The 72,089-nt window shown below is 35.1% G+C and overlaps 2 protein-coding genes across 2 annotated transcripts; both read right to left on the reverse strand.

Annotated features, from left to right (window-relative positions):
• Positions 1-15,819: 15,819 nt before the first annotated feature.
• On the reverse strand, positions 15,820-19,252 carry LOC125407975 (beta-defensin 110-like). Its single transcript, XM_087897882.1, has 2 exons — positions 19,225-19,252; positions 15,820-16,067 (listed from the first exon to the last, which is right to left on the reverse strand). The coding sequence occupies exons 1-2, from the start codon at positions 19,250-19,252 to the stop codon at positions 15,820-15,822; spliced, it is 276 nt and encodes a 91-aa protein (XP_087754008.1).
• Positions 19,253-23,549: 4,297 nt separating this feature from the next.
• LOC125407982 (beta-defensin 17-like) lies at positions 23,550-27,713 on the reverse strand. The gene is made up of 2 exons (XM_085680156.1): positions 27,659-27,713; positions 23,550-23,727 (listed from the first exon to the last, which is right to left on the reverse strand). The coding sequence occupies exons 1-2, from the start codon at positions 27,711-27,713 to the stop codon at positions 23,585-23,587; spliced, it is 198 nt and encodes a 65-aa protein (XP_085536282.1). The 3' UTR covers positions 23,550-23,584.
• Between the last annotated feature and the right edge of the window lie 44,376 nt (positions 27,714-72,089).

Consider the following 72,089-nt stretch of genomic DNA (forward strand, 5'->3'; position numbering starts at 1 on the left):
TGCTTTTATTTAAACAAATACAGAGAATTTCACAGAATGATTTTTCAGGATCAAATTAAAGTTTTACTTTATTATAATATTATATATAATATAATAAGGATCATATATTATATATAATACAATAAGGATTATATATATTATTATATATAATATAATAAGGATTACTACTTTTATTTCTTCCTTCCATCCTTTCTTCCTTTTTGCATATAGAAATTTGTTTGCGGGAAATATGAATCATAACTAAACATTTAGTAGAATTCAACAGTAACATCATCTGTAAACAGAATTTTTGATAGGGAAAGATTCAAAACTATAAATTATTGTTTGCATATACTTGTTCAGGTTAAGCTTCAACTAAAGCAAAATTGGGTACTTTGTGTCAACAAAAAACTATTTTCAAAAAAAAACTATTTTCCTTTCCATGGGTTGTTCAAATAGCAACATAATTTTAGTCAAACTCTATCATTAACCACACTCTCTTTTCTTGCTCTTTCTCCTGCCCCTTTCTTTCATATCTTTCTTCATATTTAGTCTCTATGCACAAAGATATTAATGTCAACATTTGTTAGCTTTCTTTTTTTCCCCTCTAAATAAACTCAATAGGTCAGATACAAAAAGAAGGCATGGCAACAGGAGAGTATTTGCTGAGAAGTTGGCTGTCAGTGGAACATGAAGGGATGGGAAAGAGGGAAATGGGAATAAAAACTAATAACAATTACATAAATGTTTGCGACTGTCAACAATAAAAGATGCAAAACAACTTCTTAATTGCCTTGCTAATATTTGTATTTTATTTATCATTAATTACTAATGTTTTCCTGTTTTAGAAAACCAAATTAAACACATTATTAAAATCCATATTTTTGCCAAATCAGGTTTAATTTACATTTTTAGGTTATTTGTTTTTGTGGGATTTTTGATTTTTTGTTTTTTGGATTTTTGAGGCAGAGGTTCTTTGTAGAACTTTGGTGCCTGTTCAGAACTAGCTCTTATAGAACAGGCTAGCCTTTAACTCTTAGAGATCTTCCTGCCTCTGCCTCTCTGCCTCTTGAGTTCTGGAATTACAGGCATGTGCCTCTGCTGCCTGGCTTGTTTTTTATTTTTGTTTTTGTTTTTTAAGATTTTTCTTCTGTGTAGCCCTGGCTATCTATATATAGACCAGGTTGACTTCAAAATCACAATGATCTGCCTGCCTTTGTCTCCTGAGTGTTGGGATTAAAGACATGCACCACCATTGCCTGGTCACTTCTAAATTCTTAAGTAAAAGTTTAAATTATTGATTATATAAATGCATTGTCTTGTAATTTTTGTTGAACACAGATAATTTTCATACACTATATTTTTATTATGGTTTTTACTCCTCCAATTTCTCCCATATCCTCTGTACCTCTCTACCCACCTAACCCACCTAACTTTTGCTTCCTTTTATTAAAAAACAGATGTCTAAAATTAGTAATAATAATGATAGTAGAAAGAATAATAAAATATAATGTAAAACTCAATAAACCTGCATAGTGAAAAAAAAGGGGGGACAGAAAGAAAGAAGAAAGAGAAAAGAAACAGGAAAGATATATAGACACAGAGACACATACATTTATATGGCACAGACAGTGATTCCATAAAGACACAAAATTAGAAACCATATTATGTATCAAAATACTTGTAGGGTAAAAATATGAAAAAGAAAAGCCCAACCAAAGCATTATGAGACAACAGAAACCTGATAATACTACTGAGTTCATGTTGTGCTGATCATCTACTACTGGGTACAGGGCTCGTTTTTAAAAGTGATTTGTATACTCCATTGGAAAAAAATTATCTTCCTTTGCAAAAGACTTTCAATTAGAGATAGCTTCCATATTAGGGACAGGAGAATGTGTCTACTTCCCCTCTCATTTGGCTTTCACCAGTACAGTCCCGGTCATGTTTCCACGTTCTCTGTGATTTTATGTGTCAGTCCTGCTTTGTTTTGATGAATTTGTTTCCTTGGTATCTTTCATTTCTTCTGGCTTTCACTATCCTTTTGCCTTTTCTACTTCAGAGTTCCCTGATTCGTGGGTGGAGAAAGTTGATGAAAACATCCCATTTATGACTGAGGGTTTCAGGTCTCCCACTCTCTCCTCTTTGTCTGGTTGTGGGTCTCTGTATTTCTTCCCATCTACTGCAGGAGGAAGATTCTCTGTATCCTGTTAATGCTTTCAAAAATTATGATTTACAATTTTGAAATCTCTCTTTACACACGCACACACACACACACACACACATACACACACAAACACACACAAACACACATACCCTTTTATTAGAGGAGAGGAAAAGTTATATATCGTGATGTCCTATAAAGACATTTAAAGTGTGTTTTAAAATTCTTCCAATTTTCATAAAAAGAAAAAGACCTTTAAAGTCACAATTTAATCAATTTGATTTAGTTTAGTTTATTAAAATAACATTTCAAACATTTATCTTTGAGCCAACATATCTCAAATATCTATAAGAATATTTTCCCATGTAATTTTCTTATAACCTGGCACAGACAAGACTTTGGCACTTTCCATGCATCCTCTTTTCTGTTTGTTCAATTTCTTTTTCTTACAATTAACTTGTCCACAGTGCCTGATTATTTAAATGGCTATGTGGAATCTGATGACTAAGAGTCTGTAACAGGGGGAGCTGGCTGCATCCCACTGCCCAGATAGCTTAACCCCCAAAATAACCACACAGAAATTATATTAATTAAATTACTGCTTGGCCCCTTATCTCCAGCCCCTTATTGGCTAACACTTACATATTAGTTTAACCCATCTCCATTGATGTGTATCGCCACTTGTCTTGGGCAGGAGAACTATGGCATCTGCCACACTACCTTCTTCCTCCTAGAATTCAGTTCTCTTTTCCACATCTACCTAAGCTATTCCCTACCAAAAGGCCAAAGAAGTTTCTTTATTCAACCAAATGAAAGCAATACAAATAGAGAAGGACCTCCTTCATCATTTCCCCATTTCTGTTTAAACAAAAAAAGAAAGGCTTTTACTTTAACATGGTAAAATTACATATAACAAAACAGTTATCAAGCAAGAATTAGAGTTACAATATTTATATCTATTATATCTTTTACCATAACTAAAGAAAACTATATCTACAAATTTTTCAACTCTATCAAAGACTCTAGAAGGAGATAATACTATTTACGTAAACAGGAAGTAATCAACTTTTAAAACTCTAGAAAAGACAGAGACATCTCTCTGCCTGGACAGTACCATTGGGACATCCATCTTCAGCCTTCAGGCCCATAGTATCCAGCAGACATTTTCATGAAGCAGTAAATTTTAAAGATAGTTCAGTAACTTTCTTCTTTTTTTAATTAATTTATAAAAATTTCCACTTCTGCCCCTCCTCCCAATACACTACCACTCCCCCCACTCCCTCTCCACTTCCCTCTCCAGTCCTAACAGCTGTCAGGGTTTCCTGCCATGTGGGAAGTTCAAGGTCCTCCCCCTTCCCTCCAGGTCTAGGAAGGTGAGCATCTAAACAGACTAGGATCCCAAAAAGCCAGTACATACAGACGAAACAAGTCACAGTGCCATTATCAATGGCTTCTCAGACAAGTCCCTGTGTCAGCCACATTCAGAGAATCCGGTTTGATCACATGCTCATTCAGTCCCAGTCCAGCTGGCCTTGGTGAGCTCTCATTAAATCAGTCCCCTTGTATCAGTGGGTGAAAGCACCCCTCGCGGTCCTGACTTCCTTGTTCATGGTCTCCCTCCGTCTGCTCCTAATTTGGACCTTGCGGGCGCAGTCCAGTGCTCCAGTGTGGGTCTCTGTCTCTATCTCCATCCATCGCCAGATAAAGGTTCTATGGTGATATGCAAAATAATCATCAATATGGCTATGGGCCAAGGCCAGATCAGGCACCCTCTCCTCTGCTGCCCAGGGAACAATCTGGGGATCTCTCCTTGGACCTGGGAACCCCTCTAAAATCAAGTCTCTTGCAAACCCTAAAATGGCTCCCTTAGTTGAGATATATACTTCCCTGCTAGCATATCAATCCTTCCTCCCTCCCCCCATCCCATTCCCGCAAGCTTTCCCTAATCCTTCCCTACTCCATTCTCTCTAACCATCTCCCCTTCCTTCCAACCGCCCCCCCCCCCACCCCGTGCACCCAAGGTTGCCTGGTAATTTTGTCTACTTCCAATATCCAGGAGGATAACTATATGATTTTCTTCAGGTTCACCTTCTTATTTAGCTTCTGTAGGATCACAAATTATAGGACCAAATACTTTTAATTATAGCTAGAATCCACTTATGAGTGAGTACATACCATATTCCTCTTTTTGGGTCTGGGTTACCTCACTCAGTAAAGCGTTTTCTATTTCCATCCATTTGCATGCAAAATTCAAGATGTCATTGTTTTTCACCGCTGAGTAAAACTCTAATGTGTATATGTTTCATACCTTCTTTAACCATTCTTCTATTGAGGGGCACCTAGGTTGTTTCCAGGTTCTGGCTATTACAAATAGTGCTGCTATGAACATAGTTGAACAAATGTTTTTGTGGTATGATAGGGCATCTCTTGGGTATATTCCCAGGAGTGGAATTGCTGGGTCCTGAGGGAGGTCGACTCCCAATTTTCTGAGAAACCGCCACACTGATTTCCACAGTGGCTGCACAAGTTTGCATTCCCACCAACAATGGATGAGTGCTCCCCTCACTCCACATGCTCTCCAGCATAGACTATCATTGGTGTTTTTGACTTTAGCTATTCGGACAGCTGTAAGATTGTATCTCAAAGTTGTTTTGATTTGCATTTCCCTGATAGGGGATAGGGATAGAGCATGACCTTAAGTGTCGATGGCCATTCTAAGTTCTTCTGTTGAGAATTCTCTGTTCAGATTAGTACTCCATTCTTTAATTCGGTTAATTAGAGTTTTAGTGTCTAGTTTCTTGAGATCTTTGTATATTTTGGAGATCAGACCTTTGTCTGATGAGGGGTTGGTGAAGATCTTCTCCCAGTCGGAAGGTAGCCTTTTTGTCTTACTGACAGTGTGCTTTGCTTTACAGAAGCTTTTTAGTTTCAGGAGATCACATTTATTCATTGTTTCTCTTATTGTCTGTGCTACTGGGGTTCTACCTAGGAAGTGGTCTCCTGTGCCTATGTCTTGTAGACTACTTCCCACTTTCTCTTCTATCAGGTTCAAAGTGGTCAGATTAATGTTGAGGTCTTTAATCCATTTGGTCTTGATTTTTGTGCATGGTGATAGATATGGCTCTACTTTCATTCTTCTACAGTTTTACATCCAGTTATGCCAGCACCATTTGGTAAAGATGCTTTCCTTCTTCCATTGCATACCTTTAGCTCCCTTGTCAAAAATCAGGTATTCATAGGTTTGTGGGTTAATATCTGGGTCTTCTATTCAATTCCATAGGTCGACTTCTCTGTTGTTATGCCAATACCAAGCTGTTTTCAATACTGTAGCTCTGTAAAAAAAAGTTTGAAGTCAGGTATGGTTATACCTCCAGAAGTTCCTTTATTATATAAGATTGTTTTGGCTATCCTGGGTTTTTTTGTTTTTCCATATAAAGTTGATTATTGTTCTCTCAAGGTCTGTGAAGAAGTTTGATGGGATTTTGATGGGGATTGCATTGAATCTATAGATTGTTTTTGGTAGAATTGCCATTTTAACTATGTTGATTCTCCCAATCCAAGAGCAAGGGTGATCTTTCCATTTTCTGGTATCCTCCTTAATTTCTTTCTTCAAAGACTTAAAGTTCTTGTCAAATTGTTCTTTTACTTCCTTGGTTAGAGTTATCCCAAGATATTTTATGCTATTTGTGTCTATTGTGAAAGGTGAAGTATTTCTGATTTCCTTCCCTGCTTCTTTATCCTTTGTATATAGAAGGGCAACTGATTTTTTGGAGTTGATCTTGTATCCTGCCACATTACTGAAGGTGTTTATCAGCTGTAGGAGTTCTTTGATCGAGTTTGTGGGGTGGCTTATGTACACTATCATATCATCTGCAAATAATGAGAGTTTAACTTCTTCCTTTCTAATTCGAATCCCCTTGATCCCCTTATGTTGTCTTATTTTCTATTGCTAGAACTTCAAGCACTATATTGAAGAGGTATGGGGAGAGTGGACAGCCTCATCGTGTTCCTTATTTTAGTGGAATGGCTTTGAGTTTCTCTCCATTTAGTTTGATGTTAGCTGTCGCCTTGCTGTAAATAGCTTTTATCGGTCACTTTCTTCTGTGTCTCGCAGATTCGTTCATGAAAAAGGAATCCCGAAGGATCATTTCACCTTTAGGCAAGTTCATCAGTGCTCTCTCTGAGGGTTCTTCATGTCCAGTTTATGCAACAGTCCAGGCAAGAGCAGTTTCTTGCCCAAATGGTTATCAAACTCTATAAGGAACCTGTTTGATTTCCATTTTCCTCTTGAAGTAGATTGGTTCTGCCAGGAACAGACATGTCTCATTGTCACAAAAATCCCTAAGTTATTAAAACATTTTAAATGCCATATTCTGTATTCTTTGAAAGATATGAAGAATGCCTATCTAACTGAAATATATCTCTATATATCTAGAAAATCTAACTTAATTGACTGCAAGCTTGACTATTATCGATAATTATCCATTAACAACCTATATTTCCTAATTATACATTACATTTTTTAAATGAACTACACAATCACAATACCTTTATCAATATCAGAAATACATATACATATAACAAAATTTACCTTAAATTTATATAAATAAATCAAAATCCATACCAATGCAAATTATTTATATCTATACCAAGAGTTATAAAACTTTTAAATGGTATCATAAATGTGGGTTGAGTGATTATTGACACCACCAGCTGTGTGAAGGAAGGCTTCTGACAAAGTGAGGGACAATGGGAAATCTTCCAACTTCTGGATGAACCACGCTTACTTATAAATAAAATATGACCTAGCATAAAAGTCTCAATTTTGCTGCATTGGAGCCAATACCTGTTTTATGATCAACAGTAAGTCACAATGATCACAGAATGAACACAGAATTTCCGCTGGACCCTGTAAACTTCTGTGACTTAACCATATTTAAAAAATGGTACCTAGCATCACACAAGTAGACATAAGGGCTTTGATTATACATTAGATATGCAAAAACCCAAATAAGAAAAAAATTAATGTTTTACTGCCTCTGCTCAGAATCCTTTAGAGAAGGTTGGGAGTGTGGGACCCTCACCCCTTATTCTCATGGTGGCAGGAGGAGATTTTCTGGCGGGGTGTTTTCCCAGGAAGATGGTGGCCTTCCCCTCTCCCACCCGGGATATTCTGAGCACAAGGTCACTTAGCTCAACCCAGCCAGCCACCTGGTACAGGCTGATAAAGATGGCCTAACTCAAGAACATTGGCCTCTCTAAAACTAAGAAAAAAAAGCTGACTTAACAGAATGTGAGGGAGCAAAAGTCCTTGCACCCATGCCAAAGCATCTTCAAGGATTCTCTTTGTAGTTATGCCTTTAAAAGCTTACTCCACAGAGGAGATACAACTCCTCTCTTCCTTATTGTAACAGGGATGGAGATGAGTTCAAAACATGTCTGTATTATGCTGATTAAACCTTGCTTATTACAGTCTGGGCCTCTCTGGTGGTCTCTCTCTGGGGGTCATGATCTGGGCACAACAGGGAGAAATTCACATTTTATTTTTCTATTAACAAAAGCCTCATTTTGTGGCTTGTTTCAAAGAAAAATGGAAAGTGTAGATTGAAAATGGGAAGGGCCATTTATTTATAAAGAATAACTAAAGATATAGGGACTTTTAAATATTATAGAATATAGTCCTGATGTACATGAACTCAATGGTGAAACATGCTTCTACACATTTCAATCAGAATTCTGACATTTGAGCAGTACTCATAGCACATGGCCATAACCCCAGCAGTAGGGAGACTTAAGAGTCCTTGAGAAGGTCAGTCTGGGTTACATAGTGAGATCTATGGAGTTTGAGGTCAAATATTGAACGTTTCAACTTTCTTCTTATTCAGGAAAAGAAAAAAAGATACCTGTGGGAGAGGAAATTTCTTGGAAGACAAGATGTGACTGAGTTTCTGGAGACTGCTACTAAATAGCACCCACACAGGAAACTCTCCAGATCAAAGCACAGGTACTAAAAACACAATAAAGAACAGAATGCTGTGAAGAGAGATGGGCAGAACGGATAGCAACTGAAATGCTGTTCTCTTAACTCTTTAGTTTTGATAGGCCTACACTTCTAGTGAACTCTTAGTTTGCTAGACAACCTCTGAATCCTAGGTTCTCAGTCAGGAGTAACATCCAAAGGAAAAAACTATGCATAAATCAGAGTATTTGGTAAAAAGTTTCTGATATCTGACTGTACATTGGCACAATTCTATGATATAGGCTCCATGTCTGAACAGTAAGATAGACATAGTCTATAGTAATTATTGAATAAATTTTAGAAATTGAATATTCTGCATAAAATACAACCAGTTATTAGAAAAGAGAGTGATGTTATCAGTGACAAAGGGCAATGTCTATCATATCTAAAATGGGACGATAACCAAACCATGTCCCATGCAGAGGGACCATGTTAAGCATTCTTTAGAGCGCTGTATGCCTGTAAAAAGACAGTGAAACGATGTGTATTGAGCAATGGGACAGATACTTAGAATGAAACATTGCCTATTGCAGTAAGTGTTGTCCTAATTAGTTTTAACTATCAAAATAACTGAAAGGAATGCTTAAACTGAGGAATTGTTTGATCAGACAGGCCTATGGATATATCTGTAGGAAACTGTCTTCATACTAGTTGATCTCACCCCATAGTTGCCAACCCCATTCTCTAGGCAGGTGATCCTGGCCTACATAAGAAAGCTAGCTAATTATTCAGTGTGGTGACACACTCCTTTAATACCAGGAGATCTCTTTAAATTTGAGGTCTGGTATATATAGAAAGCGCAGGCTAGCAAAGCTACATAGTCAAACCCCTTCTTTTCATACAGAAGAAAGGAAAAAATGGAAAATTAGTTAAGAGTGAGACTGTGAAGAATCTAAACAATAGTGTTTCTCCCTGGTTCTGCTTCAAGTTCCTACTTCAGTTCCTGCACTGAATTCCCTCAATAATGAACTTGACCTGAAGGCATAAGACATAAAATTCTTTCCTTCCCTAAGTAACTTTAGGTCATGGTGTTTGTTATAGCAACAAAATTAAACTAGGGCAAATGTGGCATATGACAGCAGAGGATCTGAAGACCCTTTTAGCTTGTAGATGGAAGACTCTTTGGAGTGGCATAGGAATAGAAAGGGTGATGACTATGTAGGTTCTTTAACTTTGTGACTGAAAAGTTGGTGCTCAACAGTGAAGTGATTGTGAACTAAAGCGACACATTCTTCCTTGTTCTTTCCTTCTTCTATGACTTCAGCTGGTCACATTTCAAAGTTTCTCTTATTGCCCAAATCTGATCACAGTGAAGGAGAGCCAGTCTCTGATATTCTGATTTCTTGCCAGATGACTGACATTGATAATGATCTGATACAGTCCACTTTCCACCTAAGCTTATTCTTTCTGGTTTTTGGAGGGACAATGGCACAATGGAGTTTAAGGCAGGAGGATGTTCTTGTGTCTTCTGATATCCATTTAACTTAGAGAATATTCACGCTCCTCAACTATGTGGCCCTTAAAACAGAAAAATATACCAGGTTGGATATTTTAGATTAATTAAGAGATAAGTAAGCTCAAAATGGAAAACAGGTGAGAAAAGAACATTAGAAAAGAGACGGAGAGTGAGAAGAAAAGATACAGGGAAGAAAGCAGAAGAAGAGAATAATAGAATTTAAAGATAGAAAGAGAGGAGCTGTAGATGGATGGATGCATCCCTAAGTTACTGAAGCACTATTTCATGGATGCTGGTGTGTACATGAGTAATCTAGGTTATTAAAATGCAGACTCCAGTTCAATAGTTTAAGGTCAAAGCTGAGATTTTATATTTTTGTACAAATCCTGTGAAGTTTAAATACCTTAGGTATACAAAGCACATTTTGAGTATCTATACCTTTGGTCACCCAACCTATGCATGCCATTATTCTATACCTTTAATCCTGGTCCTCATCAATATTAGATATTGATCTATAGAGATAAGATACCCAAATGTGATGAGCAATGCATATAAGTATACTATTATAAAGAAAGTGATTCTTTTAACAACCTTCAGTCTTCAATAAATATTTTCACTGTGTTCAAATTTGAAATGTCAGAAATGAAAATATGCATCTTTGTTAGATATTTATCCGGAGACTGAAATTCTGCAGTCAATCTATTTCTAATCAGCAGAAGTAACATTATTTCAGAGGGCAAAAATCATTACAGGAAGACACACACTCTGTGTCTTTTTCCAATGTAGGATATAAAAGAAATTGGTTAGCAAGGATATGTATTTGGGAACTTTTGGCTTAGATATAAAGGATCACTGGTGTGTAATTGGTGACACTACTGGAAAGTGACTGAGTCATTAGCATGCTAAATTCTCTGGTGGATTAATTAATTCATAAGCTCATGGCCAAATAGACCAAAGAGGTGTGTTCCCTTTGGAGTAAGTGAGCCATTAGCAGGAATGTGCCTTTGAATATTATGGTTTAGAGAATTTTAAGATTTCAATAGCTATTGCATGCTTAGTTAAAGTAATATCAGAAAAATACTTGTGGTGAGTATTTGTGAGTTAGAGAAAGTTTGATTGACTTTGGAGGAGGAGGCATGTTTACATTTTATCTGTGAGGCATATTGTTCAGCTCCTTGCATTTACTTTACCCATGCTGGGTATTGCATCCCTAGTCTCATGCAGTCTAAGTAAGTGGCTTAGAACTCAGCTAATCTGTAATGTCAATGAATCTTATAGGGTCATGGAGTCTTTGACTCACAGAGAGGAATTGTTAGTAGAAAACTTCATTGACATAGCTTTAAAAAGTTAATGCAAGCTTATAGGCTATTACTTAAGACTCTGCTGTTTAAAGATTTTCAGTTTACTTTTTTAAATTAAAAAAGAGCTACATTGTGAATTTTCTGGAAGTCGATTCTAAATCTGCAGTGTGTTCTTGAAGCGCTTCATTAATCTTGTTCTTAAGGTGTTACTCCTTTTCCCATGTAAACCATGGGACTAAATAAAAGTTGTGGGTGAAAAGTTTTGAACAATCTGTGACCTAGTTATAGACAATCCATTTGGAGCACCCAGCCCACAGTTCTCCCTGTACCCATTTGGATGTTGTTATGTCTTCCTTGTTCTCTTTGATGAGCAGAGTGTGCTCCTCTGAAGGGGCGAGGCAGTCTTCAGTGTCTTTGAACTCTGCTATTGACTGTGAGTTTGAATTTGACTGCTGCTGAACTGAGTAGGCAGTTCTGTCACTTCCCAGCTCCTCATGTAACCTGAGTCTCTGTTGCCATCCCTGATTTAATGGCTCATTTCTCTAACTTGGAAAGTATATATCCATTGCTTTCTGGCATAAACATATTGGAGTTCTAATTTTACTTGTCAGAATCTTAAGCAATGCTTTTGTTCTTTATTTCTTTTGTTGTTTTTGTTTGTTTGTTTGTTTTCTGGTTATGCTGAGCATTAAACCTAGAGCCTGGCACAAGGTCGGCAAGCACTCTACTGCCTACTTAACAACCAGACTGTAAACAATGAGTTTTCCAATGATCTTTCTTGTGACGAGTTGTGACTATTTTTAGTACTATGTGACTATAAAACCTAGAGTCCCTACATGGATTTGTTTTGTTTTCTCCACCACCACCACACGTTCAACCAGTTTAATCCTCACATACTTTACTGTTGCTATTGGTTTTATCTTTTGTTTACTAAGTAGTGTTGCCTAATTCAAGTGTATACAACCCTATATTAAGCATTTTTAAAATATATTCTATTTTAAATTTGTTGATGTTCATAGTGTAGAAGGACATCTCTTAGTTCCCTGTCAGGCTAGCATAAGTAGAAGTGTCTGTGGTTTTCCTTAACGCCTCATTACTCAAAAGGCCATGAGCATCAAACAAGATTAAATAATGAAAATTTATTTACAAACAAAGATGGGCATAGTCTTTAAAGAAAAGAAAAAATATTTAAATATTCATATTACCTAAAAACAAACAAAAATCAACACATTAGGGTATATTTTAATTCTTGAGTTTTGATACATTTGATAACTTGACTTTGTCATCCCCACATCTTGAAAATAAAAGATTGTATGATCTGGCCTTTGTACATGGTCTTTCACCTGTTGAGTATATGATGTAGTAACTGATCTTATTGCTATGTAAGTCAGCTATGCAAGTCACCGAGCAAGCAACTGTTCAGAGGACAATTAGGAAAAAACAACAAGCAAAAGAAAGTCAAAAATAGAGATACAAACCCTGAGATATTTTAAGGGCCCTGACACACTGAGATGTCACTATGAAGAAAAAGTAGCCCTTTTTTGTAAATAAAATTTCAAAAATTTGATTTCCAAAATGTGACTTACTTGTAAGCAGTCGTGTGTGTGTGTGTGTGTGTGTGTGTGTGTGTGTGTGTGTGTATGAAAAGGGGGGTAGAGGAATCTACATTCTATCAATCTAAATCTTTCTGTAAACAGTGATAGTATAGGTCTTTACTCTCTGTAATAATCTGAGGGTCATCTTGCTGTATCAGTTAAGATACTTCGGTAGGTGCTCTTTTCAAGATGGGCCTTTTACATTAAATCTGACCTGGAAGCAGCCTTAGTATTATGAATAATTACACTGTGAATTAAGCATAGTATTTTAAACTGTTCACAGTATGGGCTGAAGACTTGCACAGCAGTTAAGAAAAGTAGTGATCCTACAGCTTGGTTCCCAGCATCCACATCAGGCTGCTAACAACTACCTGTGACTGCAGTGCTTATGAATTGAAACCTTCTTCTGGCTTCTATAAGCACACGGCCAAACAGAAACACAGACACATACTCATTCACATAATTTAAAAAGTAAGAATATATCTTTTAACATAGTTAAAATAACCTATAAAATTTATAAGAAAGCAATCAAATTTCAGCAAGCCGTGAGAAGCCAAATATAAACCAGTCACAGGAATCACTAGCCCTTACTTGCCCATGGCTGTGTCTGATCTAATGTCTTTGGACTACCAGGTGAAACATTTTGAAAAACATTGAAGCATCTAGTTTCCATCACTCAGACTTTATAACATTTGAGGCTCATCACATCTGACTTTCCTGCATTGTGTCCTGTAATAATGTGTCTGCTGATGTACTTGAAAAATGTCTCTTGACCTTGTTCTCTTGCTGTACAAACCTCTTCAAATTGTAAGTTCACAGAAAACAGAATTTGGGATAATGTAAATCTATAATCCTGGGCCATGATCACTCTTCCTTGGTGCTATAGTAAACTATCCCATTTCCTATGAGGTGAGATTGCACTTTTTTTGGAGAGATGAAATGATACCTACATGCCAGTTGAACTTATTAAAATGAAAATTTGTGTAATTTTAAGACAATGTTTTCTCCTTTTTTTTTCTTTTTCTTTTTCTTTTTTTTTCCCACTCATAGAAGTAGTGCCATTAAGGGCACATCTTCTACAAAAGAGGCAAAAGAGAGAGGAAAAGAAAAAACAAACACTGTCGTGTGTGGTGTGTGTGTGTTTAAATGGTACTTTGCTCTGCTAGTGTACTTGAGGTCCTGGATAAAATCTTCAGCAATATAAAAAGACATAGAAATAAAAACTAAATATAGTGGAAAGTAACTACATGTGATTAAGGTCAATTACAGTACAGTTGTCCAGAAGTAGGAAATGAAAAAAGAAACACAAGATAAAAATGACAACATTAAACATCAGAATATTCTCTAAAGTAGCAGAATGTATTGCATGTATTTTGTAAGTCAATCAAAAAACAAAATTATTTAGAGTATACAATTAATTCAAATATAGTTATAAATAATTAAGATGGTATATAAGAAAATTATATAGAATACCTATTAAATGAGCTTAATTAAATTAATGATATCAACACGCAGCTAGATGGGAAAAGCACATCACAACTGCTAAAGCAAAGATAAATCTTTAGTATGTCAATGATATCATATACTATCATTAGTTCAAAGAAACTCGAAGGGCCCATCTTAAGGTATGACAAAAAATATTTCAGGCAGAGAATGTCATTAACAATTTAAAGCCATTTTATAATGTTAAAATACTTATTAAGAGAAAGTTAAGACAGAGTGTTCAGCCTTGAAAGCATATACACACAAATGACAAAATTTAACCAGTAATTTGTTTTTATATATATTCATGCACACATACATATACACACATATGTGCATGTATATGTTTTATGTAACAAATGTAATCAAAGAAGAAGAGGCTATGAACTTGAATGTGAGGGATGGAAAGGTGTACAAGAGGGGCTGGAAGGACGAAAAGGAGTGGCAAAGTGATGTTCTATATGAATTAAAACATTAGAAATAAGAAGAGGGAGAAATTCTGGACATTTATCCATCTATCTACAATGACTTAAATTATATGAACATCAAGCTGTTATCACTATAAAGAAAAATAATCTAGAGATAGCAATGTTCAGTTATTGACAATTAATAGATTATGCAGGTATTGTATATGAAACAAAATCAAACAATTTTTAAAAATTGTTAAATCATTCTAACTATAGCCTACACCAGGAGCTACCACAGAGGAAATTTTCAGAATGTAAATTTTCAAGGTAATAGTGCAACTGAAGAAAAACAAAGATGAAAGGTGAAGGTTAGTGTTCCTACTTTATGTTGCACATTTTTTGTTTTGTTTGATTTGTTTGTCAAGACAGGGTTTCTCTGTCTAGCAGTTCTGGTTGTCCTGGTACATGCTTTGTAGACCAAGTTGACTTCAAAGTCACTGAGATCTGCCTGCCTCTATCTCCCCAGTGCTATAATATAAGGGGGCTAAAGGTGTACACCATTGCCCTGTTGGGATGGAAGTGTGCCTTGTAATGTTGAGCAAAGAATAGAGTTTCTCCATATAAACAATGCAAAATTTTCAAATTAGAATTTAAAACCAATGCTAAATTAATAATGTACAAAGATTTAGCTGATGTTATTGAGGAAGCATGTTCAGTGCAACACTTTATTTGCCTTCTTGTTAAATGTCAGCATCACACCTACCAGAATGTATAAAAGTAAGAAATGAATGGATTTACTTCACAAGACAAAGGAGGAAACACAGCTCTATACTTACTGAGGGAGTGTAAAATCTTCAATTTTGAAAACAGAGCTGTCAAGAAGGTCTAGCATGTATAGGCACTTGCCACCAAGCCTGACAACCTGAGTGTCATCCTTGGCACCTCTATTTGTGTGACATAATACGTGGAAATGGACACAGCACACATAACACAACACACACACAAACAAACACATGCACACACACACACACATACTCAGGCAGAGAAACACAGAGAGAGAGACAGGGACAGGTAAAATAAGTGTAGAAAACAGTTTGATGGTTTATTTGAAAAGTTACATGTATATTGCCACATACTTCATTTATTTTCTAAGTAGTTAGCTAAGAACAACAAAAACAAACACATATCCAAGCAAAGTCCTCATAGAAATGTTTAGAGCACTTTTATTGCAATAGCAAATACTCAGAACCAATCTATATATTCTTCAAGAGACACAAAAAAAAGTGCGTACTCCAGTGTAGCTCTGTGAAGGTTTACTTATCAGTTCTTAAAGTTGATGGCATATGGATGTCAGCGGCAGCACGGATGAGCATTCTAGTTAGGCTTAGGTGTACCTTCTTTCAGCACTGCGGTAGTTCATATGCAGCACTGGTTCCTCCATTTGATGCAGTATCCGAAATCAAACTCATCCTCATCACAGTGGGTCTTACATATGCCTCTCACTCGTTCACATCTCTCTAGTCTGTATTTTGGTGACATGTTACTTCTGGCTGCAACCAAGAAAAAGAAACACATGAAAGAGGAAAGAAACTCTCTGGAAAGAGAAAGAAGGTCAATGGGAGAGGTACTAAAGGAAAAGTTGGAGCTCAATATGGCCAAGGTACCTTTTATACATGTGTGAAAATATCACAGTGAAACATGTTACCATGGAGAATTCACATTTCCTTGATGTCTATGCCTAAATACATACATACATATACATGAAGTTAGAGCTGTATAATTTTATATGAGTTAAAATTATGCTCTGATAATGACATAATAGGGTCTGGGAAGAGGAGCAACTGTTCATTGTTTTTACAACTCAGTAGTCGTTTGGGGAAAGGATGAAACTACAAGCATCTTGATTGCCCCACATCATCTTGGATCTCCTGGATCTACAATTTTTATTCTCCATTTACTAAGCTGACTTACTTGACGACTCATTGATTAAAACAATATTTATACTTTTACTAGCTTGTAAATATTTCATTTACAACTTTTAAAGCAAATGTCATTGTTTTCCATATCTGTGCAGAAAGGCTTTGTTGTCCATGGCTTTGCTGTCCATTCCAGACACTTATTTTTAGTTATTAATGCTTTGAAGATTGATCTTTTATTTAAAATGATTCTTCTCTCATACAATACATCCCAACCACAGTTTCCCCTCTCTCCAGTCCTCCTAGCTCCTCCCAGCTTCTTCCACCTTTCTTTCCCTCAGATCCACCCCTTTTTCAATTCCTCTTCAGAAAAGAGCAGGCCTCCAAGAGAGGATCACCAAACAGGACAAAGCAAAATACAGTCAGATGCAAACCAAAATACAATAAAACAAAGCTGTAATCCTCTTATAGAGGTTGGACAAGACAAGAAAAAGGGTCTTAATGGCAAACAAAAAAAAGGTCATCAATACTCTCAATTTTAGCAATATCTTTTTAAAATTTAATTTTTTATTGGCTCTATTGAGCTATACATATTTTCTCTACTCCCCTCCCTTCCTCTCACCTCCCCGACAACCCTTTCCCATGGTCCACATACTCCCAATTTAAGGTCATCAAGCAAACAGCCATAATATATAAATAGAGGGTCTGGTGCAGATCTGTGCAGGTGCCATGCTTGCCATTTTTTAAAATTGCTTTTGAGATTATAAAATAATTACATCATCTCTCCCTTGCTTTTCCCTACTCAAAACCCTTTTACATACCCTTTTTTGCTCTCTTTCAAATTTATGCCCTACTATTTGTCTATAGTTTATAATGTGTTTGCTATGTTATTTATTTTCATCTAGCCTAAACCTAAACCCTTGCATGATAATCTGATTTGTTGATTCTTGACACCTTACTGATGTAGTCTAGTCACAACAGCCTAGTGGTTATGCACGACTTACTGACAGTCAGTTACTGGAGAATCTAAAGTGCTTCCCATGTACAAATAACGGTAAAAACTCACATTGTGCGGCTTTAAAAAACTGTCAAAAGCAATAACATGTTGTTCTGAGATCCTGAAATAGTCATTTCATGTGTTAAACTATGTAAAAATTTCATATTTTCATAGCGAAAACTGTGATAAAGGTATAAAAGTGCTCTTATTTGAGGATTTTATTGTAAAAAATAATCTACAATGGAATTTTTCCCTTTAGAATAAAAAACAATCCTTAAAGTCAGATTTTTATTTTCCAAATTTTATCAGTGTAATTATTTATTTGGAGGCTATCATTCCACTTATAAAAAGACGCTTTAATAATGTCCATCAGAGTTATATGTTAGATAATTCCCATAATAGAAAAGAAAATGTAGAACAAATTTACACAGAATTTGAGAATAAATGTAACCAAGTTTAGGCTTAGATTATGCAACCTCAGAGGAAGTCCTACAGGTTTAGAATCTAAATGAAATTCATAGGGCTCCCACTGGGTAAGGCAGGTATTTTGTGACTTGCCAGTGTTCTCTGGGTAAGGAAATACACAAGTGTCAGAAACCCTGCTGAGCGGCCTTACTGCACAGGATGCTCTTGTTGGAGAGCAGGAAGTTAAATGAAAGGAGAAGAGACCAGCAAGAGTGACATATAAACACAGGTGGTTCTTTAGGTACTGGAGGCTAACTGATGAAGGGAGTTTCTGGTCACTGGCATATTTCAATGAAATTTAAACTTTTCAGAACTATGGTTAGCAATATTTAAGACAGAGAAAAGTATGCTTGAGGCCTGTATTTCAGACTGTTTTTAAAGCTGTTGCTGGGACTTTAATAAATTAATCAGCATCCCTTAGTCATTATGCCTTGCCAACACTAAATTTACCGTGATTTTTTTCAGATGCCATAAATTCACAAAAAAGGATGACTTATCTTAAATCATTAGTCACATAAAATTACTGAGTCTTTGTTTTATCATTATTTGAAAGAAAAAAAGTACTATACAAATTCTATAAAATTATATGATCTGGAAAATAAGATGTGTTAAAAATGAGTTTTGTGGTTTCCGTGTGTGTGTCTGTGTGCATGTATATGCCATTGCACATATACGTGTGTGTGGAGACCTGAGGCTGAAATCGGGTGCTTTTCTTTCTTTGCTATTGAGGTAGAGTCTCACTGAACCCAGAGCACACTTTTGGCTATTTTAGACTATGGTAAGGACCCACTGCTACTATATCCCAAGCTCTGGGAATATAGGTATGTCTCTACCAATATATACTGCCACATATCCCTCTTCTTTATGTGATGCTGAGGACCAAACTCGTCCTTACACTTGAACAGTAGTCCTTTAATCACTGAGTTATCCTCCAGACACATTTTAAAATTAATTCTTAGTTGCACAGAAGAGTCACAAATTTACCATACATACATTTTTGAATAAGAATGATATTCCTTAGTATGCTTATTTATTAATTAATAAGGATGCAAAAATATGCAATGCTATATAAAATGATCCATGAGTATAAGAATGTTTTTATTAGGTTGCTGAAATTAATGGACACATATCACATTAAAATCAAAAGAAGTCATGGGTAAAAGGACACACAGTATCTCTTCACTCATTCTGCAGTACTTCTTATATACTACTAGAGAAAGAGGGTTTATGATAATGAATTTTGATGAAAAAAGCAAAACCTCAAATACTGATTTGGTATCTCTGTCAAAAAGAAATATTTCAGGAAGCTTTCCAGAAGTCTTTACCATAAATGTGGTTAAAGGGAACGTTAATCATCATTCGTCATTTCGAGTCCTGACTGAAAGGTCTCAAGAAATTAAGAGTTAAAAACCCAGTACACCTGATTCAATGCTAGTCTCTCACATTCTTCATGGATTGGGTTCTTCGCCATCTCTGTCTTTCTCTGATATATATATATATATATATATATATATATATATATATATATATATATATACTATTTATATATTCAAAATGTGTATATATGTGTGTGTGTGTTTCTGTGTGTGCATGAATATATTTTTCTACATGATACCACATTGCTTTTCTGTTAATGACTTTTCCTGTGGTCTCATGATTCCCTGGGAAAACCGAGGCAGAACTGGAAATGTGTAGGGGTAGGTTTGAGAAACCATGTGCTTATGCAAGGTTTGTGCTGACACTAAGACAGAAGAAAGATCATTGAGAAGTTAGACCTTGAACCACAGGCTCTTTCAAAATAAAATAGTTGTGGGGTAGATCTCTATATAGTGCGTTTATTGTAATAAGTTTGACACATTTTGTGAAATCTTAAAAGATATTATGTATGAAATATGTAAGCAGCACTTATAGTGTAGACGTTGTTAAGAAATCTAAACTAGAGCACTTTAAATGTGCTTGTCTTTATTTCACTTTTGGATTCATAGTAAGAGTTGATTTTAAACGGAGCATTGTTAGTGCCTAAGTCTTGCAATGGAAATGCAGATGCAGTTTTAAACAGTATTGTCTTCTCTACAGTACAAACACAAACTTCTAATTATGATGTCTTAGTGACCATTTTGATTGTGTCCCTCCATCTTGGATTTATTTTACAGGAAGTCAATTGCTTAAACATGTATATTCAGTATACGTATCATCTGGAAAAGTGACTAGGTGTGGATATAATAGGAACATAATTTTTATATTTAATGAAAAATACCCATACTCCATCACTAGCTGTCCATTTGTTATTTTCTGTGTCAAACAAGTATGTTTTTTTTTTTTTACTGGACTATAAAGTGTAATTTATAATAATTTCCCACTTCAGGGCATTGTGTCCAATAACATGAAATGATAATATCCATATATATTCTAGTTTGTAGTTCACAAATAAGCTTTTTTATTTTTCTTAGTATAGAAGGCTTATCATAGAAGTTTGTGATTGGTTAAACTAATCTTTGAACTTGATGATTATTTTAATTTTCAGTTTTATAAAAAAAGCATTCTTCTTTCTTTAAACTCTCGCATTTTATTAGTAACTAAGTTTTGCTGGTTTCTTGTGCTAGATGGGAATAGAAATTTAATACCGGTGAATAAATGTGGGCACCTGCAAGAGTTGTAAGATGGAAGCTAAGTTTAGATAAGTTGTCATAGGTTTGGGCACAAATAGGATTTACACAGGTTAGAGAATACCATGAAAAAATAAGATGAGAGAGTCCAATTTTTTTTAGATAAGAGAGTTGAGAAAACTTGGACGAAGCAAGAAAAATCACATAAAGTGACAGAATTTTCAGATTATTTTTGAGTTACGTACTATAAAAAGCTACATGGGTCAATATGAGAATAAGGAACACAAGTGGAGGTGACGGAGGCCTTTGTAAATCAGGTCAAGGCTGACCGGTTCTCTGGGTTTTTAAAATTTCCATCACAGCATTTAATCTAGTTTACAATTCTAGGTCCTTTGCCATCTCCACTCCTAGCTATAGTTTTTTTTTTTCCCCTTCAGTAGCCCAGTTAATATTTGTAAGAGACATCCTAAGCCTTTTCCACCATGTGAAGTTAGATGCCAGCATCTATGTCTGTGTGTTCTCTCTCTCCCAATTAAGGGCACAGAGCCCATGCTCTGATAAACTGCTAATACACTGACTGAAACTGATTGCTCTCTTCTCCCATCAATTCAAAAGATCACCATACTCCACACACAGTGGTTTTCTATCTTCTCCATACAGTAACTTTTAAAATCAGTTCTACATTTCCAAGTTCACATACACTGAACTAAGTGAGTTTATACCACTGAGATTTGTTCCAATGACCACATCCTTCCAATAAATGACAAAACTTCCTCGGTGAGTGTCTAGACAAGAAATCTTTGAGCAATTTTGTCCTCTTCTTTGTCAGTCTCTGACAAACTCCAGTTGCTACTGTCTGACACATCAATAATTCACTTGACCTTTATACGTTCACTTGTTCATTGTATGACACTGTGATGTGCGCCTGCTTGGGTGTACAGGTGTGTGAACCTGGGCACATACATGCAGAGCTAGAGAAGAATATCAGATTCCTTCCTCTGCATTCTCTTTATTCCCCGAGGAAAAGTCTTTAACAGAATCTACAACTCACTTTTCAGTAAACTGGCAGGCCAGTAATTTTCCAGACACCTGACTCTGCACATGATGCTGGGGTTACAAGCACAAATAGTCATGCTTAGTTTTTAAATCTGATATAAACAGAAAATCACAAAAGATTTCTTAAGTATTCTCATTTTGTTTCTAGCCTTTTCATCTTGAACTGAAGACATAGGACAGTGACTTTCATGTACAGTTGAGAGGGATTTGATTTCTCTCAATGGATTACTAAATGTTGGGAAGAGTCCCAGACATGCTAGGGCAGCCTGCTTAAAGCGATGACTCCATCTGGAGAACATCTAACCATTTTCAACTTCTGGCTAGTTCCTAACAAGCTATTCTAGTCGAAGGCTTGTGGTAGCAATGACTCAATAATGGGTTAGGTAAAATCACAATGTTCTAATCATACAATTAATAGATTCATTGCAAAAAATATAGTTTAATTTTTTTCTGGAATTATCAGTATGTCTGCAGCTAACATATAGCAATATAATAAACTTTTGAATAGACATTTATTCTTATAAGACACAGAAATGTTATTACTGGCCACATGACAGTGTTAGTCGTTATTTCGCTTCCATTTAAAGTTTTAATTTCTGTGAGAATGGCTGCTTTGTGTCGACATGTGTTTCACTTTGCAAAGGAGGTATTTATCAACATATGTGGGTATTTTTATTTTCGTCTTTAAAGGAGCAATTGCTGCTGGTATCCAGTGAGTAAAAGCCCTGGATGCTGTGACATGCCCTGCCCATTGATATGTAATTTAACATGTAGCTATTCTAAAGAGAATTATTCAGACCACAGTACCAAGAGTGTCAAGGAAAAGAGAGCCTGCTGCAAATGACTACCATAAGATATAAATACTTTTCAGTGTATATGTTGCAAGGGAACACATGGGATAATTTGCCTGTTTAAAGATATTGAAATCTGAAAAAGAAAAACACACTAAAAGCACCAGTATGTATTTAGAAAATAATCTCTTCATGATGGAACTCATCCTTTCATTGAATTAAAACACTGAAAATTAATCAGTCATACACACACACACACACACACACACACACACACACACACACACACTTCAGTATAGCCTACGCAGTGGCATCTTATTTCCACCATGTGTGTGGCACATTTAGTATGAACTTGCTCCATCTGCTGTCTCTATCTCTCTATCTGCATACAGGAATGAGCTCACAGAGAGACCACAATAAAAGAAATTATGAATTTCCTACTTTTTCTGATTCATATTCTAGCCCACATGTGTCTCTTTAATAATTTTCCTTTCCATTAATTAATGTGCCCAAACCTATTCTATTATATTGGGTGAGTGTATGTTTCACAAGAAGTTTGATTTGATATAAATGGTTAAATTGCAATGCTATGGCAATAATAAAGGGCAGGCATTTGGTTGTATATTGTACAGATATTTTATGTAGTGTTGCAGATCAGAATGTTGAACACTCAGAGGCAGGAGAGGAACTGAGACTGAACAGAGGTGAAAAGTGAAGGTGAGTGTATCTCCTTGTGCAATATCAGCTCTTTGATATAAAGAAAAGATTAAACTAATAATTATGACTGTATTCTTCTTTCTGAAATGTCTTCCATTCCTTTTGACTTACATTTCTCTCCATTAAATAATAAACATGAAGAGACCCTAGAGGCAATGTGAATTTTCTCTGCTACTTTATTCTTATGCCTTGTATATTTTCTCTCTTAAGCACTTTGTAACTCATGAGAATGATCTTTGTTCTCAATATGTACTCACCAAGCCTAGTACTTCATACATTTTCATGGTGTTAATACATTAACAGTGCATATCTATTGGCAGTCTATATCTCAGAGATGCATGTCGTTTCTTTGACTTAGGCTTTCCCACCGTCTTACTTTGTCAACTATCACAAAACACAAAATTCTGAGTACTGTTCGAGACGTGTTCACAAATAGACTCAATTCAGTTTATTTCTGCATGTACCAATTAATATGTGAACTACAATCACTTCTGAATGAATCAGGATTAAATTTTATTTGATTCTTTTTGCTTTACGGAGACATACATATCTTGAAAATTTTGCTGGGAAGACTTAATTAGGCTTGCTCTTCTTCTTGGGTTATGTGTATCTTTTCATCCGCCATCTTAAATTCTAGATGCAGCAGTGAGTTCCAGGTCTTATGCAGAAACCAATCCTAAATTCATTTTCAGAGCATTGGGTTTTACAGTGACCTTTACTCATTTTGCACTGATATCTCAAATCCAAGCTACCATACTCGGGAAACCTCTTTCTGGCTGTAAGAAGGAAAGAATGCTGGAATTAGGAAGCTGTATATGACACATCCATAAAGAGAAAGTTTTAGAGACAAAAGATTATAGTGTGACCATCCTCAGATGCTGGGGAAAATTTAAGTGAATTCACTGTTGCCTTATATGAGGGATATTCTAGACTTCAGAAAGTGCCTTGGGACTAAGTAGGTTTTCACAAACGACTGAGTGATGAACTCAAAAAAACTTCTTGAAGACAATGGTAAAAGTGAGTCATGATTTACATTCTGCTGACTTTCTTTCTGCAGCTGTCAATAGAATTAAGGATGCTCTATTCTGCCCTCATAAATAATCAATACAAGCCTTATGTTTTATGCTGAAAACTATTACTAAAATTCATTGTAACTTAATTTTATCTTTCAAAAATATTTAGAATTAAGCAGTTGCAAACAATTTGTTCAAATACAACTTTCCTGGACATTTTGTGATTTCCTTTCTCAAATATATTAACTAAATTATATCTGTACATAACAATGGCATTGACCAAAGAGAAAAGAGGAGTGTCAGAGAAAGAAGATGAGGGGGAGAGAGAGAAGAGAGAGAGAGTGTGTGTGCATTCATTTTCACCCTTACATCATTTCTGAAATTACCACAACGCTTCCCCAAATCACAGTTGTTTGAAAAGGCATTCTTCAGGTTTCTGTTTATTGTGTTGATATTGGCAAGAAATAAAGTGTGCATAGGGCCCAGCCCACCCTGACACTTTTTTATGGTGTATGATTCCATTAGTATACACTTATACATTTTATATAAACGCTTACATATTTCAATGAGAGTTGATCTTATAGGTTGCAGAAAACCTGAAATATTTACTCACCTTCTTTCTTGGGAAAAAAAGAAGTTTCCTAACTTTTGCTTTACTTTAGAGTCTATTTTAATTAGGAAAACAAAACAAATCAAAAAGAATGGTTGAAAAATTTGTAGTTGGAGTTATGAACAGATTCTCCCAGCACTGCTATTCTGCCATGGTGAACTTGTCACGTTTTTATCTAGAGTTACAAAAGTAAAATTAGAGGGGATTTTCCCTGCTTTGGACAGGATTTCGTAAAACTCAGGCTGACTTCAAAATTGCTATATAGCCAAGGATGGACTTGAGTTTCTCATAACCCTTGACTCAGACTTTCAGTTTTTGGGTTACAGAGATTTGCTACTATAGCAGATTGTTAGTTTCTGTAAAATAGAAATAATTCTTGGGAGGCATGGAAGACTGTAAGGTAGGCTTAACATCCAAAGCAAAGTTGGATTTGTGATTGAACAAATCTTGGTCTTGAGGAGCTTGTTATTTACCAGATTATTTAGCAGCCTTACTGAACTTCACCCCACAGTTGCTAGTTGTACAGGCTGTGACAAAGCTTTTCCAAGCATTTCTGAATGTCTTTGCAGGTGCATCATTACCCCTAATTGATAGTCAATGTTCAAATAATACTGTGAAAAGACAAATAAGTAACCTCTGTCTTCAAATGCATGAGTCACATTTTATCCTCACTCTGAAATATCTGCTTATGACTTTCCGAAGAATCCCTATCTGCTTCTTTCTCATGAGAGTGCAATTTATACTGTTATATCAGCCTCAGATGATAGAGAATTTAAGTAGTATATGAATCTCAATTCATATACAAAGTAAATCTATACAGAATTATTCCCCAGAATAATTCTTTAACCTACATTTCTTTTCATTTTTATTTCTTTGTTTGTTTTATTCTTTACATTACCTTGAATGTTTGGGGATATGAGGGAAGGAAAGATTATGTTACCTCTTTGATACAAAAATATTCTGTTCTGTTTTCATAGCGTATGTAAGATTAAAATACAACTGTTCATAGAAATTAAAAACTTCAATTTTTAAGAAAAAATAAAAGAGTGGAGCAATAAAGATTATTCCACTTCTATACTATATGTGTATTTGTAGTGTTTGTAAAATGCAGAAGAAAGCTAATTTATACAAATGGAAATTCCTTGTATTGAAAATTTAAGGACATACATATATCAGTGATAGTATAATGTCATTTTAATTCAGTTTGAAATAGAATTTTCATGCAAATAATACTGAAGTTTAAGATTCTAAAGTTGAGGAGGATCAAATCAATACACTCTACTTAACATGTATAGGACCACTGTATTCTGGGAGGTTGTGGTTATGTGCCCAGCCCTGGACAAGTTCAAGCCAATTACACAGCCCTGCATGAAGCCCAACTATTGGCTGAAGAGCTATTGGCAGTTTACAGCTTCTGAGTGTTTGCTAAGGGTGTTGTCTCTTGTTGGTTGGTCATTCTTTAGTCTTCAAACTCATGAGCACATGGAGATCACAAATTTTATCCTGGGTTATATTTTACTTATGTGTTTGTGTGTGTAACCCTGCAATACTAGTTTATGTACTCAGCATATGTGAACATGAATACAGAGGCCAGAACAGATCATTAGATCCCCTAGAGTTGGGATTGTAGGTGATTCTGAATGCCCACTCTGGGTTCTTGAAACTGAGAACCTAAACTCAGGTCCTCTAGAGGAACAGTAAGCATTCATAAGCACTCAGCCATCTACGCAGGCCCAGTGATGTACATTTATTTTCAACTTCATTCTATTACCATAGATTTGTGAGCTACGAAGTGAAAGTAAGCCTATTAGTTGCCTTTTCTAAAAAATTGATAGCATGCCTCTTCTGACATTGAAAAGAAAATATCATCCAGACATAGTGACAGTTATTGTTTTTCATACTATGCCTGTCTATAATAATAAGAGTTCTTTGTATGTTTAGTTCATGTATAGTTTTAAAAGAAGCTTACCCTTTGGAAGTAAAAGAAAAATACATAAGACTATTGACGCACAATATAATATATTCTACTCTATTATCTAAGTGAATTATAATTTTCTAGTCTTCTTTGCATGTAAATGTTTCATTTTGTTGAAGGAAAGAACAAGTAACTATGGTTATTAGTAATCTGAAGAAATATGTTGTAAAAAAGATAGAGGTTTGAAATACACTTATAAAATTATTTACTAGTGTTAATTATTGCAGAACATATGGGAAAATAACCTACTATGTGTTAGAGGCAATATGAAGCCTGGGGCATATAATGGTTATTAGCCTAGACTGTCTAAAATGAATGAATGAATGAATGAATGGATTAATTTATTAATATAAAATTAAATTAATAAATTGAAGTCAATATTTCTATTTTGTTTTTTGAAACCAATGAATATGTATCACTTCATAAGAAGACCAATATTTTACTGTATACCTGTTGAGGAAGGATAGTCCTTCAGGGAAACCTTTCACCAAAATACAGTAGAGAGTAATACAAGAAATACTTCAAAGAAAACCAATAAGAAATATAATTGACTTATAATTATGAGAAAATGATACCAAAAAGCATTTCACTAATACCCTATTATTGTAGAATAAAAAATATAAGTTAAATCATCTAACACTAAGCTAATTTCACCTTATAGTTGATAATGCTCAGCAACAGTTTCCCAAAAATACATAAACTCATAAGGAATAAATGCTAAATATATATTACTGAATAAACATAATTGAGTGAGTATGGTTATTTTAATTTGAAACTTAGCAATCATTTTAGATTTCAATATATTTGAATCTGAGCAGAGTGGAAGCTAACGCTACTATGTATCATATCCTGAAAATGCATGATAATATCCATAAGCAGCAAGAAATTAATGTTAATATAATATTATCACCTAAACTACATTTTCTTCATATCTCAATGGGTTTCCCACTAGTAATTATTTCATGTTGTAATTCAAAAATTTCATAGTAAATCTAGTAAAACAATATGCTAATTCTAACTTTTTTAAAGAAAGTATTTTTAACAAATAGCAACAGAATCCTTTGCAAATCCATTTCTACAAATACCTCTGACAAATACTTGCATATTACCTGGTAATATTGTGACCCAAAGGAGTAGAATAAAGAAAAAGAGATGAATCTTCATGGTACAGTTTCTTAAGGAAGAAGTGACAACAGATCCTCTTTGGAAAGCTGGTTTGGTTTGCATTCAAGAAGCAATGACCACTTTTATTTATAGAGCTTCCTGGGAAGGACTTTAAAGCTTGAAAAACCAAAATCATTTGTATGTGTGGGTTATTTATTGTGTCATTTTCAAAGAACATGGTTATGACATTACTAGTAAATTTCCTCAGAACAAAACCTGCTTAGATTAGCTATTTTAATAAGGAATTTTTGTTTAAAATGGTTGCAAAAAGGGTAATGCTGAAAATTACAATTACCAGGCCCTCAGTTATAGGATATTTGTAGTGTTAACTATTTAAATCTACCTATTATTAAGTCATTCCATGTTGTCTCAGGATATTAAAGCTGCATATTATGATTAAATTCTTGTTATTTACAATTTAAAACAACTAGAGGTCTGGAGATCACATGGTTGTTTTGATTATAAGATGCAATCATTTACATATAAGATTGCCAGGAATTCTCTATTCACTGATGATCATGGGGAAGACTTCCACACATTTTAATGATAGTTTATTAATTTTTAACAATTACTCATTTAATTTCAACCTTCAAAATCTAAAACTTTTTATCATTCTTTTTCTGGACCTGAAAGTGATGTCAGTTTCAGTCTGCATGCTTTTAACATATATATTCTACATATGGTAAAATCAGTCGCTGGTAGTTGACCCCTCTTACAGAAGCTGATACTCTGAAAAAGGAAGCAACGGATTCTCCTACCACAGGGTAAGGTCAAGTAAAATACTTGAACTGTTGTTTTTAAACTACCTCCATATTAATTCCTAAGAGGACCACTTCATTTGAGATTTCCAAGCTCCTTTTCCCCCAGTGTCTGATTTTGAAGGTTGGAAATGGACATTCAGCATTTTCATTTGTAATAAAACCAAAGAATGTGATTTCTGCTGAAAGCGAATGTACATAAAAAGTATATCTGATCCACTCATTCCATAAAACAACAAATATATGATAGAATGGGACAGATTCATAAAGATTATGGGGCTGAGATTTCCATTCAGGCTTTTAACCACAGGTAAGAAAGGGGAAACAAAGATAGTTGAACTTACAAACCTGATGATAATACATATGAGAAATGCTTCTTCCTATAAAATAATAGTGAAAACTGTGTAATGAAGTCAAAAGTCAAAGAAGGTGTACCACGCTACCATCTCGCCAGCAAGAACCACGCGGGACACTAGGATTCTTCTGCAGAAAAGCTTTAATGCCCCTTGGGAGCTAGAGCATAAGCCAACATGGCCCGGGACGCCTAAATGAGGGAACCCCTCCTTTATATAGGAAGCAGTCCTTGCTTCGGACGTGTCACCCTTGGATTGGTTCGCTGCCCAATTAGCCCAGGTGAAGCCTCGGGAGTAGGCGGGGACAGCAGTGGAAAGTTACCTAGCACATGTGCATTCACCTAGTGGTGAAACCGGACGCCAGCGCCATCTTGTAATGGGGCATGTGGATGCGGCCCTTCACAAGAAGGGATTCTGGTTCTATGGAAGGTTATTTTCTTCCTGAGAAAGAATACACCATGGAACATTTATCATTGCTAAAATGGAGAACAAGTTCACTGTTATTTTACTATGTAACACTTTAAACATGGATATTATGAAGTATTGATATTTAGAATTCAGTGGTTGATTTCTAATTCCATTAATTACTTGACACAAAGGACACCATGCAAACATTTCTAGTTTGGAAGTAGTGTACTAGTGTATCTCGAGTAGAATATTCAGATGAATAAATCACTAGCATCAGGACATTGTCCTTTCCATTGATTATACTTAAAGGATTTACAAAGAAATCACATACAGCCATCAAGCAAACAGAACTGGAATGATGGTAAGAAATTCTGACAAACTTGGTTCTAAGAGAAAAATTACTATGAGAATTATGATTTCATGTAATGATAAAGTATTAATATATCAAAAATACGTCTATATGCACGTATATGCTAACAGAATCCTTAAAATACATTAAGCGTAGAGCTGAATATGGCAAAAACTGAATGAAGAAATGAAGAGGTAATGAATATAATGAAACTTGGAGGAAATAATGCCCTACTTTTAATAATGCATTATGTAAGTAGAATTGCTAAAGAAATATATCAACACATTTATAGAATACTCAAACTATCAAAAACAAATTACATACACACACACAAGCAAATCACATATTCCTCTCAAGTAACCATGGAACATCTCTCAAGCAGTCAAAATATTAGGACACAAATAGGTTCAAATAAATTTTGGAGTAGAAATGACATATTTCTTATCAATTGCATTAGAAATTAACATGTGAAGAAAATTTAAATGGTCATAGGCATCTTAAAATCAAACAATAAATTCTTAAATAAATAGTGTCTTACAAGCAGATCAAAAAGAAATAGGAAACGTATTTAAGATGAATGCTAGAATATAATTTTGGGTGATGGATTAACAGTTAAAAGCACTTACACCTCTTACATTCTGCCCCTCTGAACTATGTTCCTAACTGTATAAAATACCTTGCCTTCATTTTTTGTTTTCTTTTTTGTTTTTCAAGACTGGGTTTCTCTATAGCTTTATAGCCTGTCTTTTCTGGGACTAACTCTTGTAGACCAGGCTGACCTTGAACTCACAGAGATCCACCAGCCTCTGCCTCCTGAGTGCTGGGATTAAAGGCTTGTGCTGCCACCACCCAGCTTCATTTTTTTCTGTTGTTTTTAATACAAGTGCATTCTAAAAAGAAAATGAGTCTTTTAAGAACTGAATAAAATTGAATTTTGTTTCTCTCATAAGCCATTCTGACTATAGTTTTCCTTCCCTCCAATCCTCGCAGTCTCTCCTGCTAACCTTCCCCTCTTTCGCAGATGAACTCCTCCACCAGCTTTCTTCAGAAAACAGTGGTCCTCCCAGTGAAATGAACTAAACACAGCATAACAAGTTACAATAAGACTAGTCTCATATTAAGGCTGGATAAGGCAACCCAGAGTAAAAAGGGTCTTAGGTAAAGAAGTCAGAGACATTCCCTAACCCCACTGTTATGAGTCCCACAAGAAAATCTAGCCATACAATTATAACATATATGCAGAGGACCTAGCTCATACCTATACCAGATCCTGTATTGCAGCTTCAGTCTCAGTGAGATCCTATGACCCTTGTGGACCACGTTCTTTTGATGTCCTTGACCTGTCTGGCTCCTACAGTTCTCCCCGCCTCAGGGGTCCCCTGGCTCTGACTAATGTTTGACTGTGGGTCTCTGTATCTGCTCCCATCAGTTGCTGAACAAAGATCTCTAATGATGACTGGGCTAGTCATAGATCTATGACTATAGTGGAATGCCACTAGGAATCATTTTGCTATTTTTTTTGTCATTAGTGTTTGGTTTTATCTTAGGTCTCTGGGCTATCCAGACTGGCTCCTGGCCATCTGTGCAGTGTTAAGTATGGGCTCTCTCTCTGGTGTGGGAATCAAGTTGGACCAGTCATTTGTTGGTCACTCCCACAAGTTCTGCATCACTATTACCCCAACACACATCACAGGCTGGAGAAATTGTAGGTTGAAGCTTTTGTGGCTGAGTTGGTATCCCAGATTCATCACTGGTTACAGAAGACAGATGGTTCAGACTCCATATGCCCCATTATTAGGAGCCTTCACTAGTTATTAATAAGACTATTTTTATGTAACTATCATTTTATTCATGAGCTAATCCATGAGGAAATACAACAAATTCTGGTATTTTAAACCATTAATATAGAAAAAAAGAAAAAGTGAGTATTTTTCTATATAATAAAGAAAAATTTCAGAGCAAAGGCAATTTTAATGAGTATATTCTAATGAACTTTTATGAATATGAAAGAACTGTATCCCCTTATTTAACTTTACTTGCTTGAGTTACTTTGTCAAAATTTAGCCACTTGTTTCTTCATGTGAAAAACTGTCTAAAAAGATGACCTATGCTTGAGTGTTGGGTGACAGGGAGAGTGGGAACTGCTACTGATATACTTTATGGTGAGACCTTATCTCAATACTTGCATCTGTCTTGGTGAACTAGAAAAAGCAGAAAGATAAAACTCGATGGAAAATGTGTAGTCAGGAGACCACTAGTTAGTTCCCAGCCTCTTAGCCCCAAAATAATCACACAGAAACCATATTATTTAAATCACTGCTTGACCCATTAGCTCTAGCTTATTATTGGCTAACTCTTACATATTAATTTAACCCATTTCCATTAATTTGTTTATCACCACGTGGCTGTGGCTTACTGGCTAAAGTTCTAGTGTCTGTCTTTGGCAGGGCTCCATGGCTTCTCTCTGACTCCTTCTCCTTGCTCCCAGCATTCAGTTTAGTTTTCCCTGCCTAACTAGGTTCTGTCCTGCTATAGGTCCAAATCAGTCCTTTATTAACCAATGATATTCACAGGATACAGAGGGGAATTAGAAATTACTGGATATGAATTTAAGATTTGTTGTAAAACAAGAAAATTTCAAACATATCAAGACTTTTTACCTGATTTAGTCTCTGTTTTAAATATTTCAATACTGGGGAACATGATTCTGAACCTAATCTTATTCCACCCCATATTTCCTAATTTATTATGCTAACTTCAGTCAAATTCTAAATCTATTTTTTGCATTAATAAATTAATATAGCATTTTTTGTCTAACAACATATATGCATTTGATTAGCCAAATAAGATTACAGTTGTTACTACTGTACCAGTAGTACAGTAATACTTGTACTAATTGAAAAATTATTCCAATATCTTCTCTCTCTAGACACTGTAAATACTAAGTGCCACATATGATCATATTAATAAAATGATTCAAAGTTGGTGACATTAATTTAAGAAGTCCTAATTTGTTGATGTTTAAGATTGATACATATGACAATAATATTAATATTTCTTGCTGCCAAAGACTTTTAAAAGATGAACAAAAAAAGAGAAGGAGGGTGAATATTCTTTGTCACTAATGTCTTGTAAGAAAGCAGGTACTGGTCTGTATAAGCTTCTGTTCTCATTTAATATGATGAAGGGAACCCTTATTTTATTAGGAGCAATAACTATGATGTCCAGTTGAGAAGTGGATGTTAACAAAGTCTAGAGAAAGCTGACAATGGACAGACAAATATGCCATGTAACATGAGGGGCCTGTTTGTTTGTTGGGGTTCTTGTCCTGCCCTGTTCCCCCAGCTGTTTAGTCCCAAAGAAAATGACACAGAGGACTCCGTAAGTTATAATGTTGATTGGCCCATTAGGTCAGGCTTCTTACTGGCTAACTCTCACATCTTGATTAACCTATTTTTCTGATCTATGTTAGCCATGTGGCTCAGTACCTTTTTCAGTGGGACAGCTCACATCCTGCTGCTTTGGTGATCTGGGCAGGAGTGGGAGGAATCAACTTCCTCCTCCCCAGAATTCTCCTGCTCTCCTTGCATCATTTCTACTTCCTATCTGGTTTCCCTGCCTACACCTCCTGCCTGGCCAATCAGTGTTTGTTTAAAACATGATTGACAGAATATAGACAATTCTCCCGCACCACTTCCCCCTCTTTTTTAAAAAAGAAAAACAAAGAAAAATATCCATAGTCCATTTTGGGGAATGTGGGTGTAGTATTCCAGACTACTTCCTGCTGGTTGGGGGCACTGATAATCTTATGGGGACCTAAAGAAAATTTAGAGTTATGATCAAGTCCTGACTGAAGTATCCTGTGAGTCTTGATCATCTCAGGCAGCAGTCTTGAATCTTTTCTGGATGAAGAACTCGGGCATCTGGGCCATCTGTTCCTACTGGAGATTGCTCAGGTGATCTCCTTTGGTCAAAGATGATTTTTCTTAATTCTGAATAAATCCAGAGCCTCTTGTTTTCTGTGGAAACAAAAGCAAAATCTCTTCTCCAAAGTAACATACCTTTTGACTTCAATTTTGAAGTCAAGGTATTTTCAAAATACCTTTCTTGGATTAATTCTGCAGCATTTATAAGTAAATATCTTTTAGCAGCTGTTGTTTCTTCCTCAGCATTCAAACAATTTAAAGAGAGCATAATAGCATACAGTATCAAGATTCTCTGTGTATTTTCCATCTTTACGTGGCTTTATTTTAACCTCTATTTCTTTTATTTTTACTTTTAACTTTTGGCTTTTTGAGACAGGTTCTCTGCATATCTTTGTCCTGGAACTCCCTCTGTAGACCAGGCTATTCTTGAACTCCCAGAGATCCGTCTGTCTCTGCCTCCCAGGCTACTCGTTCTTTCTTCCTTTCTTTCTTCCTTTCTTTCTTCCTTCCTTTCTTTCTTTCTTTCTTTCTTTCTTTCTTTCTTTCTTTCTTTCTTTCTTTTTTTACTCTGAGAACTTTAACCTTTAGCCTGTATATATTTTTAACACAATGTAAACCATTTAGAGGTTTTCTTCCTTTTTGAATCTCTCTTTACTGTATATCTCTCTTTTTCTGACCACATGGGTCATTAATTTGCTAAGGAATGTGGAGAAAACAACACTCAAAAGACCTGGAGGGAGGGGGGAGGAACTTGAACTTCCCACAGGGCAGGAAACCCTGACTGCTCTTAGGGATGGAGAGGGAGGAGGAGAGGGAGTGGGGGGAGTGGGAGGGTGTTGGGAGGAGGGGCGGAAATGGAAACTTTTATAATTTAACAAACTTTGAAAAAAAAAAGCTCCTATGGCTTTTCAAGGTCCTTTCCAGGAAGCAAGCTGCAAGTGTTTCCATAGTCCGGACTGCCTGCTTGAAAGAGTCAGAGTTTTCCCTGGCAGGACGGCCCAGAAAGCCGACATTTTAAAACAGCGCAGCTTTTTTCCTGCTACTGCTGAAAACCAAAATGCTTTACTCTAGTCTTTCCCAAGCTTTCTCAGACTTTCTGTGGATGCAGTTATCCATGTTGGACGCCATACTGCAACATGAGCGGGCCTGCTAGTTGGGGTTTTCTGTCCTGCCCAGTCTCCCCAGCTGTTTAGTCCCAAAGTAAATAACACAGGACTCTGTAAGTTATAATGCTGATTGGCCCATTAGGTCAGGCTACTTATTAGCTAACTCTTACATCTTAATTAACCCATTTTTTCTGACCTATGTTAGCCTTTTTCAGTGGGGCAGCTTACATCCTGCTGCTTCGGTGATCTGAGCAGGAGTGGGAGTAATCAACTTCCTCTTCCCCAGAATTCTCCTGCTCTCCTTGCATCATTTCCACTTACTGTCTGGTTTCCCCACCTTCACCTCCTGCCTAGCCAATCAGCATTTATTTAAAACATGATTGACAGAATACAGACAATTCTCCTGCACCAATGCCATCTTTTCTTTTGCAATTTCTTTCTATAAGAAATTAAACAAGTTACAAAAATGTGGGTATAAATTGAAAGTTAATAGCTTTACAAAAATTCTTTTAATAATATAGAATATGATGTTTTCTATTTATTCACAGTTATTATTTAAAGCCTCTTGTGCTGATTATGGATCTCAATGTAATAGGTAAGTGAAGTTATATTTCTGAAGAAAGGCTCTGAGGATCTACCAAGATCAACATTGACTGTGGAATTAGAGCAGAACTGATTCATTTTCTTTCCACTGTCTTGCTCTGACTAGAGCTGGTATTCAGTATGTACAAAACATTCATTTATTCATTATTTTAATGTTTAGACTTATTAGAAACCTTACCACTTTGGATGATAAAGCTGTACATGATGCATTTCTTAAATGATAGTGGGTTAATGAGGATAGTCACAATGTTTGGACTTACTTACAATGTAACTTCATGAATAAAAATTAGCAAATTAATTCTTTCATATATTCTAACAAATTATTTTTTAAATTTTCACCACTTAAACAAGATTTTTTCCACTATATTTCATGCACAGTTTAGTTTGGAAAAGGGATGAAAGAGAGAGACAGTGGGTGAAGTCAGAATTATTTTTTGTTATATTCACTAAACACATGGCCATCTATATACTTCTTTCCTATTTTTCACTGAATATTTAGTAAAATTATAACCTTCCTCAAAGAAAATATGTCGAAGGGGCTAGAGAGTTTCCTCAGACGGTAAGAGCACTGGTTAGTATGCCAGAGGATCAGAGTTGGACCTAAGCACACCAGTGATGGTCCACAATCATCTTGTTTCCCCTATATTTGAAATTCTAATTTATAAAAAATCTAGTTATAGAAAGGAAATGAATAAATTGCTAAACCTCAGTTTCTACCAAGCCTCTAAGGAGAAACAAGTGCTAAGAATGAACTATATCTTAGCAATTCATGAGACAATTTAGAGAACACACATGCTCCATAGTAACTGCCTGGGCTTACTTTCTGGGTGAAGGTTACTTGATAAGGCCACAAGAAATTAAACCAGGCCAGTTTGAGGGGCATTTCAGGACTGGGGCTGGGACATTTTTATTTAGAGCAATCAGACCTTCTATATTTTTATCAGAAGCAGAATACAATGACAATTGCTAGGACAAATGCAGTTCATAGGATAGAATGATATTTGCAAGATATACAGGATACGTCAGAGCAATTGTGCTGTTTGGCTTCTATACTACCATGACTACTAAGGCAAATACAAAATCACACAAAGCAACTTGAACTCTTCACTACCTGAAGGAATGCCTCAATTTCTCAGGATCTGGAAGGCATACATTGCCCCAAGAGCCATGGACTCTAACCTGAAATACTTATGGCACATGTCAGCTAGGCCAGGCCAACTCCATGGTTCCCAGTACTCCACATTTGAAGACATTATTTAGACTGTCACTGTCGGGAGGATTTGGGCCTTTAGACTAGAAAATAAGAAGCCCAGACCACTTTTGTATGGAGGCTATCAAGATGGGCTCACCTCTCCTTTCAAACATGAAGAAAACTGACATGCTTATTTTTTATTCCAGGTCTCTGACTCTCATTTACTTTGAACATTTATTTTATAAACTTGATTCTTTAAGATATAAATCTGTCCTTTGCCAGTATTGCAACTTGAAACTATGTTTATCTAATTCAATATACAGCTCTGTTTGACTAACCCCTATGACAATAGTATGAGAAGTGTAAAAAGTATGACTAGTATTTTCAGAGTTTGGTGGAGATGAGACTGGTTCAAAGAACAAGGCATGTGCAGTACATGGGGACAAAAACACATATTAAATGATAATGTACCAATAACATCCATCTAAACTCACAGAACTTGCAAACGAGGAAACAAAGAACAAATTTTGAGTAGAAGCTTCAACAGGTGTGCTACTATTTGGAGGAAAGAAAGGGGTTTTGCAATAAAAGTATTCAAGAAAAAACTTAACCAAGTTTAAAATAATTTCCACGTAAGGGAAACTGCCCAGAAGCATTGTAGCAGAAGAAAATTTGAGTCAGGAAGTCTTGAAGCTATGCTACTTTACAGGGACCTCAAAATTAGACACTGCTCTCATAGAATATCATATGAAACCTCTGATGCTGAAAATCTAAGAACATCCTGTGATAGAAAGTGGACACCCATTTAGTTAAAGACAGAGAGTTCCTCCAGACCAGGATGTAACATTTCAACCCAACCACACAGCTATTTCAGAATGGGCCGTTCCTTAAAATGCCATAGTCCCTTTGATCCAAGTCTATGCTTCACTGATATTCTGAATCCTGATAGTTATTACATTAGTGACGAAACTTTATTTCATTGTGGGAATATGCAATGAAAGCTATATATGCCATTATATGAAACAAACAAAAATGTCAAATTAATCAGTTTATAAAGGCACAAGGGATGGTAGAAAACAAGAACAGTTGGCTGGAAATATTCCCCTAGTAGACATTTAAATGTATAGATTCTTTTGGTTAAAAGACAAAAGAATTTAGCACTACCAGAAGGTAGGAAATAGTTCTGGTAGTTTTCAACCATGACAAGTCCTTAGCTGAGGTCTTCTAGAAGCGGAAGAAACCTAGGTCAAAGACCCAGAAAATATTTTCAACAGATAACAGAAGAAAGTTTTCCTTACCTAAGGAAATAGATACCTATCAAATTACCAGAAGCATTTGGAATAACAAATAGATTGGACCAGAAAATAAATTCCCCTTGACACATAATAAACAAAACACTAAACATACAGAACAAGAAAAGAATATTAAGAGTTACAAAGGAAAAAGACAAAGTAACATAAGTTAAAATAGCATATTATCTTCAATGGAGATTCTCAGAAGCCAGAGGTAGATGTGCTGTAGACTCTAAGAGGCTACAGATGCCATGTCAGACTACTATACCCAGCAAAACTTACAATCATAGTAGATAATGAAGAAAAGCTTAAGTATGAAAACAGCAAGTTTAAGAAGTACCTATCAACAAATTCAGCTCTATAGAAAGTACTAAAAGGATAACTTCAATCGGAAGAGGCTGACAGCACACAAGAAATCACATGTAATAAATTATTTCAGACTAGCAAATCAAAAAAGCAGAAAGAAACCCCACAAAAATAAAATAACAGGAATGAAAAGAGCTATCATTGGCAACTCTAAAAATACATTTTCTCACTTCATATATATTGCAAAAATATACCTCAGAGTGAAGGACTGAAAAAATATTTCCCAAGCAAATAGACCTAAGAAGCAAGCTGGTGCAGCCCTTTTAACATCCACCAAAATAGAGTTTAAACCAAAACTAATCAAAAGCAATAGGGAAGAGTACTCATATGCATTAAAGGAAAAAAAATCCACCAAGATTGTGAGGATATTGCAATTCTTAATATCTATGCATCAAACACAAGGGCAACCTAAGCTCATAAAGAAAGATCACTACAACTTAAATCATATATTGACCCTCACACACTGATAGTGAGTGACTTTAATATTGCAAATATACAGGTCATTCAGAAAAAAGCAAACAGAGAAAGCCTGGAGATAACAGATGTTATAAACCAAATGGATCAAACATATTTACAGGACAGTTCACCCAAAGACAAAAGAATAGAACTTCTTCTCATCACCTCATCAAACTTTCTTCAAAACTAACAATATACTGAGACACAACACAAGTCTCCAAAGATAAAAGAAAATTGAAATAACACCTGCATCTTATCTGATCACAAGGGACAATAACAGAAGCATCAGAAATTGTACAAAATCATAGATAACAACTCTCTACTGACTGGAAAATGGGTCAAGACAGAAATAGAGAAAAAAATTACAACTTTCTAGGATGGAATGAAAAAGAAAACACAACATACCCAAACTTATGGGACAAAATGAACGTGGTCTTAAGAGATACTTTCACAGCACTATATGCCTTCATAAGAAAAAAAAACAATCAAAAAAAAAAAAACAAGCATCAGCAAATAAAAAAAAAAACTGGAGGGATTTCATACAAGTAAATTAATAGCATACCAGTCTGAAAGTTCTGGAACAAAAGGAAGAAATCACATCTAAAAGGAGTAGATGCCAAGAATTAATCAAACTCAAGGTAGATAGAATCAATGATATAAATAGTTGGTTTTTTGAGAAAATAAATAAGATTGACAAATCCTTATCAAAATTAAGTAAAAGGTATAAAGAGAAGATTCAAATCAAGAAAGTTAGAGATAAAAAGAGGGAAATAAGAACAGATACTAAAATCCAGAGAATCATAAAGACATACTTTAAAAACCTGTATTCTACTGGATGGAAAGATCTAAAAGAAATGGATCATTTTCTTGGTACATACCACTTACCAAAGTTAAATCAGGATAAGATCAGCAATATAAACACACACATAACTGCTAGTGAATAAAAGCAGTATTAAAAATCTATCAATCCCCAATATAAACCAGGATTTAACACATAATTCTACGTGATTTTCAATGAATTGTAAATGTCAATACTTCTCAAATTACTCAAAAAATAGAAATACAGACCAGTTTTCCTTATGAACATAGATATAAACTTCCTCAATGAAATGCATACAAACACAATCAAAGACTATATCTAAAAGATCATCCAACATGACCCAACAGGCTTTATCCTAGAGATATAAACAAACTAAAAGACAGAAAACAGTTGGTCATCTTTTTAGATGCATGGAAGTTTTTTGACATCATTTCAATAACCCTTCATGATGAAAGTTCTGGAGAGATTATGGGTACAAGGGACATACTTCAATAATACAATGGCTGTTTACTAGAACCCGTAACAAATATTAAAATAAATGGAGAGAAATTCAAAGCACTTTCACTAACAGCAGGAGCAAGACAACATTGCCCACTCTCTTCACACATATTTAATATAGTACTTAAAGTCCTTACTAGAAAAAATAGGATAAGGAAATATATACTAGAAAGGAAGAAGTCAAAGTATTATTTGCAGATGATATGGTAGTGTATGTAATCAAACCTAAAATTTTCTACTGGGAAACTCTTACATCTGATAAACATTTTCAACAAAGTAACTTGATGCAAAAGTAACTCAGAAAATCTGTTATATAAATGATAAATGAACTAAGAAATATATTAGGGAAATAAAACCTTCCCAAACAGCCTCAAATGTTTAAAAAAATATCTAAAGGTAACTCTAATCAAGCAAGTGAAATACTTTTATGATACAAACTTCAAGCCTTGGAAGAAAGAAAAGATATCAGAAAATGGAAAGATCTCCTTTCTCATGGACTAGTAGAAGTACTACAGTAAAAATAGCCATCCTACTGTAAGCAATATACTAATTTAAGGCAATCACCACCAAAATTCCAACACAATTCTCCATAGATTTTTGTAGGTCATGCTCAAGATTATTGCTGACTATGTACTATCATAGCTTTAAATAATATTACTAATCATGCCAGTAATGTGTAAGGTAAGGATGTAAATCAATGCAGTTTTCTAAGGCATCTCAACTTCCATGCTAATATCAGAATTGAGAAGACCCAAAGTTTCCCACATACATTTAAAAATGTGTGGAGAAACAAAGAAGTAAGGTGAGTATGAACGTGATGGTTCCAGACAACAGGTCCACGTAGGAGGATGTTTATCACAAATTCAAGAGCTACAGTCGCCTGAGATCTAATGAAAGCTGTTTTTATATTTCCAAGGCTGTGCGGTGTCAGCGAGAAATGAGATTGAGTCTATCATTTGGAGTGGACCACTGGTCATCTAAAAAGAATCAGAAGTTTAACAATAGGAAATTAATATGCCAAATTCAGCAGAGAAGCAAAGCAAGTAGGCGTTTGTCCTCATTGTGGACACCAGAGGGACAAGAGGCTACCATGGAGAACCCAAGGCTACTGCTTTGTACCATGTGATAAATTACAAGAGCTCTGCTTTTGGTGTTTGGCAAGGTAAGTGAATACTAGTGTGGATGATAACATAATAACTGAAAGACCTATTCTAAATTATATGGCTTCTAAATGGCTAACAAGGAATGGAGTTTTCCACTATCCATATCAGTGGTGCTCCCCATTTCCTATTTAAAATTTACATGATGCATGTTCTCTGCACCCACTAACATAGGGTGAATAAACTTCAGAAGATACTAATTAGAATAAAGAATGAAAGTTCAGAAATTTAGAAATTTTCTGTAAAATAACTTACATACGTTTACACTTCCATAGTCAATGAATTTCCATGTGCTTAAAGACTGCGATAATCATTGAATTCAAAGCCTCAAAAAACAAATAAAAATATGCATATTTGCTTTTAAATATAGGCTCTGTACCGTTTTATAATTTCAAACTCAAGTTGGTGAGAGAATGTAATAGTTTGTATTGAAGTAAAAATCATTGTAGGTAATACCATATTCAACAATGGACTTTATAACTTATTTCTATTGTATTTATGTTTTCATAGAAAGTCATTATTATTTTTAAAAGTGTGGTTTTATTTTATAGACAACCTTTTGGTTTCTTTAGTGCCTTAACACATATTCTTCACTGTTTTAATAATTGCTTTATTTTACTTTTTATTAATTTCATAAGCATCATACCAAGAAGCACCTCAGAGTAGGAAAGTATTCATTTGACCTACACTTCTGGGTCGCAATCCATTATTGTAGAAGTCACGGCAGGAACTTGAGGAGGAACTGAAGTAGCAACCATGAGATTACTTCTGAGTGGCTTGCTCTCTGGCTTCCTTTCGTAACTGAGGCCTACCTCCCTAAAGAGGGCACTTTCGACAGTGACCTGGACAGTCCAACATAAATCTTACATCAGGGCAGTCTTTCACAGTCATGACCTCAGATCAAATTGATCTAGAAAATTCCATGACTAAGGTGCCCTCTTCCCAGTTGGCTCCAGGTTATGTCATGTTGATAGTAAGGGGTGATTAGCAGAATACTTGAGGTTACATTTCAGCTTTAAAAATCATCTTCTATCTGTTAGCCTTAATGTTACTTTCTTGTTTCTGAGTACTGCATTGTATTCAAAGTAGAGGATGGGTTCAGTGAGTATGTTATATAAGCTTTATTCTAACTAAGTTTAGAAAAAAAATAAAAACAAAAGATTTTGAAATTCAAGTCATACAATGTCAATAGGACAAACTAATTCACCAGAGTTGTTGATATTAATAAAAATTGAAAATGAATTTTTAAGTAGTTTAAAACAATATTTACCAATTTTTAAGAAAAATTGGATGTCTAAGCAAGAAGAAATGGGTTTCTTGGTTTGCTACATGAACAACTCCTTAAGTCAAGGGAAAAACATTTACTATGATTTCATAATTCATCAAGCAGTGTCAAACACAAATTAATTGAAAAAGTATCTAATTTTGGACTCAAAGATGCTCCTTCAATGCAAATGTATTGTTCTGCAGTCATAGTAGTAATTAGTTAATAATGGCTTATAAACTGACATGAATCTGCTCAGGAAAATTCTAAGAATCAAGGAACCCATAGTTGAGACATGAAATTGGAGCAAAACTCCATTTGCCCTTCCTTTGTCAGAAAGGGCAAGTGTCTCAGAGCATTTAATTTAAAAAGAAAAAAGCCTCACAAAATGCAACAGTATTTCACCAGTTGAAATGGCTCTGGAGTCTTCCATCAACTTCCAGAATTAGTTTGCAAGTGTTGCCTGCTTTCTTTCAGTCTGCTACCAGCATGGAGCCGACCACCTGCTGTGAAATAAGGGCGGAGCGACCAACAGTTATTATAGCAGTAGCCATAAGTTTATTGCTTATTGGTACTAAACTTAAATCTTAGTAATTTTGAATTACTGAGTTAGCTTAGATTTATGGAGATGTGCAATCATTTAGAATGGCATTCATTGCGAAAGGGTATATTATCTAAACCAATTTTCTTATACTGATACAATTGCAATACTATAGTTACGGTTGCATCAGCATTTCTATTATAAAGTCCTATTTTCAGGGTTTTATAATTTGACCATAAAAATTCTCTCCTTGTAGAAACTTGGCAAACAAGATCTGAGGCTTAGAACCAAGTTATTATTTTTTAGTGAAATTGAAAACACACACATACATGTTTGATCTATTCAGCCAGTTAACTCTGGAAACGGCAATAAAAAAAAATTCACCAAACCACATTAAGAGTGACTGAAAGTAGTAGAGAAAAGAACAATTACTCAAAACTCTAAGTTGATGGAAATTGTCAAGCTTTATTATTTTCATGTTAACTTTCTGTAAGAAATAAGAATGATACTTTTTAGCTGTCTATATTAACACACTTGGAATCCCAGCACTCAGGAGGCCAAGGCAGAAGCATTGCCACTTGGTCAGGGCCAGTCTCATTTACACAGTGTATTCCAGGCCAGGCTGGGCCACGTGAGAATCCCTTTCATAGACAAGCAACACACGAAAGGAAGATACTTGTGACATAGACTTAAGGACAGTGCAAGTGAGTAATCTCCCACGTTAATAAATATCACTCTGCAAATAAGACACTGAATTTCAATTCTTAATTCTTTTCTCTGAGAGATACAACAATGTGCAGTTACACATTAGCATAAAAATGCGGGAATTTAACAAATGAAGTTGAAAAGAATGAACTTTAGAAAGCATTCTATCAATATGTAATGTCAATTACTTAATTCATAGTGAGTTCTCCTTCTAAATTTTTCATCTACTGTCCAAATATGGATTTGTTATATATCCAGAGGGCTTCTCAAATATATAACAAACTCCTGGAGTAGATTTTTTTGTCTCTTATGTAGTACATAGAAGTATTTGCTGGTATTTTTTTTTGTCATTTTAATGGTTTTTACATTTTCCATTTAGAAATAGTCGTAGTCATTAGCCTTTATTTTGTTTGGAGCAGGCATTTCTAATTGGAATTACCCTACCCGGAAAGTATGACTACCGCCCTCTTGTGTCAGACAGAGAAAATGTACATTGTGGGCAGGGAGGGCTCAGATTCTAACTTAGTGAGACAAATCCCAAAGAATACTTTGTTTGATTTAAAGAAGATACAAAACAAGCAATGGGTTTAAAAAAGAAAACAAACAAACAAACAAAAACCCTGAATTATCCGGTGTAAGAGAGTAAGGGCATTCATCATTGTTTTATTGCGGTAAATGATGAAAAACATAGATTCTGATGATAGGCTTGCTGTGATTTCAACTTCATCCAACTCCAATCAAGGTTGGTAAACAAACGAGGTACCAAACTCAGTTTCTCATGAGTGGAATTTGGGATAATAACAGAAATTGCATGCTGGTAATATAGCACAGTGGAAGAGCTCTTTCCGAGAACATCCAAGACCTTGGTTCAATCTCTAGAGCTATTTTTATTTAACCAGGTGATTATTGCAATGATTATGGGGAATAATTCATATATATTCTGGCATATACTATGTATGAGGAATGATTTGCTGTCACTGTAGTGTTCTTCTTACTGCTAAATCCTGAGGACAATATTTTTTTAATGAAATCATTAATGAACACATTCTTTAAAATGTTTGCTCCCTGAGCTGGAGAAATGGGTCACCACTTAAGCTTTCTTGTTCTTACAAATGGCCTGGATTCAGTTCCTAATGTCCATATTACCTAGTATCATAACCATCCATAGCGCCTCAGGCACAAATCAAGCACATGCTGCATTGGCATACACACCACCAAATCACGCATATATGCAAAATTAAAAAATACACGCAAAATATTTAAAAGATAAATCAAAATGTTTGCAGCCATTAATGAATAACTTATTTAATGTTTTTGCTTGTGCTGTTGAATTATTTTGTGACATGGGACCTCTGCCACTGGAATATGCATCCCACTCTTTTATTTTTGTTGTTGTTTCATTTGTATATTATTTTAATATATTTATTGAGATGAGCCCTTCTATGTAGCTCTGTCCTCCAGTTTTGGATTTGTTACACACCTCAGGCTGGTTTAGAATTCATGACTCTGCCTTTGTTTTTCCCTTCACCCTCCGCCTTTTCAATTGTTAGGACTACAAATATATTTCACTTGAGGGCAAAGGGATTTTCTTTTAAAACTTTATTTTTAAAAGATTAAATAAAGGACTTAGCAATTAAGAGCACTGACTGCTCTTACAGAAGAGAGGAACTGGGTTCAATACCAGAATCCGTAAAGTAGCTACCAACCAACTCTAGTTCCAGTTTGAAGAGATTGGATGTCTCCTCCTGACCTTTGAATGCACTGTACATGTGCAATGCACAGACTTACATGTTGCCAAACAACCATGCACATAAAATAAGAACAATAAATAAATATTCTAAGAATCTTAATAAGCTCAGTTTCTTAAAGAAAGAAAATCTATTTCTTGTACTATGAAATTACAGAACATTGAGGAACATTTGTCTCCAAAACATTTTTAATTGTTCCACTTATTATATATGAATATTTAATTTTGAATCACAGGATGATTAACAAAGCCTGGCATTCATGTCATATGAAACAGTACACCATTCAGAGTTTAAAGTAAGATTTGGAGTAGTTAGTTAGTTGTTCATCTTGCATTCACCAATCAGTTGTCATATAAAACTGGGAAATGTTATACACATTCAAGTGTGTCTGTTTTCTACTTTCCCCAGAGCTGAGGAATGCATGTTGTATCATTAGGTCATCCCCATTGTTCAGTAAATGTCAAACATCACTGTTAGTGGCTCTGCTTTTCACAGAGCTAAGGAATGAATGCTGTATCCCTAGTGCATCCCTAATGTTCAATAGATCCCAAACATCACTGTTAGTGCCCTTGCTTTTTACATTATCTTTATCTGAAAGCTCGACATAACTGGATGAATGCTGTCTTGTTTGCCCAGAGTCACGATAAGAATAGACATGTAAATAGGCTACTCTTAGGACATGCTTAAGTCAGACAGAGCCCTATTCGTGAGTGTCAATCAGTGTACAGTGTAATGCAGGCTACTTCGCTGGGAAAATCCACACCTAGGTAAATTATAATTTATAAAATCTATAGAAGTCTAGAAAAATAATTTTCTGGACAATGTCACATTCAGAGACAAGAAGTAGTTCCACGTAAAAGTTGAGCTTAAGTGTATTAAAATTTCTATGAAATTTATTATGGTTTTAGAGGAAGACTTTTTTTCTGAGTGAAATTTGGAATATTGTATTTCTTTTTCTACCTAGTTTTTTTTTTTTTAATCTCAGAATTAAACTCTCAACTCCAACTGAGTAGCTAAGCGGAATGCAAGGGAATGAAAATTACAAAAAAGGTTAATGTGAATTATTCTGTGATTGGTGTGTTATAGAGATCCAAAACTGTGGTTCCTCAGAAGGAGGAGGACATACTACCAGCAGGGTGAGAAAGGATCTGTACAGGGATGCAGAATTGTGTGCAGATTAATGATAATGAGCAGGGACGCTGGCTGTCCGGCCAAAGCTTGTTGACTGTCTTAGCCCTAAATGTTGCCTGTTTCCACGTCTCTTGTCCTGCATGACCTGAAAACAAAACCTCAATATTTTATTTATTAACTATCTTTCTATATTCAGAACATTTGATTTTGCTTGGTTTTAATTATCTGACATAGTAGTTATGAATTATGAGATGCTCAAGTTGAGAGCTCCTAAAATATTTGCTTATAATTTTATCGTTTTATAAGATGTTTGGTGTTTTCTCAATCAGAAAGATTCTTGTTTGATGTGGTTTATTGGCATCTTCAAGAATTACTACTTAAAAATTTTCATGAAGCTACTAATAAGAAAGAATGAGGTAAATATTAAATTCTGTCCTTTATTGTCATACAACATTTTAATGAATTCAAATTTTCTTTAATTTAATTTTTATAAATCTCTTTGAGTAGACTATATCTATCTGTCTTTCTTTGTATCAAACTATCTCTATCTATCTCTATATAAATACATATTGGTTTTTAAAGACAGCGTTTCTCTGTGTAGATTCAATAGGTCATATTTTTAACACTCCTAGTACTAATGAGAAAGTGGAAGGCAATTATTGACAATAGTCTCCACAGCTAGGTAAAGGAACTGAACCCCACTCCCGAGTCTGCTTATTTATCAGTCCTAGTAAAATGAATTGATAGTGAAAGATAGTGAATTGATAGTGAAAGATTACCAAAGTAATGGGATTCTGGATTGGTAAGTATTAAAAGCAAGGAGCAATAATATAGATGCGTGAGTTTTGTTTAATTCTCAGTCAGACACCAATTAAGAGCTTAAGTTATCTCTGATGATAACACATATACACACATTCCCTCAGGAAAGGACGTAAATGAAAGTAAGATTGTCCCAAGACAGCAGTCCCTCAGATACTTTGACCCATTTGAAGATGGAGAGTTTGTCTGCCCTGAGTGTGTCTATGTAGAGTTTGCCCATCAGAGTTACTGCAGAAAAGTGCCTACTGTATGCACTACTCCTTTGGTCTAGGCCAGCTTGTGGGAAGGTATGAGTATATTCAGGAACAAAGAATCTAAAGACCATTTGAAATGTTCTGCATCTCTTTCTTGTCCTTTCTCCACTTAGTTTCGTTTCACTCATTTTATCTTGGTTCTGTTGTAACAGATGCCGATGGAGCTCTTGACACTAAGAATGCCAGATCCATCACTAGCGTGTTGCCAAACTGGTGTAGGGGGGTTACCAACAATATGTTTTGTTTGCATCTGCACACTCTTTTTGAATACAGAGACTCATTTGAATAACATTTGGATAAAAGAGTTAATAATAGTAGCTGAGATTTGAAAGCCAGATTGGATTACTGGTGATTGACCGAAATCGTTACCCTGAATAAAAACTGAATGACGTTAGAATAATTTTGAAGGCGCAGAATAGTCTGTCAATTAAACCTTTTTCCTACATGTCCCCTGCTCCTTTTCCTGCCAAATATATTCAACAGACTAATCAAGTGGCCTACCTGCTTTTACCTGAAAGTTATATAGGGGTATTTTCAATTGGCATATAATAATTATGTACTGTAAGCTGACAATGGTTCTGAATTTAATTATAAATTCATTTTTTTCATAAGTGGTCTATCAGGTTGTATATGGTATTATTTTCACATGTATGCAGTGGTTTATAATTCACAATAACATTAAAATAATTGTCATTTAAGAATAACTATAATTGTTATAATGGTACTTTTTTCTGTGTTTGTGTGTTTGGGGGGTAAATAGTGAAAGGTTTACAAAAAATATAATTTAGCAGAAATTTTGATGAAATTAGCATGCAGTCTCAAATTAGGTCATTAGCAAAATTCTTCCCTTCAAAAGATATTGTCAATTATTGGACTTCTACTGTTGCAAGCTATCTGGTGACTATTCAGAGGAATGATTTATTAAGCAGTATTTAAAGTCTGTTTTCTTTCATACAGCATCATGTGTGTGAGATTTGACCACAGTGTTATACATAGAAATGAGCTGTTCATTCAGAGTTTCGTATGCAAGAATATATTAACACTTATTTCTCAGTTTTAATGTGGAAGTAAAGTTTACTTTTGAAAATGTATGACTATTATAAATAGTTGGCTATGAATATTTTGAATGCAGTTTTTGAACAACATATGTGAGTTTTGTTAAGTTCTCAAATTGTCCCATAAGCATTGCTCTTATCTTGAGCTCTACTTGACAGAGGTTTGTGAGCCATGGCTCCTCAGTGCATACTTTATGTATAATTGCCTCTCGATTAATTTATAGATTTATCAAAATCATAAATCCTTACCAGAAATATTTCTACTACATTCCAAATTCATTTTTTACTCTTGGAAAATTAAAAAAGAAATTAGTATTAATATAAAAATGTTCATTATATGGAGCTTCTGATATCTTAAAATGAAAGCAAAGAATAGAAATATTGAATACTTTGAGAAAAATAAACAACTATGACTCACTCTTACTGTAAAATACTTAGAAACCATACAGTGTTAGATTCTTCCTCTGTTTTTTGCCTTCCAACGTTTTGCAATTGCTATTTAGATTCATGTCTCATGAATAAGACACTATTTTCTTTTTTCTCTTTTCTTTTCCATGTGTATTTGCTTGTTTGTATAGATGTTCATGTGTGTGGATGCACTTGTGTATGAAGACATTTATGTATGTGTGTGTGTGTGTTTATGTGTGTGAATCATGCATGCGTTGCACATGTGGAGACCATAGGACAGCCTCAATTGTTATTCCTCAGGTATTCTTTATGTTTATTATATTAAGACAGGGTCCTTGCTTGGTTTGATACTGCCTAATAGGCTAAACTTGTTAATCAGCGAGCCCCTGGGATCTGCTTGTCCTCCTCAGGTGTGCTAGAAATACAAGAGTACATCATTGCACCTGCTTTGTATTTGTGGCTTTTATATTTTGAGATTATTGTATAATTACATCATACTCCCTCCCCTTTTCTCTCTTCAAACTGTTCCATACACCCATCCTAGCTCTCTTACAAATTTTGGCATCTTTTCATTGATTGTTGATATATGTATAAATCAACAACAATATATCATAAATATAACTTGCTTAGTCTTTATAATATTACTTGTATGTATGTTTTCAGTGTTGACCATTGGAATAGGACAATTTAATGGTGTGCTCATCCCTGAGAAAAACTATTTATCCTACTTTCAGTATTGCTTTGTTGCCTACAGTTCTTTGAATAGGGTAGAGGTCTCACGAGATTTCCCCTACCTACAATAGTATATCTAATAGTGTCATCCCACGAGCATCTATGTCAACTTTCCTATTGTGTGTCTGTCATGCTTAGCTTTCAAATGGAAATAATCCAGCCAACTGAAAAACAGTGTCAAGAACACTAACTAATACACTAGCAATCAATAAGCTTTATTATATATGTTTTCCTTACACAGAAATTTGCAGCCAAAAGGGAAAAGTTATTAAGTACTGCATCAAAAACACGAACTAAAGTTGTATCAGGCTGGTTTTCCAATCTCCAGGTTCATCATTATTCTCAGTCACGGACTTGATTTTGCAGCCACAAAATGTGAAGCTTCCAAATGAGAAAAACAGACTAACAAACTAGAGAATGCCTAGAGCAATAAAGAGATTTTAATTCTTTCAGGGAAGACTTTCGAGATCCTACAACATGAACAAAACTGTTACTGAGCAAGTGAATGCATGTAGCATAAGCAACCTGTCCCCGCAATTTCTCAGAGTCCTTCTCAGGGCTTTAGTAAGGGTAACCAGGTAGATAGTTCCCCAGCCCATGACCCTTCTGTATTCTTTATTTATTTTCCTCCTCCTTTTTTTTTTCAATCCCAAAAGCCATCTGTCCTACCTCTTTACATTTGGAGGCAAAATAGCCACACGAATACAATTCGCAGAGATTTCTTATAAATATTTTCAACAGTTTATTTTTTCATATTCAGTTATATTTATTACCTTATGCCACCACAGCCTTATAATATAAAGGTATGATCTACATATGATTGCAAACAAACGGGCTTGCCCAAAATAAGACAAAAATAAATAAATGCCGTTATATCGTTAGCTAAAGTGAAAAGCATTTGGGCTCTAAGCACAACTTGGGCCAAATCATCTTCAACCAACAATTATTCCTTCCGGCATGCTGCTGCTCAACCAGTGCCCCTAGATTTTATTCATTCCTCTCCCTCATTCTCTCATGCCTTAATGATGCTTCTCTGTTGAGCCTGGTGAATGGAACCCATAGTAATTTTGTTCATTCCTAAATCATCCAACTTCTCAAAAGTGGCTGTTTTTATCCAACTTTTTCTTCTCCTTTATATTCTTCCTCCTGTTGTGAACAACACCAATCTCATCACAACTATTCTTGGACAAAATTCCTACTTGAGGATTGTCTTTCTGACCTTGTTTCTCTATTGCTCATTGAACATTCAGGTATTTATAGACTTCCTGTTACTTCCTCCAGCTTATCATATAGTCTAGTGTCAGTCTAAGTATTTGTTACAGAATTAATAGGCTGTGAACTGGCTGAGACCTGCATTTAACATATTATGTGGTGCAGGTGGAATTTCCAAAGTATCTGAGCAGATGCATCAGGCTCTAACGTGAATCAAATGTCCACTTTGAAGAAACCAGCAGTGGGTAAGGAGGGCATCAGAGTTAGTGCTGACTGTCTTCGGAGAACATCATTCATTCATCAATTTTCTCTCAATTTCATTATTTGAGGTATGATTGCTCTTGGACTGTTTAGTCTTCTTTCACCTACTACAGTCTTTGAGTTAATGCATCATAAAGCTATGCCTATCCACTGAAGGAAAATTACTTATTAAGGCTCTGTCCAGCATTGTTTGTCATAGCCAGAACCTGGAAACAACCTAAATGCCCTTTAACCGAAGAAAGAATAAGGAAAATGTGGTAACTATACAGCAGAAAAAAATAACGATAGCTTGAGTTTTGCAGGAAAATGGATAGAGTTAGAGAACACTATTTTGAGTGAGGTAACCCAGACACAGAAAGACAATTATCACATGTACTCACTCATAGGTGGTTTTTCAACATAAAGCAAAGAAAACCAGCCTACAAACCACAATCCCAGAGAATTCAGACAACAATGAGGACACTAAGAGAGACTTACATAGATCTAATCTACATGCGAAGTAGAAAAAGACAAGACAAGAGGTCCCAAGTACATTGGGAGCATGGGGAACTTGGGGGAGGGTTAGAGTGGGGAGGGGAGAGATAAAGAAGAGAGCAGAGAAAAATGTAGAGCTCAATAAAAATCAATTTTTAAAAAAGGACAAACAATATTCACTCCATGCCCTACTCTTAGTCCTGGGAGACAGCGACATATGGGATAAAAGAAAGTTGGTCGATAAAAGTGAGTGAAGAGCATGCAACATCAATTAGACAACACACATTCCCTGCATGCTGTTTTTCATGTAGCTGTAATGATAGTCAATGAAGATTTGATTCTGGGTGAAAGCAGGACACAACACATTTCTTAATAAACAATCCCATGCAGACAGAAGGACTGGCACTAAGGCCTCTATTAAAAAAATCAAATGAATTACAAGAAATATTTCAAGGTCTATATAAAAATATGGAAGTACAACAAAGCCAGGGTATGCTGCAGAAGAACAATGTACGCAAAAAGATTGTGGGAAGATATAACTTTTGAAGAACAACCACTGACCTCACCTTTACTCAGGTAAAAAAAAAAAAAAAGAAAATAAAATTTATAAATCAGTTGTAAGTATTAAAGATAATATAGAGATCTCAACAATTTAGACTAATATAAAAGACTAAAATATCACCTCAATCTTTCAGAATATCTCTTTATTGGAGTTTACCAATGAGTGCCTGTTATATAAAAAAACAACCCAAACACTGGCTTAAAGCAACCACACGTCACTTGATTCTTCTCATTGTGGAGGTCTTTACTTCAGGCCAAATGTACTAAGTTGTGACCAGGGTACTTCAGGGGCTGTAGGCAGCTGACATGCTTTTGAAGGCTCAATGATTACAAGCCGTCTCTCACTTATTTGATGGCTGCCAAACATTAGGGCAAAAAGGGTAACCATATCATGTGTCTTCTGTCAGCTTAACTTGTTGGTCCAATGATAAACAACTTCTTTTGTCAAATGTAACAATAAAGAATGCTGAAAGCCCTCTTCTTGTCTATATGTGGGACTTGGGGCAAGGCACTGTCACAAGCTGCAATGCAACATAATCATTTTCAAAAACCCCATAGATTCAAGTGACCAAAAAACAGCACTTCCTCCTATTGAGAAGAGCCATAAAACATTGGAAATTTTTTTGCAGTGAATTTTATACTAAGTAATAAAATATTAGATGTTCAAGGTTAAATTGTTCAGACAGAAGTTAAAGAATTTCCTATTTTACAAAGCTACAAGGCTATTTGCGAATACTAGGAAAAAAATGTGCAGTCATGTTATTTTGACCTGAAAGAAGAGTTTAGCAGTTGCTGTGGCTGTTATATAAGAATAACTGTTTATAAACAAACCATGGAGTATTAAATGAAATAAGCTGGAGTCACTATCTATGACTCAGTAATGTGTCACAATGCCTGCACTGAGGTAAAAGAATTTATAAAACTCTAAGATATACTATTTTCTGGCTCTAATAGTAAATTTAAACTTGTAGAAAACTTATGACCTTCTTTAATAATCAAGATTATCCAGTCTAAAGGATGAGCTATATCACAAGAAAATAAGATAAGAAATGACCCATAATTAACCATGGTCTGCTAAAAGCAAGGTCATGTCATAGAAATGAAATGAAGGGGATAGCACCTATTGATTTCTAGTTCAAGCTCAATATGCAGCTTTGTACAGTTCTGTAGACAACCTTTGGTACATGTGTGTGCATTCACTAATTCTTGACACAAAAAGGAGTGTGTTATTTTAGTGACATTGCACATTTTGTTCTTATAGCAGATGGAGAGAGATAAAACGTGTGGAAGGGTGATGCTGGAGGACACAGTGGTTGAAACATTTGGATTAGGCAGCTAGTTTGACCTGGTTGACTTAAGCTTTACAGTTCCTAGCTGTGTAATATTAGGCATCTCTATGCTTAATTTTCCCTGACTATAATATAAAGATAAAAGTACTGATACTGAATTCATTACATTGGGATAAAGATTAAATGAGGTTATGACAATAAAAAAGTTGGCTGTTTTTTACTCTTTTGGATCTTTGCTCTTTTGGGGAGCCTACCACCCAGCTTCCAAATAAATTACACATGAAGTTTTAATATTACTTATAAATGCCCAGCATTAGCTTGGTTTATTTCTAGCCAGCTTTTCTTAATTTAAATTACCTAACTACCCATTGCCTCTTGGCTTTTACCTTTCTGTATTTCTGTATATCTTTTCTTTTCTTCTTATTCCATGGCTGGCTGTGTGACTTGGTGTCTGGACCCTTCTTTTTTGGCTCCTTCATTTATTTCTTCCAGACTTTTCCTATCATTTTCTCTGCCTGCCAGGCGCATCTATCCTTTCTCCAGCTTTGCTATTGGACATTCAGCTCTTTATTAGATCAAACAGGTGTTTTAGACAGGTGAAGCATCACAGATTCACAGAGTTAAAAAATGCAATATAAAAGAAAGCAACACATTTTTGCCTAATTAAAACAATTGTTGCGCCGCATAAACAAATGTAACACATCTAAAATATTCTATAACAACAAAATTCTTAGTGAGTCTCAATAAGAAGTTTTGAGTAATTTTCTAAATATATACTCATGAAATATAACCTTGAACTAAATCCACTTTCTCATAAGGAACCAACAGGAGGGGAGGTAGGAGGTGGATGATGGAACAAAAGACTAAAATTCTCAAAGGTCTACTATTTGAAATAGTGAAAGTAAAGCTAATCATCAAACCGTTTCTGGTTGATTTTCCTGTAAAACAAATCTAACTAAAAGCAGTGGTACTTTGGTTTCGTCATTTTTTAGTTGAAAGGTCATAAGCTGGAGACAAGGGTTGTGATCATGATGTTTCTTCACTTATTTTCATTTGCAGTGTCTTATTTTGTGGTTTCCTCCAACTTCTGTAGGATATGTGTAGTCTGTACAATAACTGTCTTGATAAACTCTCAGTGAGCCGTCACTATCAGAGACTGCAATGATTGATGCCTGCCATTAATTCACATCCGGATCACAATAATAAAAGGACATTTTGGCAACCATATGGAGTGTGGGTGGGGTTCTGCAATCCTCCTCCACAGAGCACATTCACTCAGAAGCTGCAAATGTCCCCCATGTACGTGAATGCTTGGGACTTGTCACACGTACTGTTCAGATGTTATTAGAGTTTAGATTGGTGTTAATATACAACAGGGTTACTAGAGAAGTCAGGAAGTGTCATTCATACATGCCTCTGCTAACACCTTCTATCACCCCACCTCATGTCTTGTCACATCCCATGCTGTTCCGGGAATGGCTCGTGTCACCGCCTGATCTTAACACTCCAAATTATCATCCAGTTCCTCCTTGTAGACTCGACATTCCTTAATTTCTGAATTGTGCAGTCCATGTCTGGCTAATCCTAACATGCATCTTCAAAAGCCTCAAGTCAAATTTGATTACCATCTGCTGCACATTTGGACATTATTTCTGTGATGGTGTGGCCAGACTAACACGTACTATAGCCAAACCTTCATGTCAAAGTGCAGCAGCTAGTTTTGATAAACTTGGCTGACAAGCACTCTTTTAAAAGGACATTACTCTTGTCTACATATAGGCACCATCTTAATTGGCATCTTTGTTCTTTTTACTACTTTTAAGTTTGTTCTTGCAACTCTTAAGTCTCTCATGCTTTCTGTATATAATTTGTGGATAGAAAAATAAGGTCTGTAGTGGTAACATAAATGATTTCTTTATTACATCGAGGTTTCTCAAATATCACATAAATATATTAAGCTGGAAAGGCAGAGAAATATGATATCTAACTATGATCTTGAGACTTGCTATATGGATTGATCTTTTCTGCTTCACCACACCACACAGAGCAACAATAAATAGATAGATAGATAGATAGATAGATAGATAGATAGATAGATAGATGGATGGATGGATGGATGGATGGATGGATGGATGGATGGATAGATAGATAGATAGATAGATAGATAGATAGATAGATAGATAGATAGATCCCTTCCTGGTCATTTAGTCATTTGATTCTGCACTTAAAAAGAGAAGAGGGACTCTATTGTCTATTTATAGTATTTAACTGTTTTCAGTTATACTAAATATTCTAATTGTAATTCAAATCCCTAAAGACAAAAAAAATGTCATTATATCTGCAGTCAAACAATAGCTACAATTTCAGCTGTCTCTCAATTATTTGGTACTTATAGTGTTTTCCTTGTGTGTATTAGCCCGACAAACTGAAAACACTTAAACATTTAGTCTCATGATTATCATCTGATTAGTTTAAATCAGCTACTGTTACTCCTGGTACATTACTGTAAGTCCAAGATCATAGGGAATTCTTCACAGTAATGCCTATTCTTAGAAAATCCCCACCACAAACGTAATTGAGAAGCTAGTGAATCTTCAGAGCTGTGTTCCAATGCATGCATCCTCTAGAGTTCCATCAACATGATTCAACCACTGTGCCAGGTCATTCTTTCAATTCTTCCTTAACATGCTGTTTTAATATATATCACCTTCCAGATTCTAAATGGGGTACCATCACTACTACCTTTTAATAGTGCTTTCTGGGAATGGGCTCACTGGGAGACCAGGAGAGCCTTCATATACCCAATAAAGTGACAAATAATGTAACTTCCCATTCTGTTCTGAGGAGGCTGAACACATGATACTGGTACAACGAGTGGCCTGGATAAAGAGCTTGGGAAATTTCCAAGTTGCCACATGCAGTAAGATCCGCTGTGGCAGGGGTACTACAAAACACTGCTTAGGTAAAAGCAAGCCAAGTGGACAGGGTTGGGAGACTTTCTGGGTCATGGACCGGCTAGGCCTTGAGGCCATCTACCCAGTAGGTGTGGAGTTCCAATCCACATAGGCACCAGATGAAGAGGGTCATTTGAAAGAAATCCCACACTAGCTCAGAATTGAGAATAATAGATGGTTATTTATTTAGGGGTAGACTCATAAATCTGAATCCTCTGTTGGAATGGAGAACAGCAACCGAATCCCTCGGCTGGAAAAGAGAGGCCAGCTGCATGCTTTACATTGGCATAAATACTATAAAAGGCCACGCCCCAGTGGGCGGGTAACTACTGGCTGTAGGATTTTCTACATCATAGGACAAAGGAATTCCCACTACTCTGTCCTCCACAGATCTAAAGAGCAATTTATCTCCAATAATATTTTATTTCATTTCAAAACATAACCTCTCATACCATTTTAAAATTTTCTTTGAGGTTGGACTTAATTGTGGTGTGTATTAATCTCTACAGTTAGCATGAAGCACCCCAATTTATCCCCTGAAACTTCTTCAATCTTAGCAAGCACTAAAATTTGGAGTGCTATGTATAGAAAAAAATTATTTGAAGAATGTTCAACATTGTACAAAAGAACTATCACTTGAAAATGCAAATCTTCCCTGAAAGAAGTTGGAAAAATAGATTATTGACCTGTGTCCAGTCTCTGCAGCCTGTGAATATAGATAGATATGATTGAATCAGGAATATTTGGCCTCTTCTACCAGGTTGGAAAAATGAATGATAGGTGATTGATATCCTTTGTGTAAGGCAGTAATTACAGAGCCATGATATCCCTAATACATTCAAATGTATATTTAGCCACTCGTATATCAGAAGATCAAAGCTCATAGCATTACTGTTCTTGGAGACAAGAACTAGCTAGAGAAATACTACAAAGAAATCGAAAGAAATTCCTGTTGAAATAAAGAGGAGTATGTACTAAAAAATAATAAATTGTCAGCGTTTGAAGAGCAAAACAAAGTACCTGGTCAAAACTGCAGTGCTTTGCCAAAGTGTATGTAATTTTAACCCAAAATTGAAAGGTTTATTAAAATAAACATCCCTGAGTAAAATTTAATGAAATGACCTGCATTTAGAATGTTTTATAATTAACCTCATTTTATCATGTGTATGACATGTTTTCCCAAAGGATAGCAAGGTATTTAATAGAACCTGGGAGTAAAGACAAAATGGCAGGGTAATTGGCGGTAAAAGCTTCATTTGCTAAAGTGTTCCAGTGTTACAGCTCACCTTTCTTGGTCTTATTCTTTTCTCCCTGTTCCCAAATGATGTCAATTATGTAAAACCTGAATAATAATGTATTAAGCTTCATTTGTCAGCTTATTAATTCAGCCCTTCTATTCTCTTTCCCAAATCGTCACACAAAGGTAAGCAGAAATACTTTTAATTACAGCATTATGACAGATAAAGTACTTATTCATATCCCTAACTAAATGTGTACAATACACCCGATTTGCTTTCTTTAAATCCCTTGAATATGATCTCTCCTTTTCTGCTTTTTTGACTCACACAGAAATCAGATAAACTTCTCTTCATTTCTTTTCACTGGAATCTTATAGCATTATAAGTTTGTGTGTGGTGTTTTTGTGGCTTTTCTTTGAGCTTTGGGATAAATTTGGACTTTTAAATAATGTTTAAGGGTTATTCTTCTGTACTATGACAAAAAATAAACAAAGAAAACTGCTAACAAAGAAGATCTTGATTATCAACACAGTTTCCAAAGTTTAGTCTATCGTCTCTGGTCCCCATTGCTTATGAATTCATGTATGGTGAAACAGAATTTAATGGTGGAAGATATGTCATATAAGGAAGGGCATAGAGGAGCTTCTGGAATAATATACACCCTTCAAACACAAATGCCCAGAGATCTGTTTCCTCTAATGAGGCCCCACCTCCTAATGATAATGTATTTGAAAAGTAGAACAAAAAAATAGAATTCATTGATTAAGTCATGTATGATGACGGTGTGTTTTCTCTTTCTGAGCTTCAATCATGAAACTACAACTCCAGTCATCCTCTGGGAAAAAAAAATCATACGTCATCCCTCACAGTATACACCTCAAATAACCAAGTTTAATAGTCCCTTTGGAGAATGGATGTTTCCTTGAGTTTCAGGTCACAGGTTTTTCTATGCAGTTTCTCCCCTAAACAGGTATCCCAAAATTTCAGATATTCATCCACATTCCATCTATGGTTTTAGTCTTACTTTACAAAAATGCATATTAGTTTTATGCATTGTTTGAGTGTGAGAATTAATAAAGTCATGATGAAAATAGCCCCTAACTGAAAATCACCAGGGGCTAATGTTTCTGGGGAGCAAACTCCATATTTCATTGCGATAGAAAATTACAAGGTAGAAAGCAATTCCATTTACCAGTTTTATTTTTATTTTTGATCACTCCATGTTTGAGTGTGTGTGTGTGTGTGTGTGTGTGTGTGTGTGTGTATGTGCATGTGTCTGTGCATGCATGTATGTATGCATGTGCATATGTGAACAATTGGCAATTAATAGCTTAGTTGGTTATTTGTTGACCTTATCCTCCAATTCAAGTTATAGAGCTGACTGAGAGAATTCTATGGAGGAGCTGTGATTCCAGATTTATGTGGTTCTAAATGAGGAAAATTGCCCTCTTGTTTTGATGCCTGTATTAGTTTCTCACAGCTGCTATAGTAATGCTTTACAAATTGCATATCATAAAATACATAGACAATTATGTTTCAGAATTTGGAAACTTTAAGACTTAAACCCAGGTTGTCTGATGACATATCTACCCCCAGTAGAAATGAGTGGTCTTTGCTCTACCTGGTTTTCATCAACAGCCCTTCAACTTTTTGACTTTTTTAAATTATTTTTTAACCTTTTTATCATTCTTATGCATAAAATTTTATTTGATGTGAAAATAGTTTATATCTCATGACTTATACATAACCAAGAACAAATAAAAGGATTCATTTATGGAATATAAATCACAAATATGTTAGGGAGGAGAACAATTTAGGCTTTACTTTGAGTGAGCAATGAGACAAAAGTAAACATTTTCTAAAAAGATTTCATATGCACTAACAAAAGTGTTAAGTTTCCTATCAATGTTGAAAAGTATGGCACATTATTGCTGAAGACTAATTTTTAGAAGGGAGTGATAGGAGACTAGTTAATTATTAAACCAACTTAATTAGGTAGCGACAAAAATAACCAAGAAATGATAGACCTATTTAACATCTTTTAGAGACATGCATCAAATTATAAAAGTAAGGTCAATATTGTATCATATATCATCTGAATGGACATTTGTCTTCCTGGACTGCATTTCTACTTAACTACATGTACCCAACTGAAAATCTTCCATGATGTTTTTAAGAATCTTTTGACTTCTTAAAGTATTACTACATTATCAACAGTGAAGGTTCTTGCATCTAAGAATTTCCTGTTTCATTTAATCTAAAACAAAATAGATACACAGTCGTGGATTTTAATTAAATGATGTTATATTGAAATTTCAAAGAAAAACATCTAGATGTGTCTTGTCTAATTCTGAAAAACAGTTCAGAGAGAGTTGCTATTGAACTATTTCTTTTAAAGTCTGGCTGCGTCTGTGATTAGTAAGATGTGATGTCATGCTGTCCACAGAATGGCAGTGGAAGTCACATTTTTACTAGAAAAAGGCCTAGATAAAAATTAATCCTGATAAAGTAAAAAGCAAAGTAAACTTAATGTATTGGTTTTATTCGTTTCTGAAAAATAGGGGAAATTATATACATGTATGCAAACATATAGACATGCATTTCTATCAGAATGTGTGTGTGCATGATGTCATGAATAATAATGAATTATCAGTGCAGAGTAGTACTAGAATTCTAGAATTAGTCCTGCACATGCTGGATATTCAATAGAGCTCATGGAAGATTGAAGAGGTTGGCAATGCAAGGAGTTAGGGGAGGGGAGATTAAAAATTTCCAACATATGTCACATGAATATCTCAAAATTAAAATTATTGCTAAAATGATTAAAAAGGAATTATAAGAAGCATCACGTTTTTATAATAGAAAGCTTTGAGTTATGACACACCCATGTAAGGATCATAGATTTATTTCTCATAAGTGACCTCCAACTGTCACTTATGTCATGAGGAAGTTAATAGAGTTTTCAATAATATTTTGACAAATAACTAAGTAATGAAGTGATAAGCTCAAAATACCTTAAGTATGAAACAGCTAATGTGAGAAATAGAGGGGAAATTTGAAATCAGAGACTTTAGTTACCTACATCATAGTCTGTAACAGTAGACTACAGCCTGCACGTCAAACAGGCTCACTCCCTGTCTGTAAATACCATCTTATCAAAGCACAACCATGCTCATTTTAACAACTTATCATGATGACAGAATTAAGTAGATATGGAAGAGACAAATACCTAAAGTATTTATTATCTAATTTGTTCCATAATAAACTAGCCAACTTCATATTTGTATCCTTACCATCTTCTATAGGAGGTATTTATAATGTTTGCATATAAAAAGAACATAAATAATATAATGACAAATAAAAATCTATATATTTCATTAAAATAGGCAGCCCTTGATGTATGAAGTGTCAGTAAAATATTAGAAATCATATTTGGCAGCAATTTGGATAAATTACACTACTAGACACATCCATTTTTGGAGACTTCTATTTTAATAATACAGTATTGTGATAATGCTCCCACTGATTCAACTGTATCCCATATTTATGCACTGTTACACACTATCCAGTAATATTAAAATTAGTAATAGTTACACTATTATTAACAACTGTCATTCTCAGTTTCACATGGATTATTTTGTCAGGGACAGATGGACACGTTAATTCTTTTAACCAATTCCTCTTTTCATGTCATTCCTGAGAAATATAACATCACGTCGAAAAACACATGTGTATCTAAGTAAAGTTAACAGTGACTTATGTACCTCAAATCACTTTATGCATTGTATCTAGAGAGGAATACGTGCTCAGATGTGCAACCTGTAGATAAGAATGGTGTTTCTTTGTTAAGAACTCATTAAATTTGCAGTGTGCACTTAAGTACTTCTAACAGATATGCCAGAATAAAGAAATTATTGGTATTGTTGCAATACTTTAGTTTGATAAAATAATATATTAAATATTTTAAATTCTTGGGTTCATGCAAAAAAATGTCTCTTGAGCAAGTCAGAATAATGTTATATATCAAATATCACATTAACAAGGTATTAATTAAAATATTGAAATTCAAGAAGTTTGTTAATGTATATCTCTAAACTTTCAAGTGATATATATATATATATGGAAGTTTAATTAAAATTTCTCATTGTATATTTGATAATAATGTTTTATATATTTTGAACAATTCACAAGTTTGAATCATAAGGCTTACATATATTATATATGTCTGCATATCTTAACTGTAGATGTGTATTTTATATGTGTGTAGATGCCTAATTACACTGGAAGAAAAGGTCAAAAGGACAAGATGTCCGTGAGCTATGATACTTGAAAGATTTAGGTGGCATGTGGACCTGAGTTACCGTGTTGCATTACCTTGCTGAAATCATATTGCTAAAATTTTGCACTGCTAGGCAGTAAACTGGGAAAAGAAGGAAATTGAGAAAGTGTTAATTTTTAAGCAACTTTGACAAAGATTGAGTTTCATATGACAAATGTTGTCAGCAAGACAGGATTCTGTCAGTGGAAGAAGTTTAAACATTAACAATTTCTGTCAGGTTGTTGACACAATCATGGCAGACATTTCCCAAGATGCCGAGATGACTGCTGGCATTTGTCAACAATCCTGTCACAGTGACAGCAATAAGACCATGTCTGGAAATGTGACAGTTTTGGCTTTGTGCACCCCTGAGCAATAGCCCAGGTGTTCAGAGAAAGTGTGGGAAAACCCATATTTCTGCATTGTCATTCGAACACAGAAAACACAGGAGGAAAATGAGCTGTCACGCCAATTCCCATGATGCCTTGCTGCTTAGCATAACTCTACAGTGCGGCCCTGGGTCCACTGGTCCATACTCTGACAGATAATTAAGAAAGCAGCAGCTTTTCTAGACGGCTCTTCCTCATGATTTGCATTTTAGCCAGAGGCGACCAGTTATAAAAAAAACATGATGGAAAGATGGTAAGAAGCCAATTAGATGGATGGATGGCTGACTGACAGCTCTCTGGTATTACGACTCCAGATTTCAGACTACATAGCCTGGCAGTTCTCTACAAGAACCAACTTTTTTGCAGGTTGGTAAAGCTGTTAAATGTGAAGCTATATATAGAGCTATATAATTTTTGCAAAGTTGTACATTTTCCTTAAATAAGCATGTATTCTCTTCAATAAGGTTTTGCATTAAACAAGTTTTTGCAATTTAATCACAACTTGCATCACTAAATTTAGCAATATTAAAATTCTAGACAACTTGTAGGCACACTGGCTGTGCCAGTAGAGAAGTGATTAAAAAGCTGAGAACCACATCGAGCCAGCAGAGATAAAGTGAACTAATAATTAGAATGTCTGTGCAGATATCTCCCTAACCTTGAAATGTACGGTGTTTGCTTTTAACAGACTAAAAGCGGAAGGTCTAAACTTCATCTCTGACCTTGGATTGTGTATACATGCATTTGCTTATTATCCTTGTTCGAGGTCTAATATAAGCCTGCGTGTCTGTTACTTCAGCTAATTTTGATTTTTTATTTTTAGAAAAATAAACTGTCAGTTTCCAGTTTGGCTGTGATATTCTATAGCTTCTAGCCAATAGGAATCAACTCATCATAATATTGTCCAATTTGGAAACTTAAACTAGTGTTTCTTATGTTCTGTATTCTCTATGTGTACATACATAACACACACACACACATACACACACACACACATTTAAAAGGAAGATATTTACTTTTATAAAGACATATCTTCATCTGTAGTTTGAAATGAGAAATTTTTCTCCTAAATGGTAATGATAGCTCAGATTTATTTTGCATGTTGAAATCCTTAGGACTGGTTATTATTTTGCTATAAATTTAAGTTTTGTAGAAACATCACTCAAGGTAAAATTACAAGCGCACATGTGTTCAATGTGGCTAATGTATCTTCTACAAACAGAGTCAACAGTAAATCAGTGTGTGTTCACCATTTATTCAGCATTGATGCTGAAATCCACAGAATGGCTGTGATGGCTTCACATGTAGAAACTTCTTATTTCATTTTTTAACCTGAATTGAGATATCTTTTTAGTGTTCCACCTTATATCACATTGTTGAAATAAGATGCAGCTAGTGTAACTTAAACAATTATAATTGAAAAATACAAAATATATTCAGCTTGTGCATACCTGGGAGTTTTAATCAGAACTTTAAAAGAAAGGGTACAGCTTTCAGCTTTGTCTAAAGTTAGAAAGGAATAAATTTATGTTCTTTTTCATGAAGGACATTAAGAAACTCTCATATAGAAATACTCCCAATAGCAGCAGAAATAAAAGTCTTCCTGATGATATATGCAGTGCTTCTTTTCATAAAGTTCTTATATAAAATTAAAATATACTTTCACTATTCAACAACTCTATCCCTTCCCTCATGTCAAAGAGCATACAGAATGTAAAATGACCCAGTAAATAACTCTTCAAATAAGAGAGGGAAGGGCTTAGGCAGAGACTGGCCGGCTCTAGTTTCATTTTCATGCGTACAGTTTTCACTTTCCCTCACATAATTTGTTGGTACTCATTTAACTCTTGTCAATTCTTGACTATCACACAATATTAATTCACTATAGCTTTTACAAACACTATACACCTTATTATTATTAGAATCAAACTTTGGTGAATTTTATAAACAGATTTTTAAATAGTAACATTCCCTACCTATCAAAACTTCTTTTATTTTTAAAATATATAATTTTTTAAAGATAAAATAGAAATATGAGCACTGCGGTGAGTTCTAAAAGCACCAATTCTGTCATTAAAAGACAAAATAATCTACTTGCAAGCAACTGTGTTATACTCAAAAAATACCTGATTGTGAGATTTGTAGTTCATATCTGAAGAACAGTCATGAGAGCTTTTGACTTCCAGCATTTTAAAACAATTCCCAATTTCAAATCTGTGATTCGAACTTGAAGAGGAGAGGAAAGAAGGTAAATTCTTTTCAAATCTGTTCAAGTTCTGGCAATCCATATTTCTGTTAAACATTTGGTTACAGACTTGATTTACCAGTTTGAGGTTCAAACACTAATAACCTATAAGACTGGAGGTCTGCCTCTCAGGTCGCTCAGTGCAAATAATTATTAGGGCACATTTTGCAAATTAAATAAGAATCTTTTTGATGAATTTACACTAAGTGAAAAGTAGAGGGATGACAAACTTCAGTCTGTACTTACAGTGGTGCATGCTAAAATGATTTTTCTTGCACGGTCTAACTCCACATGGCTTCTAGAATAGAGCTTCCTTAGATGTTTTAGATTTAATCGTTCGTAGTTTTACATAAAGCTGAGTTCCCTAATAAAAAAGACAAAACTTTTAATATCGTAAAATTATATCATTATAGGAAATGTCTGATAATAGCATTAAAAACCATTTCAGTTAAAAACAATAGTTTTATGTACAATTGTTCTGCAGCACTTCATGAATTTTTTGTAACTTCTTATAATTCCAGATAATCAAGAAACCCACCTTCCCACCACATTAACTGAATATTTGCATCCATTATTTAAGTTTAGAACCCATTCCAGCAGCCAGAACATCACATATCTCACATTCTCTGATGTGTAGTTGATATATACATTTTCTTTATATGTGTGAATATATAAACTCCTATTTACAATTTTGTTATGTGCTCACAGACTTTTCAGAATTCTCTTTAAGTGAGTGGTTTGATTACAGAAGAAAGTGGATCAATTACCTGGCATAAAGACAGGAGACTTCATAAAGACTTAGAGGCATGTGAAGTCTAAGATATAATAGATTGTCCACTATATTTTTAAGTAGCCAGTCTCTTAAATGTCTTTTCAAATATGTTGATGTCTGTTTTGCATGGCAGCTAGCTATGTGCTTTTCAAAAGTAAGGGCGACATCTCATTTGTCCTTATATTCCTGTATCAAAAATTAATACCACATTAGATGCTGAATCAATAGCAATTGGTAATGTGGCAATTCATTTACATACCCATTACAGTTTTGTTTTAATTTTATAAGCTTTATTATTTAAAAAGCCTTGCAGATAAATAAAAACATCAAGTACCAAAACTAGCCAGACCCAAAGCCTATGCAATGCAATGAACTTCCATTCAGTTAGAACTGGCATTCAGAATGGAATCTGTAAAGCTTCACATTAAATCTAATTATTTTCCTGTCAAATTACAGACTAACAACCCAGTGAATTAGTTCATGGGGTGCAAATTGTAACCAGGCCAGTTTGTTTTGCTGCGTTTTCAAGTACAAATGGAATAAATTTAAATTACGAGCATTGGTTGTGAGTCTCAGTGAGCAATCACTGAGCATTTTCGTCACTATGCATCTTCATCACTTCATCCTACCATAACTCAACATCTGATTGACACGATCAATAAATACTCTTGATAAGCATCAGGCCTATGGAGAATCGTTCTAACATATACGACCCAGTTGGAGTATCTAAGGTGAAACTCTCTTCCACAAGGGAGACCTTGCTCTTTCTAAAAGTAGATAGGGTGGAAAATTGGCAATTTCTTACCATGTAACCCAATTGTACTTACTAAACCATTAAAACATTCTCACAAAGAAAGAATTTAATCCCCATTTTAAAGTATTACACAAATAAGTAACCAATTTCTTTAAGATTACTAAACAGCGTGAGATAAAATTTCAAACTCGTTCTTTTCATTATTATAAAAAATTATAATTGTTTGCATAGTTTATAGACTTTAAGTTAATACAAGAATTTTGATGGAAAGCCTCTTGAAAAAATATTTATTACTGTACTCTCACACATGGTTCAAGTCTCTGTTTTAACTATGTTAACTCTAAAGTCATCAACAAACAAGAGTAGGTTTCTTATCTGCAGAACTCCAACCAGCCATACAGGAAAAGTGTTTGTAGAGTAATATGCTATCAGCAAATTTTAAGAGGCAGTGGGGTAAACAAGTTTCTATGATAAGACATGGGTATTCTACCTCAAATGCTGTTGATAAAAGACACAAGACTCTGTACAGTCCTTGATACACACCTTACAATGTCCATTAACTGCAGCAAAATCCATGATTTTTAGGGGAAGTAAAAAGGAGTCTTCATTTGTATCCAGTCTTTGAATACTGGTACTGGCTTAAGAAAGAGCACACTTAACATCATGAGCATGGGTAGGTAAGAATGAGTGTGTCATATTAGTGCAAACAGTTACAGTACAGGGTAACTGCTGGGAAAAAACAAAGAAGGATGAAAACAATACTTTGGGACATATTCTTGGGAAAACAAGCAAAAAAAAAAAAAACAAATAAAAGAGGCACTTTCTTAGCAAGCTAAGAGGCTTGCACTTGTTTCTCTTGCTAATGGAGAGCCATTTCCAAGCTTACGAGGGTGTAAAGAGATTGGTGAATCAAGATGATACCTTGCTAACAGCAAAATGGAGCAGGTTTGGAAACTGAAAAGTTGACAGAGTGACCAACGTAGGATCTGTTCTAGTGACAAAGGTGATAAAGAACTAAACTGTGACAGTGAATTATACAGATTAAAATTTCACTGTTGCCAGCCCTGATTGTAACTTATTGTAGTGCCTCATTCACTTCCTAGCAATTTTGCCTATTTTTCTAACAAACATAACAGCTTTCCTTTTATTCAACTCAGGGTTTAACCCTGCTGATAATTGCCTGTTTTGATGACTAAGTTTAGTCTTCCGTCACCAGAGAAAAGCGAGTGCAAAGGAGGGAAGTGTTTAAAAATGCTTTCTTCTTGGGAATAAGATCATTCTATTAATATTAATTTTTCCTATTTTTATTTTTTCAACAGAAGGTCATGCATATGCTATTTCATAGTTCACAGCTAGCCCTTCACTACTCAAATTGTGGGTGTTATTGCCAGACCTCATAGATGCAGAGGCATTGACTCGAGAAGCAAGGGGATTATTCATGCTCCTGCACACGCTGATGGCTCTGGTAATCAATTCAGGGTGAGAACAGTTAGCATCTACTGAGGTTGAGACATTGGGGCTGTTCAGGAGCATCAGATATTATAACGTGACTATTATCCAATTTGGAGTGTCAAATAAGGACCATAACCCAGTAGGAAGACATTGAGGGTTAAATAAAAAGATGAAGATTCACCTGCAGAATCTCTAGTTGTGTTCAGCCTAAGTCTTTGAGACAGAAGCATTATTACAGTATTTTCTACAGGAAGACGTTTGGGGGATTTATACTCCATCTCTCGTTTACTTCTGCAGAAATGAAGAAGCATAAATTCTCAAATGCTGATCATTTGTAGAAAATGTACTGTGTATTCAAGTACAAGCTGCTACACAGAATCGCATCAAAAATAAGTTAAAAAAACCTGTAGAAACTAGAAATAAATTCTAAGTGACTATTAATGGTCCTATGATTGTGAAAAAATAGAACAGATCATTGAAATTCTGATGCTGGAATATATAGTGTAACTGTGGATCTACATTGAGCTGTGACACTGAATTTTGTTGTGGGAATTCCTTCAGCAAATAGCCTCAAAAATCTATATACTTCCTTAATATTCAAAAACACATTTTCATCAAATATTCATTTACACTACAGCTAATTTGAAAGGTGTTAAATGAATGTGTTTGCTTGGAGCATCTTCGGGATATGTATACTATTGTAAAAATACCAAAGTATACTATTGTAAAAATACCACAGTCTATTTCTCTGAGGAATCTTTATTTACTTTATATTATCCCCATTGTGTGTCAGTTCATTTTTTATGGACAATTTCCTTTTGTAAAATAAAGTGTGTATATCTAGTATTACTAGATGTTATTCTGGTCATTAGAAGATTTCAGCTCTAACTGCCACAAGGACTCACCATTCAGTGATGCATTAGAAACATCATTTAATATAGCTATGGGTAACAGCATGGGATTTCTAATTTACTTTGGAGAACATACTACACCCCAAAGTTGCTTTATCTCATTCTTTCTTGAGATTTCTGCTCAAAACAGCTTCATTGAGGCCTCGTGAACATGCTCTTCTTCAAAGAATATCATCTGACTTTTCTTGATCAGAGTGACTCAAGAGCCTTTGTTCTGAGCAACCACTGGCTCTTTGTGTTCTCACAGGAGACTGAAGTGCCAAAAGAAAACAGTGAAGTCAGGCTATAAATACTTAAAAGTTTCAAAATATTAAATATGAGAAATATGTGAGCAACACACCTTTATTACTTCTATCTTCCTCCATTTTTACCAACCCTATTTTTATCAGCACTCTTCAAGATAGACAAAAAGTTTTTATTAATAGAAGACTCTCCATATCTTCCACTTAACATAATTAATCATAATACAACCTGGTGTCTTTAAATAAATGTAAAGAACCAATAACTTTTAATTTTGCAGAGTGAAAAAACCATATTTAAAAAATCTATTCTATAAAGGCATATGGAATGCTTCATTCACTTTCTATAATAACTTACTTTGAAGTATAAGCATCTCTCCAATATATGGTATATTCATTCAAAATTAATGGCATTGCATGCCCCAACTTTTATGGAGTGTCGGTGTTAATTGGTGTCTGCATTGTTCAATATACCACACACACACACACACACACACACACACACACACACACACTTTAATCTACTTGCACAGAACTATTGGTGTTGAGAATTTATAAAATATCTTTTGTCCCGCGCTACCGTCTCGCCCGCAAGAACGATGCGGGACACTTAGGATCCTTCTGCAGAAAAGCTTTAATGCGTCTTGAGAGAGAGAGCATAAGCTTCCAAAGCAGAGACCCAGAATGAGGGGAACCCGTCCCTTATATAGGAAACAGTCCTCGCTTCGGATGTGTCACTCTTGGATTGGTCCGCTGCCCATTATCCCAGATGATGCCTCGGGGGTAGGCAGGGACAGCAGTGGGAAATTACCAAGCACATGTGCGTTATCTTGTTCACCTGGCAGTGAAACCAGATGCCAACGCCATCTTGTAATGGAGTATGTGGTTGCAGTCCTCCACAATCTTTTTTTCTGTAAACCACTATTTGCTCTACATTGCCTTATAATATTTCAGTTTTTGTCCAACTTGAATATAATCCTTACTCACTTTTCCTTAAAAATGATTTATCAAATGGAAGGATTTGATTGCAGGCTGGATATAAACAGTGTTTACTCCACACTCACTTCAAACTCAAGAGAAGCCAAATGAACCATTCTCCTCAAATTCCACTCATAGACTGAGAGTGATTTAGATCATCAGATCTAAATATTTAGATATTATTTATTAATCCCAATTCTTTGACTTTTTCTTAATTTAAGGCAGAAAGAACTCCGAATTTAGATGTTTTGAACAGAGTTCTATAACTCAATACTCTTTCTTGGTCCCTTATTCTCTTGATTTCTCCTGTGTGTGTGTGTGTGTGTGTGTGTGAGAGAGAGAGAGAGAGAGAGAGAGAGAGAGAGAGAGAGAGAGAGAGATACAGACTATTAGACCACTCACACCTCATTTTGATTTTTACAAAATGTGAAAATGCGATGTTTTGGCAGAAATTACATAATGAGGGTTAATTGAAAATCTATTTGTTTTTAAAGAAAGTGATACAAATGTGTTAAAGACAGTTTGGGTTAGAAAGGGATGAGAAAGTATCTTATACTATTGTTTAAAATCTAATGTAACATTGCTGCAGAATACAGTGCAAGCCTAAAAGTTGAAACTTCACAGGTGTCAGGTTACCAGTGAGAAATGTATTACTTAATAATAAAATCACTGTTACTGTAAAAAACAAGTAAAAATAAATTCTTACAAATGCCCAATGTTATTTCAGACTACTATTTCTTAATCAAATATATATGACATAAAAGTCTTATGAAATCTTTTTTAATCAAGAATATCATACAAATCGATAAACTGATGAAATAAATATTAGCATTATGAAGAAAGTATATAAAGACAATCTGTCATGTAAGACTATCCACTGAGTTCCTTTGGATAAATGAAAATTCTAATTATTTAAAAGTATAATTATTTTCTGTCCTATTATAATTCCATTTTTGTTTTATTACAATTTGTCATACATGTTTTTAACACCATGTTTTTTGTCTTTGACTCACTATCCCTATGGTATTGAAAAAAATGCTTTTTGCTTTCTGTTATACTAAAAACTGAAAATACAGGTGTTGACATCACATGGTAGCAACAAGTTATGAAGGAAGCATTGAAATAATCAAACATAGCATCTCCCTGATTACCCTTTAAACAGACTGAACATGGAAATTGGTGTAGTTTTGTTATAGATCTTAAGATATACCTACTGAACTCAAATAAAACCATTAACCCTTTTATGAGAAATTCTGAAAAGAAGAAAATGTTTGTAGCAGGAAGGTAATATGATAGTCTTGGGGTGTTTTTTTGTTTGCTTGTGTGTTATATTTTTTATTTTTCTTTAGGCTGAATCTCCTTTAGCCAGGCTGGCTCAAATGTACTTTGTAGCTGAAGATGACCTTGAATTTCTGATCCTAGAGCCTCTACTTCCTGAGTGTTGGGATTATAAGTGTGAGCCACCACATCTAGTGTCATGAGATACTGGATATTAAACCCAGGACTTTTGTGCATTGTAGGCGAGCATTTTACTAATTGAAATACACCCCATCCCTGAAATCATATTGTGATGATAATTTTATTTGTAATCATCAAAGAATAAATAAAAAATATTCTATTAAAAAATAAAATGCTTGGAAGGTGAGATAATCAATTTACAAATAATTCTCAATAATAAAATTTAAACAAAATTTTGACATAGGAATGAAGTAAAATTTTAAATAGTAAAATCCATGATTTTCCTTGATTTTTGTTATTCTTCTCTACGCACATAAATTCTCTGCTTTTAAGAAAACATAGCTAAAAATAAGAGAACCTCAAATTAATTACATTTTTTCATGTAGTTAACAACAAATGAATCATTTATTGATAAATATTGCTCAAGTGTGCCCAGAGGAGTCACGATTTAATGCAGCTGCCTAAACACAGAGTCTTGGGAAAATATGATAACAGTTCATCTTCTAGGGGAAAACTCTCCACCACAGGGTGGGCTTCCTTTGAGAAAATATTGTGATTCTGTCAGTAAAAAGTCTAATATGAGCTCACCACACTTTGCAAAGTAAAGCAATGTTTTCTTTATGATAAGATGCACCAACTTGTTGTTTCTGCTTCGAGAACTTGTCACTCTCTTCTTTTGAATGTGTAGTTCTTAGTGAGAACAGTCACTTGTTACCTCCTTTCCTGTTTTATTCTCCATTGTTCACTACACAGAAATGTCTTCTCTGCGTTTAACATAGACACTTACGAGGACTCTATTGCTCAGTATTTTGTTTCACTTGGTGGGAATCAGAAGTTCACAAGAAGCTCACTATCTGAGACCAAGTTCTGTTTGTCATCTATGTTCTACCACAGGGGAGTTCTCAGACACAAAGACAAGCCCTTGTT

The sequence above is a fragment of the Myodes glareolus genome, chromosome 18, assembly GCF_982192425.1.
Source record: "Myodes glareolus chromosome 18, mMyoGla1.1, whole genome shotgun sequence".
NCBI classification, from domain to species: domain Eukaryota; kingdom Metazoa; phylum Chordata; class Mammalia; order Rodentia; family Cricetidae; genus Myodes; species Myodes glareolus.

Bases quoted from the DNA above. Each gene is read 5' to 3' on its own strand.
- LOC125407975 (XM_087897882.1), bottom strand. From the start codon at position 19,252: ATGGCGAAGAACCCAATCCATGAAGAAT. The intron at 16,068-19,224 runs GTGAGAGACTAG...CATGTATAAAAG, and splicing joins GAACCCAATCCATGAAGAAT to GTACCTTGGCCATATTGAGC.
- LOC125407982 (XM_085680156.1), bottom strand. From the start codon at position 27,713: ATGAAGATTCATCTCTTTTTCTTTATTCTACTCCTTTGGGTCACAATA. The intron at 23,728-27,658 runs GTAATATGCAAG...TCCTTCTTACAG, and splicing joins TTGGGTCACAATATTACCAG to CCAGAAAGAGGTTTCCCGAG.